This window comes from Equus quagga, chromosome 13 (assembly GCF_021613505.1).
Source record: "Equus quagga isolate Etosha38 chromosome 13, UCLA_HA_Equagga_1.0, whole genome shotgun sequence".
NCBI lineage: Eukaryota > Metazoa > Chordata > Mammalia > Perissodactyla > Equidae > Equus > Equus quagga.
The window spans coordinates 81,509,897-81,561,041 of record NC_060279.1 but is presented as its reverse complement, the minus strand read 5'-3'; the positions used below and the strand labels follow the sequence as shown (position 1 = coordinate 81,561,041).

General features: G+C 42.4%; 1 protein-coding gene across 1 annotated transcript; it reads right to left on the bottom strand.

Moving 5' to 3' along the window:
* Positions 1 to 12,061: 12,061 nt before the first annotated feature.
* Positions 12,062 to 27,455, bottom strand: LOC124249661 (zinc finger protein 418-like). The gene is made up of 3 exons (XM_046680853.1): positions 27,180 to 27,455; positions 24,441 to 24,567; positions 12,062 to 16,650 (listed from the first exon to the last, which is right to left on the bottom strand). The coding sequence occupies exons 1-3, from the start codon at positions 27,210 to 27,212 to the stop codon at positions 14,165 to 14,167; spliced, it is 2,646 nt and encodes an 881-aa protein (XP_046536809.1). The 5' UTR covers positions 27,213 to 27,455; the 3' UTR covers positions 12,062 to 14,164.
* Between the last annotated feature and the right edge of the window lie 23,690 nt (positions 27,456 to 51,145).

Genomic DNA, 51,145 nt, shown 5'->3' with positions numbered 1-51,145 from the left:
AATTCTGTTCTATTGATCTGTGTGTCTGCTTGTCTGCTATCACCATGCTCTTTTGATTACTATAGCTTTGTAGTATGTTTTGAAGCCGGGGGAGTTTGACAGCTCCAGCTTTGTTCTTTTTTCTCAGGATTGCTTTGGCGATTTGGGGTCTTTTGTTGTTCCATATAAATTTTAGGGTTCTTTGTTCTATATCTACGAAGAATATCATTGAGATTCTGATTGGGATTGCATTGAATCTGTAGATTGCTTTTGGTAATATAGACATTTAACTATATTCATTGTTCCAATCCATGAGCATGGAATATCTTTCCATATCTTTATGTCTTCTTCAATTTCTTTCAATCACGTCTTATACTTTTCAGTGTATAGGGCTTTCACTTCCTTGGTTAAATTTATTCCTAGATATTTTTTTCTTTTTGTTGCGATTGTAAATAGGGTTGTATTCTTGACCTCTCTTTCTGGTAGTTCATTTTTAGTGTATAAAAATACAACAGATTTTTTTATGTTGATTTTGTACCCTGTGACTTTGCTATGGTTGTTGATTATTTCTAGTAGTTTTCTGATGGATTCTTTGGGGTTTTCTATATATAGAATCATGTCATTTGCAAACAGAGCAAGTTTTACTTCTTCCTTTTCAATCTGGATACTTTTTATTTCTTTCGCTTGCCTAATTGTTCTTGCTAAAACTTCCAGCACAATGTTGAGTAAGAGTGGTGAGAGTGGGCATCCTTGTTTTATTCCTGTTCTCAGAGGGATGGCTTTCAGTTTTTTCTTGTTGAGTATGATGTTGGCTGTGGGTTTGTTGTATATAGCCTTTATTATGTTGAGGTACTTTCCTTCTATACCTATTTTATTGAGATATTTTTACCATAAATGGATGTTGGATCTTGTCAAATGATTTATCTGCATCTATTGAGATGATCATGTGATTTTTATTCTTCATTTTGTTAATGTGGTGTATCACATTGACAGATTTGTGGATGTTGAACCATCCCTGCATTCTTGGAATAAATCCCAGTTGATTGTAGCATATGACCCTTTTAATGTATTGCTGAATTTGATTTGCTAATATTTTATTGAGGATTTTTGCATCTATATTCATCAGAGATATTGTCCTGAAATTTTCCTTTTTTGTGTTGTCCTTGTCTGGTTTTGGTATCAGGGTAATTGGTGGCCTCATAACCGAGTTAGGAAGCATTCTGCCTTCTTCAAATTTTTGAAATAGTTGAGAAGGATAGGTAGTAAGTCTTTGAATGTTTGGTAGAATTCTCCAGAGAAGCCATCTGGTCCTGGACTTTTGTTTTGTGGGATGTTTTTGGTTACTGTTTCAATTTCTTTACTTATGATTGGTCTATTCAGATTCTCTATTTCTTCTTGATTCAGTTTTGGGAGGTTGTATGAGTCTAAGAATTTATCCATTTCTTCTACATTATCCAATTTGTTGGCATATAGTTTTTCATAGTCTTCTCTTATAATGCCTTGTATTTCTGTCATATCCACTGTAATTTCTCATCTTTCATTTCTAATTTTATTTATCTGAGCCTTCTCTCTTTTTTTTCCTAGTGAGTCTGGCTAAGGGTTTGTCAATTTTGTTTACCTTCTCAAAGGACAATCTCTTAGTTTCATTGATCATTTCTATTGTTTTTTTTTTTTTTCTCAGTCTCTATTTCATTTACTTCTGCTTTAATTTTTATTATTTCCCCCCTTCTGTGGACTTTGGCTTTATTTGTTATTTTTCTTCTAGTTCTTTTAGGTGTTGTTTAAGATGATTTACTTGAGATTTTTCTTGTTTGCTGAGTTAGGCCCATATTGCTATAAATTTGCCTCTCAGGACCACTTTTGCTGCATCCCATAAGAGTTGGTATGTTGTGTTTTCATTTTCATTTGTCTCCAGGTATTTTTTTAATTTCTCCCCTGATTTCATCATTGATCGAATGGTTGTGCAGTAGCATACTGTGTAGTCTCCACCTATCTGTGACATTCCCAGCATTTTTCTTCTGGTTGATTTCTAGTTTTATAGTGTTGTGGTTGGATAAGGTGCTTTATATGATTTCAATCTTCTTAAATTGATTGAGACTTGCCTTGTTTCCCAATATATGGTCTAATTTTGAGAATGTTCCATGTGTACTTGAGAAGAATATGTATTCTAATGTTTTGGGATGAAAAGTTCTGTATGTATCTACTAAGTGCTTCTGGTCTGGTATTTCATTTAAGATCACTGTTTTCTTGCTGACTTTCTGTCTGCATGATCTATCCATTGATGTATGTGGAGTGTTGAGGTCCCCTACTATTATTGTGTTTCTGTCAATTTCTCCCTTTACGTCTTTTAATCATTGTTTTATATACTTTGGAGCTCCTGTGTTAGGTGCATATATATTCATAAGTGTTACAGCCTCTTGGTGGAATGTCCTTTTTGTCATTATATACTGCCCTTCTTTGTCTTTCATTGTCTTTTTTATCTTGAAGTCTGCTTTGTCTGATATAAGTATGGTTACACCTGCTTTCTTTTGCTTGCCATTTGCTTAGAGTATCATCTTCCATCCCTTCACTCTGAGCCTATGTTTGTCTTTACAGCTGAGACTTGTTTCGTGGAGGCAGCATATTGTTATGTCGTTTTTTAATCCATCCAGCTACTCTGTCTTTTGATTGGTGAATTCAGTCCATTTACATTTACAGTTATTATTGATATATAAGAGCTTAATGCTGCCATTTTACCTCGTTTTCTTGTTGTTCTATATTTTCATTGTTTCTTTTTCCTTGTATTTCTTGGTGCCATTTCAGTTTGGTGGTTTTCTGTGATGGTTTTCTCAGTTTTCTCTGTATTTATGATTTGTGACTTTGACTTTGCTCTAATTTTTTTGTTTAGTGGTTACCATGAGGCTTGCATAAAAGATCTCACAGACGAACTGGTCCATTTTCTGATAGCCACCTATCTCCATTAGCCTAAGTAGGTTCCATCCCTTTCCTCTTCCCCTTCTGTGTTATTGTTATCATAAATTATTCTTTTTTGTGTTGAGTTTGTGACTAAATTGAAGTGTTTACAGTTATTTTTGATGCTCTCTTTCCCTTTATCTTTTATGTTATAATTGTTTACTAACCTATTCTGATAGCTGCAATTTTCTGATTTTGTCTTGTCTATTTATCACCTTCTCAAAGCTTTGTAAACCTTTGCCTTTTTGTTTCAGGTAGGAGGGTTCACTTCATCATTTCTTGTAAGGCAGGTCTGGTGGCAATGAACACCCTCAGGTTTATTTGTTTGGGAAAGCTTTTATTTCTCCTCTATATTTGAAGGATAATTTCACTGGATAGAGTATTCTTGGCTGATAGTTTTTGTCTTTCAGTATTTTGAATAGATCATCCCATTCTCTCCAGCCTGTAAGGTTTCTGCTGAGAAATCCATTGAAAGCCTGATAGTGTTTCCTTTGTAGGTTAATTTCTTCTGCCTTGCTGCCCTTAATATTATTCTTTGTCATTGACTTTGACAGTTTTAATAGTATATGCCTTGGAGAAGGTCTTTTTGCATTGATGTAATTAGGAGTCCTATTGGCTTTATGTACTTGTAATTCCAGTCCTTCCCCAGGTTTGGGAAGTTCTCAGCTATTATTTCTTTGAACAGACTCCCTGTTCCTTTCTTGCTCCCTTCTCCCTCTAGGATGCCTATAATCCTTATGCTACTTTACCTAATTGAGTCAGATATTTCTCATAGAATTTCTTCATTTTTTAAAAATCTTACTTCTCTCTTCCTATCCCTGAAGGATTTCTAGATAACTATATTCCACGTCACTAATTATCTCCTCCATATGTTCTCTATTTATTATGCTTTCTACATTATTTTTTATCTCATTGTGTTCTTCATAACCAGAATTTCAGCATTTTTTTTTAAGGGCTTCAATCTCTTGGTGAAGTATTCCTTTCTGTTAATTAATTTTATTACTGAGCTTATTGAACTTTCTGTGTTTCCCTGTAACTCCTTCAGTTTCTTTATGATAGCAATTTTGAATTCTCTGTAATTTAGCTTGTAATCTTCTGTGACTCATGTTGGTTTCTCGAGAGTTGTCATTTTCCTTCTGTTCTGCAGTGTTACTCTAGTTCTTCATGGTTTTGAGGAATTTATTCTCTGCCTGCACAATTATGGTAGTAATCACCTACTCTTATTTGGGTGAAGCTTTGGTTACTTTGTTTCTGGCCACCTGGGTCTCATGCTCCTACACTGGGTCTCCATGGGCTCAGATGTTTCTGTCTTGTGCACCATATGCACTGCTATTCCTGGGTTGTCTCAGGGTGCTGGTTGCACCAATTTCAAGGGTGCTGGGTTCACAGATGTCACTGTAATTGATGGGCACATGGGGGCCCAGGGACTTGTATACCACCCCTGCTATTGATGTAGCTGGTGCTGGGGTTGCCACCCCTTGGGGCTGGGCCACAGTTTCTACTGTGGTTTCTGTTGTTTCTGGTCCCAGATTCCATCTGCCACCATGGGGGTGACAGTGGCTGTTTTCTGTTCCTGCCCCATCTACTCATAGTGGTTCCAGTCTGGCCACTCTGCATTCATGGGAGCTGGCCACAGTTGCTTGGCAGGTCATGCTCACATGGCCAGTGCTGCTATACTCAGTGGGGAGTGTTGGCACAGTCGGGGCCACTGCAGTAGATGGGTGCATGCATGGGCCGGGCTACCACTTTGAAAGCATTTGTGTGTGCATGGGCTACCCCTGCATCCACTCACAGTTGTGCTGGCCACTGGGTAATAATCAGCAACCTGGATCCCTGCCACCAGGGCAGGAGAGGGGTCTGCTCCCTCAGTTCTGCTGCTTCCTGGAGGACCAGTCCACCCACTTCAGATGTATATCTGCATGGATCTCTCAGGTGTCCTGTTGTGTAGGGAATCCTCTGTTCATTAATGGATGTCTGTTTAGTTGTAACTTAGAGGGAAGAGTCAAAGGGAACAACTCACTGCCACGATACTGACATCACTGTTACTTTTCTCTTTCTAATTCTTTTTAAAAATGTCTTCAAGTTTCTCAGTCGTTTGTCCACTAGTACTCATCAGAACAAATTTCTATGTTTTACATTATTTCTGAGCTGTTTAAGGTACTCACAGTTCCCCCAAATATCCTGTAAACTAGATAGTAATGAGATGGGAGATTGACTCATCTCATTGGAGTGTGGACTGTGGTCCCAGATGAGTGTGTGATGGTGACACACCTAGAAACACATACAGTGTGATTGTGTTTTCCTGGCATATCATGGCATAGTGGGAAACACAGATATTTCAGAATCTGTAGGTCCAAGGTGTGTAACAATAGTCCTGGTTAAACTGCAGCACAGCCTAAAGACACACACAAATCTCTGTGACTGTGTGTAGTACTGACAAACCTCAGTCCAATTTGCAGGTGCTCTCTATCCTGAGGATGCTTTGTGATAGGTGTAGGACGCTGACACTCTCAACACAGCCTGGACCCACATACACATGTACCACACTGATCACAGGACACACGTGTGACAGACACAAGACACACAATCTGCACATGCAAAACACCAGAGACCTGTGGGATAGGATGTAGATGCTGACACATCACAGCAGGAGTGGCCACAGGAACACATACATACTGCACAGAGACTGATTCTTTTTTTCCTTTTTCTCCCCAAAGCCCCCCAGTACATAGTTGTATATTCTTCATTGTGGGTCCTTCTAGTTGTGGCATGTGGGATGCTGCCTCAGCATGGTTTGATGAGCAGTGCCATGTCCATGCCCAGGATTCAAACCAATGAAACACTGGGCTGCTTGCAGCGGAGCACGCGAACGTAACCACTCGGCCACAGGGCCAGCCCTGCACAGAGACTTATAAGACAGGCACGTGATAGGAACACCCCAAAGCAGATGTGTGGGACACACACACATAAACATGCACATACAATCGCACAGTATCTGTGGATTAAATGTCACAAGGCACAGCCTGACATAGGGAACAACCCTCTCCTTCAACCCTACAGGTTTGATGATGCCCTGATGGGAGTGAGAACAGGGAGCCAGGTGCACACCTTGGCCCAACCTGGAGACTCACATATTTGATGCATGAATGTTGGTGCATGAGGACACTTGGTGGGAGGTAATCAGTCCAATCCCAGGAGGCAGATACCTTTACTCAGAACACCTTGAAACAGTGGTCTCAGTGGGCAGGAGTATGGGGTGGGATGGGGTGGGCTGTACAAGAGCAATCAGATCACTTCCAGTTAGCTTCAGGAATGGGCGGACTCTGGCCCTCTCTGTCCCTCACCCCTCTTTCAGCCCCTCTGTCCCTCAGGCCACCTCCTGTCCCTAAGTTCCCCACTGCCCCCAGCACTCTCTAGCTTCCAGCCCCTTCTGTTTCCCAGGGGCAAGGAGAGAACCACGGGGCTTCTCAGAACCTCTAACCCTGAGACGTCCTCATGGCCCATGATGCACTAGGGAGCTGCAGAGCCTGGAGACTTGAGTATGACTTCAACTGTGCCCATTCCCAGGACTGTGACCTTGACCAAGTCCCTCCCTGCTGTTTGGCCTCCATTTCCTTGTGTCCAAAATTGGAAAACTCAAAAATCCTCCCCTGCGGTGGGGGACATGGAGAGGGCACATTTGTGATGCATGTCCCTTAATTCCACCAGCTGGCCTCCTCGGTGAGTAGAGAAGACATGCCTCTTCTGGGACCTCCTCAAATATTCCCAAGAATATGGAGGTGCACCATGAGCATGTACAGAAATTCTCAGTACATCCAGTGCTGTGTCCCTCATGGCCCAGGTCCCTGGCTGTATGAGCAGTCTAAAGATTTTGTAGAAGCCTGTAGCTTTACCTGAATGGCATCGCTGCATAGGCAAGAAAAAATGAATTGGCCAATTTTTCCTTCCACTTATACAAGGATGACAGTCCCAAGACATGGAGAGATAATAGGTGAGTATAGGAATTTCAAATCTTCCAGGTCTCCAAGAGCAGTGGAATTCCAAGAGAATTTTATGTAGAACCAACTCTCCAAATCTTCATTACTGTACAATTAGCATATAAAAAACTACATGTTTAACTTGTACAAATTATGTGTACTCATATAAGTGTGTATGTATTTATTTATAATCACACTCACACACACATACACACGGGTGAGTTCATCATCATGAACACAATACTGACCATAACTCTCTCTCCCAACATTACCTCCTGCCCCTAGAGAATCTCTCTCCCCCTGCCTTCCATGGTCTTCCTTCCCTAGACAACATTTGTCGACTTTATTTCTGTAGAGATTCATTTTCCTTTTCTCTAATTTTAAATAAATCAAATTTTCATAACATTTCTGTGATTTCCTTCCTACTGCATAACTACTTGAGTTTTATCATTGTTCTGTGTATGACTAGTTTATTCTCTTTATTGCTGAATAATGTTCTACTGTATGAATAGAACACAAAGTGTTTATCCATTCACCTCTTACTGGAAATCTGGATTGTTTCCAGGTTTTGGCTATTACAGATAAAATTTCCACAGATGTTTATATCACCTCTTTATATGGAAATATGTTTGGCTTTTTTTAGCTAGGAGTATATTGCTGGGGTCAGATGGTAAACATTTTTGTTGCTTAAGAAACTGCAAAACTGTGGTCTGAAGTAGTTCTTATAGAAGAAATGTCTGGATTCCCAAAAATTCATGTATTAAAACACTATCACACTCCCCAAGATTATGGCATCAAGAGGTGGTAGCGATGGAGAATAATAATTAGGACTGGATGAGGCCATAAGGGTGGAGCCCTCAGAAATGGGATTAGTAAACTTGCATGTGTCTTGAGAAACACAGCTTGCTTCCTCACTTTTTTCAGACATGTATATCCAACAATTGCTATAAAAATATTAAATATCCACACAAAAATTGCAAATAAAATACACTGTCTCCTTGCTCTTCATGTTACGTGGAGTGAAGCTCTTAGAATGGATGTTGTGAGGTTTAGTGTGTTTGCTCAACAAGAATAATCCAGACAGGTTATAAGAAGAAACATAGTGGACATACTACGCAGTCTGAAGGCAAGCACATGAGATGACCCAGAGGGACAATGCCTCTGGGTCCTTTACAATATGGCCCTTCCACTTCTATGTCACTATTTGTGGCCTCAGAAAGTACAACTCTTTTTCTATGTAACATTTCTTACTGAATTTTCTGAGACGTGGTGTATTCCTTCATAAGAACATAAGATTTATCTGGTAACAGTGGTTACTTCCCAAACTTACATCTGCTGCCAGGACAGTGGCTGCAGTGATGCATCTGTGCAAGCGTGGAAGTGGGCACCTGAACCTGACATGAAGGTTTGGGACACAAGCAGCTCATCTCCTTGCTGGGAAGTGATTATCATTTCACCGGGAAGTACGGCGGCAGTGTCTGCAGAGGGAGTGGAGAGTTTCTCTGGAAAACAAGGGAGGAGTGAGCAAGTTACAGAGGGTTACTCAAACAGATTAATGGGGATGTCCATTGAGAAAGACTCAAGAGCTAGAGGAGAAAAGGATCCGTGAATCCTGGGAACAGATGTGTTGACTAGGAGACACTGAGTTCTAAGATGTGAGAAAATTTAAGTAGAGCCCATGGCTATGCTGGAAACTTGGCTACCATGAAATTCTTGTTTCTTCAAAGTGGGAATCCTTTTCAATCATCACAACTCTGAGGAAAAACAAACCTGGAGGGAAAGGAATGGCAAGGTGAGAGTAGAACGATGTGGAAGAATGTGGAAGGAAAGCTTCAACAAACATTCACCGAGTATCTCATCTGACTCAGGCTCATCCAGACAGGTGTCATACATCAGGGAACAAAGAAATGTGTCCTCATACAGCCTTCATTCAAACTGAGGGGAGTAGCCAATAGTTACAAAGAAAACATATAATACAGTAAATTATAAGGTGACACGTGTGCAAATATAAAACAGAGCAGCAATGAAAATGACAAGCATGTGGAGTCAGGAGGATTTCAAGGAAATAGAGGGCTCAGGGTTGTTCTCATTGTGGAGACGGTATTGCAGCACACAACTAGAGGGCGGGAGAGAGTGACTTGTGAGGATATATGGGGAAGATGTTCCTTGGAGAAGAAACAGACGGTATAAGGTCCCAGGGGCAAGAGCAGGGCTGGAGTTCCAGACCACTCATGTGGCGATGGTGCCCATTCCAGGGTGGCTGGTAATGTTTTGGGGGGTGTTTTAATAAACCACACACTTCCCATATGTTCACATTCCCGTAAGTGCATCCACATGCCTCTACACCAGACCTTCTCATCAACTACCTTCTCGACTCTTCCTTCTTTGCCAGGGCAGATCGGCTGCTGCCCTGGGATCTATATATGTTGTCACCTCGGGATACTTATTATTCCACACAAAATGGATGACCAGCTCACAGCTCCACCCATTGGGAAAGTTTGTCTTCTCCACTGTCTTTCCAGGACATCCTGATTGTAGCTGTAATGTAGCCTCCACTAATTTCTACTTCCCTCATAAATCAAAGTGACCCAAGCAGAACCCAAGCTCAGGCTTTCTCCTCCCCTTAGCTGGCTGTGCAGATCACCCAGGATACCCAGGATACTGCAGTGAGCTGTTCCTATCGTGCTGGGGTCTCCCCTACCTGCTCATGCAGCCTGCTTGTGCTCTCTGGAGTTGATCTGGCTCGATCCTGCCTGTACATCTCTCCCGTACAATGGAACTCAGCAGTGCCCGTCTGACCTTATGACTTGGATGGTCCAAGAGAACTCTCCTCACAGTGGGTCGTTCTGGATGCATGGAGATGATGCCCCGTATTTCAGTCTTCTGTTATTATGTGGGCACAGTGACACAACACAAGTTGTTTCATAGTGATTTATAAATCTGTACTGCAAGTGGCATGGACTTCCTCCAGAGCCTCAGCAGCCTGCACTACGATTCCCTGGATGGGACTTGTTAACACCCTACACTGCATCCTTCTCCACCACAGACACCATCCACACCAAGGAGTCTGCGGAATCATATTGCTGCAGTGGCAGGACTGCTTGTGCCACAGCCCAGACATGTGCCGACTTCTTCCTGCTCTAGGAAGCCATCAAGCTGGCCCATCTTCCATGCCCCCTGATGGATACATAGTATTCCTGTTGTGGAAATGTTGCCTCTTGATGTCAAAGCAGCCTACCAGACACTGTGCTTCATTTTATACCTTCATTTATTTATTTAGCAAGAAGAATCAAGTAACACACATTAGAATGGCTAGTATTAGAAAGACTGATTACAGGAAGTGTTGGTGAGGATCTTGAATACTCAAATTCTTACACACTACTGGTGGAAATGTGACATTGTATGACCACTTTGGGATGGTTAGGCAGTCTCTTAGAGACAAAAATATTAACCTGCCATCTGACCCAGGCATTATACTCCTAGATATTAACTCAAAAGACTAAAACATATTTTTATATAAAGCCTTGATATAAATGTCTATGGTAGATTTATCCGTAATACCTCAAAACTGAAAACATAAAATTAATAAAATAGATTACTGGATAAAACATTGTATTCTATCCATACAACAGATTACTCAGTGATAAAAGAATAAACTAATCATACACACAACAATAAAACTCAAGATAATTATGCAGTAGGAAAGAAACCACAAAAAACGGAATAAAGATTTGCTTTATTCAACCTCACATCTACAGACAGCTAATATTTGACAAAGGTGCCAAGAAAATACAACTGAGAAAAGACAGTCTCTTCAATAAATGGTGTTGGGAAAACTGGACAGCCACATGCAAAAGAATGAAAGTAGCCCATTATCTCACACCGTACACAAAAATACACTCAAAATGGATCAAAGACTTGAAGTTAAGTCCTGAAATCATAAAACTCCTGGAAGATAATATAGGTAGTACACTCTTTGACATCAAGCTAAAAAGAATCTTTTCAAATATCACGTCTTCTCAGACAAGGGAAACAAAATAAAAAAACAAGTGGGAGTTCATCAGATTAAAGAGCTTTGGCAAGGCAAAAGAAACTAGAAATAAAACAGAGACAACCCACCAATGGGGAGAAAATATTTGCAAATCATGTATCTGACAAGGGGTTAATCTTCCCAATATATAAGGAACTCACACAACTGAACAATAAAAAAACAAACAACCTGATCAAAAAGTGGGCAGAGGATACAAACAGACATTTTTCCAAAGAAGATATACAGATGGCCAATAAACACATGAAAAGATGTTCAACATCACTAATCATTAGGGAAATGTAAGTCAAAACTACACTAAGATACCGTCTTACTCCTCTTAAATAGCAAATGTTGGAGAGGGAGTGGAGAAAAGGGAACCCTCATACACTGCTGGTGGGAATGCAAACTGGTGCAGCCACTATGGAAAACAGTATATGGAGATTCCTCAAAAAACTAAAAACAGAACTACCGTATGGCCCAGCTATCCCACTTCTGGGTTTCTACCCAAGCAACTTGAAATCAACAATCCAAAGTAACACATGCACCCCTGTTTGTTGCAGCACTCTTCACAATACCCAAGACTTGGAAACAATCCAAGTGCCCATCCACTTATGATTGGATAAAGATGTGGTATATACATAAAATGGAATACTACTCAGCCATAAAAAAGGACAACTTCATCCCATTTGCAACAACATGGAAGGACCCAGAGGGAATTATGCTGAGTGAAATAAGCCAGACTGAGAAAGACAAACACCAGATGATTCCACTCATTTGTGGAATATGAACAAACACATGGACAAAGAAAACAGTTCCATGGTTACCACGGGAAGGGAAGTAGGGGGTGGGCACAGGCTGTGAGGGGAGCACTTATGTGGTGACAGTCAAGAAACAATGGAAAACTGAAATGTCATATTGACGTAAACTATTATGAACTCAACAAAAAAAAATCACAGGAAAGGGGCTGGCCCTGTGGCCGAATGGTGAAGTTCATGCACTCTGCTTCAGTGGCCCAGGGATTAGCCAGTTCAAATCCTGGGTGTGGACATGGCATTGCTCATCAGGCCATGCTGAGGTGGCATCCCACATGCCACAACTAGAAAGACCCATAACTAAAAATACACAACTATGTACCATGGGTCTTTGGAAGAAAAATGAAAAATAAAATCATTTTTAAAAAAATCACACAAAAAAAGATTTGCTTTATTTAAAATTCTAGAAAAGGAAAGAATCTATACAGAAATAAAGTCAAACAAATGGTTGTCTAGGGAACAAAGACCACGGAAGGCAGGGAGGAGGAGATTCGCTGGGGGCAGGATGTAATGTGTGGAAAGACTGTTATGTTCATTATTTTATTCACGATGCTGGGTTTACCAGTGTGTGTTTGCATGTGCACTTGGATCTGTTTTTGTGGGCTGGGTGGGATGAGAATGTCCTATCCACATACACATACATAGTTTTTTACAAATATATTTCAAAGTTTATGGATTAAATATGTGCTATTTAATGTGTAAATTATACCTCATTAAGGTGTTGGAGAATTGTTTCTACATAAAATTCTGCATTTCCCACTTTGCTTGAAAGCCCAGGAGATTTGAAATCACTGTACAGTTTTCTTAAAGCTAAATTTATTCAATACCATAATGATTCCCACTTCTCCAAGTTATTGTGAGAATTAAAAAGAAAATACTCAAAAAGTAAGAACTCAGTGTGTTTTGTTACTTTTTTGATCCTCAGAGGCCAAGGGAAATGCCATCATGACCTGCACATCACAGTCGGTGAACTGAGCCTCCAGTAGCTCCAGCATGCCACCGAGACATTCCCTAGTGGGGAACCCAGTGAGACCTCAGTACGCTACAGCCACTCCTGCCTACAGGGACAAAGAGGTGCCTTGCCCCTGTCACTGCACACAGGTGAAGACAGGTGCAGCTGCTGCAGAGTGAATGGGCACCTCGGCTCTGCACCTCTTCCAATGGCCCAGGCAAAAGGTCACCTCTAGTTCCCATTTTATACAGGAGGAAACGGTCATTTTCTGTAAGTTCCAGCAATGGATGGGGATCTGAGATTGAAACTCTGGCACCCTGGGGTGTTTGATCACTGCCCTCCTCTTCCCCTCCCCATGGGGCTTTGAGCATCCAATCCATCCTGATGCCACCTAGTTCCCCATCTGCTCCAACCTACCAATGACAGATGAGGAAAATGGGCAAACACCACAAGGCAAGACTTTATTGTATTACTGAATGTCTGGACTTAAGAAACAGATGAGGAATGTATTAACACAAATTAGTATTTAAAAAGTATGATATATGTGTCCATTACATTGTGCAAAGCATAAAAAATTTTGAAGAAAATTAGGATATATTCTTCCAGTACTGAAAATTATTCCATTATAAAAGGAAGTCACTTGTGTATTTGAGAATGAGTAAAATTCCAACACACATCTTTGTTGCTTCACAGTCCTATTTGTCAAAGAAAAGGGAAACAGCCAAAGTTCATAGAGAAATAAGAAAAAGATATCAGCAGACATTTTATCACAAACATATAGGCAGCAAACGAACATCTGAAAAACTGCTCATCAGGAATCCTTAGGGAAATGCAATTAAAACAACAGTGAAATAGCACAAAAAGGTGGTAAAAAGGCCAAATTAGAAATGATTCACCGGGGCTGGCTCCGTGGCCCAGTGGTTAAGTTCACATGCTCTGCTTCAGCAGCCCAGGGTTTTGCCAGTTTGGATCCTGGGTGCAGACAGGGCACCGCTCATCAAGTCATGCTGAGGTGGCGTCCCGCATGCCACAACTAGAAGGACCCACAACTAAAAATACACAACTATGTAACGGGGAGTTTTGGGAGAAAAAAGGAAAAAAAATAAAAATGATTCACCACATTTGGTACAGCATAAGGACTTTCTACATTGTGAATTCTCCAGTGGTAAATGAGAGCAGAGTTTTAGGAAATCATTTTTGACATTCCCTGCACTCATTAGGCTTGATGCAGCATCAACAATCAATGTGGAGTAAACACAGCTAAAGAATTTTCCACATTTGCTTGGCTCATAAGAACTTGATCCAGTGTCAAGTCTCTCATGTTGACAGAGTGCGGAGCTTTGGGTTAAAGATTTCCCACATTGGGTGCGCTCACAAACCCTTACTCTAGTATGAACTCTCTGGTGTTGAGTCTCAAGCTAAAGGCAAAACATTTTCCACATTCACTATACTCATAAGGCCTTTACCCAGTGTGGACTCTCTGGTGTTTACTAAATTGGGAACTATCCCTAAATGACTTCCCACATTCAGTGCACTCATAAGGCCTTTCTCCAGTGTGAACTCTCTGGTGTTTATTGCAATGTGAACTACTCATGAAAGATTTCCCACATTCACTGCACTTATAAGGCCTTTCTCCAGTGTGAATTCTCCGGTGTTGAGTAAGTGTTGAGCTATTGGTATATGATTTCCCACATTCACTACACTCAAAAGGTCTTTCTCCAGTGTGAACTCTCCAATGCTTTTTGAGTTGGGAAGGATCCCTAAACAATTTCCCACATTCACTGCACTCGTAATCCCTTTCTCCAGAGTGAACTCTCAGGTGGTCATTGAAATGTGAACTATTCCTGAAGGATTTCCCACAGTCACTGCACTTATAAGGCCTTTCTCCTGTGTGAATTCTCCAGTGTCGAATAAGTGTTGAGCTATTAGTATAAGATTTGCCACATTCACTACATCTATAAGGCTTTTCTCCAGTATGAACTCTCCAGTGTTGAATAAGATGAGAATATCCTCTAAAGGATTTTCCACATTCACTGCACTCATAAGGCCTTTCTCCAGTGTGAACTCTCTGATGATCACGAAGTGTGCTCCTAATGCTAAAAGATTTCCCACATTCACTGCACTCATATGGCCTCTCTCCTGTGTGAACTCGCTGGTGTACAACAAGACTGGATTTTTGGATAAAAGATTTTCCACAGTCACTGCACTCATAAGGCCTTTCTCCTTTGTGAACTCTCTGATGATTACTGAGGTTGGTATGAGATGGAAAAGATTTCCTAAATTCACTGCACTCATAAGGCCTTTCTCCTGTGTGAACTTTCTTATGATGATAACTGAGGGTCCTCATGGTGGTGAAAGATTTCCCACATTCACTGCACTCATAAGGCCTCTCTCTTGTGTGAACTCGCTGGTGTCTAACAAGATGACATCTTTGGATAAAAGATTTCCCACATTCACTGCATTCATAAGGCCTTTCTCCTGTGTGAACTCTCTGATGATCACTGAGGTTGGAACCAGATGAAAAAGATTTCCCACATTCACTGCACCGATGAGGCCTTTCTCCAGTATGAACTCTCTGATGAGAATGGAGTTGGGAGACAGAGATAAAGCACTTCCCACATTCATTGCACTCATAAGGCCTTTGTTTAGTGTGAATTCTCTGATGACAACGGAGGCCAGGAGGAGAGAGAAAAGACTTCCCACACTGACTACATTCATAAGACCTTTGTTCACTATGTACTCTCTGGTGTTGAGTGAGGTAAGATGGATGGCTAAAAGATTTCCAACATTCACTGCACTCATAAGGCCTTTTCCCTGTGTGTACTCTCTGGTGTAGAATCAGTATCGAGCTGTTGTTAAAAGATTTCCCACATTTACCGCACTGAAAAGGCCTTTCCCCCATGTGTACTCTCTGGTGGAGAATGAGTATCGAGCTGTTGGTAAAAGATTTCCCACAATCGCTGCATTCATAAGCGTTTTTTCCAGTGTGAACTCTCCAGTGTACAATGAGATAAAATTTCCGTTGAAAAGATTTCCCACACTGAGTGCACTCATAATGCCTTTTTCCTGTGTGAACTGTTCGTTGTCGAATAAGGATAGATCTATGGCAAAAAGACTGTGCACATTCACTGCACAAGTAACAATTTTCTCCAGAGTAGCTTCTCCAGGGATAAACGAGGACAGATTTTCGGTTAAAGGATTGTCCACATTTGCTGCACTTGCACTGCCTCGCTCCAGAATGAATTTTTTTATGCTGACTGAGGGTTGAGGTTCGCCTAAAAGATTTGCCACATTCTCCACACACATAAAGCCTTCTTCCAGTGTGGACTCTCTGGTGAACAACAAATGAGGATTTGTACCTGAATGCTTTCCCACATTCACGGCACACAAAACACTGTCTTCCACTGCGGACACCCTGGACCTGAACAAGTGTGTGTTTGGGACCAAAAGATTTCTTGCACTCTCCCCAGGTGAAATGACCTTTTCTGCTTTGTAAAGTGGCCCTACACTGGGTGATTTTGGTTGGCTTCTCAGTGTTGTGAGTGGCATATTGGTGGAGATATCCAGAGGTGGCCACGAAGTCCTTCTCAACTTCCTCGTGGGTAAAGGGATTCTCTGACAAATGGAATCTGCAGCTCTTCACAAGCAAGGCCATGTCCATACTGCTTCTGAAGGGCTTCTCTCTGATGTGCTGCTTCTGGTATTTTTGGAGGTTTGCACTGAAATAAAATAGTTTTGTACACACCTCACACCCAAACGTATTCTGACTGTGTTGTGTTCCCTGGTGGTCAGCCAATTGAAAAATATCTCTGAAGACCAGACTACATGACTCACAGGTGTGGGTATTCTGTGAAATCAGACCTGTCTTGGGAGTCGTGGCCTGTGACACACCTACAGAAATGCTGTGTTCAAAGGGAGCCTTCGCATCCTCTGTTGCACTCCAGCAATCTGAAAACAAAGAAACCCTGGTGAACCACATGTTGACTTTAAAGGGAGGGAGAAATCCATCACAAATGTGCATCTGTTACATCTAGGAAGGGGTCTACGGAATGCTTTTCCATACAAGGGAGCTGGAATCCAATTGGGGAAGTGGCTACAGGGCATCACCGGGTCCCTAAGGCAAAAGAATGATGAAGACCTCACCAGGGAAGAAGATAAGGATAAGCTGTGACACAAACAACAAAGGTATATTTTAAAACTTGTTCCTTTGCAAAAGGATTCCTGCAGGACCTTTACTGCTGGTGATATGAGGCTGTATAAAAGCATATGTCCAGGGGCTGGCCTGGTGGTGCAGCAGTTAAGTGTGCAGATTCTGCCTCGGCAGCCCAGGGTTCGCCTGTTTGGATCCCAGATGCAGACATGGCACCGCCTGGCAAGCCATGCTGTGGTGGGTGTCCCACATATATAAAGTAGAGGAAGATAGGCATGGATGTTAGCTCAGGGCCAGTCTTCCTCAGCAAAAAGAGGAGGAAATTGGCAGCAGATATTAGCTCAGGGCTAATCTTCCTCAAAAAACAAAAATAAAAAAGCATGTGTCCAAACCCAGGGAAAAGCAATCGCAATAGAATAGCTGCTTTTCAAGACAATGTAAAAATGTGGCACATGTGACCCAATGTTGCAAAGCAATAGATGAAAAGTTATGAGAGAAATGGGTGAGGTATGAAGTACACAGAGGTCAAGATTCTCCCTGGGTTAAAAATCAGAGTGGAAAAGACAAGTAGGAGAACTGACTAGAAGACAAAGCACCAACCACGGGGAAGGAAAAAGTAGAAATGATGTGTGGCACTGCAATGACAACAAAACACTAGTTAAATGATCTGAACACAGTCCTGGGTCACACCCTCCCAAACCACAACAGGTCGAGGTACCTATGAATCCACCCTGGAACCTTGGCTATTGAGAATCCCTACAGTTTCTGTCACCATTGATCTCAGCTGATGGAGCTGCAGTGATTACATGGCTGATCCCTCCCCAGAGCCAAAATTGCCACACTGCACACAGCCAGTCACCTCACAACCAACACAAGGCGAAGGCCTTTCCCCACCAAAACCAACTGCTAAAGGTTGGAAGAGGTGACTGATTCATCAAATGGGGAAACATTAACAAAAGGCTATAAGGAACATGTAAATCAAGGAAACACGACATGACCAAAGGAGCACAATAAGTTTCAAGCAACTGAACCCAAAGAAATGCTGATCTACAAACTGCTGGACAAAGAATTCAAAATAATTGTTTTAAGGAAGCTCAGCAAGAGCCAAGAAAACACACAGACAACTCAGTGAAATCAGGAAAACGTATATGAACAAATCAAAAAGGTGAGATTTAGAAATTATTAAAAAAAAAAGATCAAACAAATTCTGAAGTAGTAAAATACAATGAACAAAATGAAAAATGCAATAAGGAGCATCAACAACCAATTCAATCAGGCAGGTAAAAAATGTGTGATCTTCATTCAGGTCATTTCAAATCATCCACTCAGAGGAGAAAAACGACTGAAGAGACTACATAAATTATGGGATGCCATCAAGGGAAATAATATGCACATCATGGGAGTGCCACAGGGACACATGAGGGAGAAAAGGGCAGAAAGCTTATTTAAAGAAACAGTGGCTGAAAACTTCACAAATCAGAAGATGGATGTGGACATCCATGCACATGATGCTCAAAGGTCCCCATACAGAGCTCATTATCTAGACACATTATAACAAAACTTGCAAAAATCAAAGACAAAGAGAATTTCAAAAGCAGAAAGAGAAAAGAAACTCATCGTATACATGGAAACTCCCATAAGGATACAAGCAGATTTCTCAGCAGAAACTGGGCTGACTAGGAGATGGTGAAATGAGAAATTCAAAATGCTGAAGGAAAAAAAATGAGAAAAGAGAATGCTTTATCCATCAAAGCTGTCCTTTGAAAATGAAGGAGAGATAAAGACTTCCCTAGGCAAACAAAAGCTGAGAGAATTCATCACCACTCTATCGGCCTTACCAGAAATGCTAAAGGGAGTTCTTGAAGCTAAAATGAAAAGACGCTAATTACTAATAGGAAAATACAAACCACACTGTTAACAGCAAGTATATAGTCAAATTCAGAATACACCAATACTGTAACATGGTGGTATGTAAATCACCTAACTCTAGTATAAAGGATAAAGACAAAAATATTAAAAACGACTGTAGTCAAAATAATTCTTTTTTTTCCCTTTTTGAGGAAGATTAGCCCTGAGCTAACATCGGTGCTCGTCTTCCTCTACTTTATATGTGGGAGGCCTCCCACAGCACAGCTTGACAAGCAGTGCATAGGTCTGCACCCAGGATCTGAACCAGCAAAACCCGGGCCACCGAAGCAGAACATGAGAACTTAACCTCTACGCCACTGGGCCAACTCCCACAATAATTTCTTAATGGTTACACAATATAAAAAATAAACTGTGACATCAAGAAGATAAAATGCACGGGGGTGGGAAACTAAAAAGGTACTTTTTTGTGATTAAGTTGCTATCAGCTTAAAACAGACTGTTTTAAGAAAACTGCCTGGTACCCACAAAGCAAAAACCTACAAAAGATAAAGAGAAAGGAATCAGAGCATACCACTATGGAAAATCATCAAACCACAAAGGAAGACAGGAAAAAAGAGACTATAAAAGAACCAGAAAACAATTAAAGAGATGGCAATTGACAAGTCCTTACAAAATTCTCCAAAGACACACAGTGGCTGACCAGATAAACAAAAAAAGATCCAAACACATATTGCCTACAAAAGACGCACTTTAGCTCTAAGGACGCAAAGAAACTGAAACTGAAGCAATCCAAAACATTATTCCATGCAAATGGAAATGAAAAGAAAGTAGCTTATACTTATAGGTGGCTATATTTATAACAGACAAAATAGACTTGACCTCAAAACCTGTCATAGGAGACAAAGAAAGTCATTAGATAGTGATAAAGAAGTCAATTCACCAAGAGGATGTAACAATTATAAGTATACATGCACATAACATGAGAGCAGCTAAATATATTAAGCCAGTATTGACATATTGAAAGGTAAAAAACAGCAACAAAATACTAATAGCCGACTTCAATACCCATCTTTCAAGAACACGTGGATCATCCAGATAGAAAATCAATAGGGAAATATTTGATCTGAACTGCACTTTACACCAAATGGACTTAACAAACATATACAGAAAATTCCATCCAACTACAGCAGAATACACATTCATCTCAAGTAGACACAGAAGATGGTTTAGGACAAATTATATGTTAGGCCACAAAACAAGCCTTACCAGATTTAATGAGACTGAAACTATATCAAGAATCTTACTCGGGGCCAGCCCCATGGCGGAGTGGTTAAGTTCGCGCACTCCACTTCGGCAGCCCAGGGTTTTGCTGGTTCAAATCCTGGGCGCAGACATGGTGCCGCTCATCAAGCCATGCTGAGGCAGCATCCCACATGCCACAACTGGAAAGACCCACAACTAAAAATACACAACTATGTACTGGAGCACTTTGGGGAGAAAAAGAAAAATTTTAAAAAATGTAAAAAAGAATCTTACTCGCCTACAAAGGTGTGAAACTCGAAATCAGTAACAAAATGAAAGCTAGATAGTTCATGAATATGTGGACATTAAAACACACTCCTGAACAATCAGTGGGTTAAAGAAAAAAATTAAAATGAAAAATAAAACTATCTTAAGAGAAACGAATTTATCAAAAGCAGTTCTGAGAGTCAAGTTTATAGCAATCAATGCCTACACTAAGGAAAAAGAAAAAATCTCAAATAAGGAGCCTAACTTTACCCCACAAGGAATCAGAAGAAGAACAAACTAAGCCCACATTTAGGAGAAGGAAGGAAAAGAACAAAGATCAAAGCAGAAATAAATGAAATACAGACTGGAAAAACAATAGAAAACCAACAAAGCTCAGAGTTGGCTTTTGAAAAGAAATAAAATTCGACAAACCTTTACCTAGACGAACTTAGAAAAGACTCAAATAAATAAAATCAGAACTGAACCAGGAGACATTAAAGCTGATACTGCAGAAACACAAAGAACTTAGACTAGTGTGAACTGGATTGACTAGAAATGGATAAGTTCCTAGAAACATACAATCTATCAAGGCTGAATCATAAGAAACAGAAAATCTGAATAGACCAATAACAAGTAAGGACACCGAATCAATAAACAATATCCCAACAAAGAAAAGCCCAGGACCAGATAGATTCACTGGTCAATTTTACCAAAGATTTTAAGGAGAATTAACATCAATCCTTCCTCAACTCTTCCAAAACACAGAAGAGGACGAAAGATGTCCAAACTCAATTTACCAGGCCAGCATTACCCTCATATCAAAGTAAGATAAGGAAACTACAAGAAAATTAAATTACAGGCCAATATCTTTGATGAACATAGAAGGAAAAATTCTCAACAAAATATTACCAAGGCAAATTCAACAGCATATTCCAAGACTCTGACACTATGATCAAGTGGGATTTATCCCTGGGATGCAAGGATGGTCCATCATATCCAAATCAATAAAAGAGATACACCGTATTAACAGAATGAAGGATAAAAATCACACAACCACTCAGTAGATGCAGAAAAAGCACTTAACAAAAATTGAGCATACTTTCATGTTAAAAACTCAACCAATCAGGTATAGAAGGAACATATCTCAATATAATAAAGGCCATATACAATAAGCCCACACGACCATCATACTGAATGGTTAAAAGCTAAAAGCTTTTCCTCTAAAAGCAACAAGACAAAGATGCCCACTCTCCTCACTTCTACTTAACAAGTTCTGAAGACCTACCTAGAGCACTTAGGCAAGAAAAAGAAACAAAAGGCATCAAAATTACAAAAGAGGAAGTAAAACTGTCTGCACAAGACACAATCTTATAGATAGGAAACCCTAGACTCCACCAAAAAAAACTCTTAGAACTAAGAAACGAATTCAGAAAAGTTGCAGGACACAAAATCAACACACAAAAATCAGTTGCGTTTCTACACACTCATGGTGAAATATCTGAATAAGAAATTAAGAGAGCAATCACATTAACAATATCATCAAAAACAATTAAATACAGGGCCGGCCCTGTGGCCGAGTGGTTAAGTTCACACGCTCCACTTCAGCAGTCCAGGGTTTTGCCAGATCAGATCCTGGGCGTGGACATGGCACCGCTCGTCAAGCCATGCTGAGGCGGCATCCCACAGGCCACAACTAGAAGGACCCACAGCTAAAAATATACAACTATGTACCAGTGGGCTTTGGGGAAAAAAAGGAAAACAATGAAATCTTAAAAAAAAAAAATTAAGTACAAATAAATTTAACCAGGGAAGTGAAAGATCTAGCATTGGAAACTGTGAGACACTGATGAAAGAAAGTGAAGACACAAATAAATAGAAAGATATCCCATGTTCTTGGATTGGAAGAATTAATACTGTGAAAATGCTCATATTCCCCAATGCGACATACAAAAATCAATGGAATTTCTATCAAAATTCCAATGGAACTTTTCACAGAAATAGAACAAGAATCTGAAAATGCATATGGAACCACAAACAATCTCAACTAGCCAAAGCCATTTTAAGCAAGAAGATCAAAGCTGGAGCTATCAACTTCCTGATTTCAAGCTACATTAGGAAGCCATAGTAATCAAAACAGCATGGTACTGTTTTGTGTTTGTGTGGTACTGTTTAAAAACACACACAGAGGAATGGAACAGAACAAAGAACCCAGAAAAAGTCCCAGGCATATATGGTGAACTAATCTTTGAGAGAGGTGCCAAGACCACACAATGGGGAAAGGATAGTCTCTTCAATAAATGGTGCTGTGAAAAATGTATATTTACATGCAAAAATATGAAATTGGAGCCCTATCATCTACCACTAATAACAATGAACTCGAAATGGAATAAAGAGTTAAATGTGAAACATGAGAATATAAAATCTCTTGGAAAAACATATAGAATAGGCCACTGGACAGTGGTATTGGCAATGATTTTTTTGCATATGACACCAAAAGTCCAGAGGAAAAACATCAAAACTAAACAAGTGGAACTATATCAAACTAAAAAGCTTCTACACAGCAAAGAAACAACCAACAAAATGAAAAGCAACCTTCAGAACAGGAGGAAATATTTGCAAGCAATGGATCTCATAAGGGGAAACTATTTTGAAAGTATAAGGTACTCATACAACTCAACAGCAAAACAACAATCTGATTAAAATACGGGCAAAGGATCCGATTAGACATTTTTCCAAATTTGGTATACAAATGACTAACAGGTATATGAAAAATTGCTCTTCCTCACTACTCATCAGGAAAATGTAAATCAAAACCACAACAAGGTATTACCTCACACCTTAGGATGTCTATTATCACAAAAAGAAGAGACAAGTGATGGCAAGAACGTGGAGAGAGGGAGCCCTTGCATCCTGTTGGTGGGAATGGAAATTGCTAGAGCCATTATAAAAAAGAATATGGAAGTTCCTCGAAAATTTCAAAACAGAACTACCATGATTCAGCAATCCCATTTCTTGGTATATATCCAAAGGAAATGAAATCAGAATGTGGGAGAGATAATCTGTCCTCTCATTTTCACTGCAGCATTATTCACAATACACAAGATGTGGAAACAACCTCAATGTCCATAAATGAATAAACAGAGACAAAAGGTGGTGTATGCATATGCTAGGATGCACATGCAAATACACACGTACATGTACACACACACACACACAAACCCCTCAGGTATTACAAAGCCTTAAAAAAGAAGGAAATCCTGCCATGTGTGACAATACAGATGAATCTGTAGGGCATTATGCTAAGTGAAATAAGCCAGTCAGAGAAAGACAAATACTGTATGACAGTACATGAGGAATCTAAAACAAACAAACAAAACAGGGTGAATTTATAGCAGGTACAATGCAAGGGGCTGAACAGTGAGACAAAGGGGAATTGTTGGTCAAGACGTATGCACCTTGAGTTATAAAATGAATAAGTTCTGAAGACCTAATGTACAACATGGTGATCATAGGTTATAGTACTGTATTTTAGACTTGAAATTTATTGGGAGAGAGTATTGTAAGTTTTCTTACCAAAAAAAGCCAGTAACCATATGAGGTGACAGAAATGTTACTTAACTTGATTATGGATGTGTCATTATTTCATATGGATATTCAATTGTTTCATAATGTACACATATATGAAATCATCATGTTGTACACCTTGAACACATACCATTTAATAGAACGACAACACTGGAACAAAAAAAAGAGATCCAAACAATACAAACCCTGTAAGAGGGTCTTAAAAGTAGCCCACGATCCAGGTAAGTAGTGACCATGACAACACCTGCAATTCCACACACAGGCAGGCACGAGGAAATGTCAGCTAAAAGAAGCCATCAAACCCTGGGATACAGAAGTGTCATGGATCTGGACACATTTACCCAGCCACAGAGAGGGCAAGCAAGGTGCCATCCACTAGCCTCACTGCAAGACTATTGACCTGGAATCCTTCCCTGTGAGGGCTCAGTACAGAGGGTACTGGGGCTGCAGGGGAGATAAGAGGGTGGTACACACCCAGCCCTAGCAACACAGCACCACCCAGAAAGAAAGAGAAGGATGTAATTCCCACAGTTCACATGTGAGAAGGACAGAGCACCTCCTAGGGAAAAGGAGTGGGAGGAAATACAGAGCCTAGTCCAGGTCACGGGGAGGGAGAGGGCCTTACCCAGTGAGGATATGAGCGCAAAGTTCTCCAGCATCACATCGTGGTACAAGTCCCTCTGAGCTTCACCAAGGAGCCTCCACTCCTCCCAGGAGAAGTACACAGCAACGTCTCCAAAAGTGACACTGTCCTGTCAGGATGGGGACAGATGAAACCATGAACTTTCTCCCTCTCAGAACCCACAGGCCCTCACCTCGCACATCTACTCCGCATTCTTCCTCCTCCAGAGCTCCCCACCTCAGAGGGGTTACCAGGCCCTGCTGCCACTGACACCCGCTCTCTCCTCAGGGTCCCAATCATCACTGTGTTCAGCCCTCAGAAATAACAGGCAAGGGGACACATAGATGCCACCCAAGCTCTGGGCCTGGCCGGCAGCGCCCCATCCCTCCTGCAAAGCAACTTCCCTGCATCTTCCAGAGTGTAGCTACAAGACACAGCTAAACGTGGGCTCATGCTTCACCCCTAAGTCCCCACTACACGGGCCTTGGGGCCCTCAGCTCACAATACCTATGTAAATGCAAACCATGATGGAGACACCACATTCTCATGTCTTCAGTCCCCACAGCTCTGCCACCTCCCTGCCCTTCAACACGGGCATCTCCATGCACTCACCCATGGACGAGACACATGGCACCCAGAGAGCGCTTCACAAACTCAAACACAATCCAGTACCTTCCCAGTCCTCGGATGGATACCACAGCCAGGGAAAGCTCCAGATGCTGCTTTGAAGACCTCCCCACCTGCCTCTGATCCTTGCTTCAAGATCAGCCACCGAGAACCACATGTGAATTTCAGATACCCATGACCCTCCTCCACTTCTGTCATGCACTTTCTGTCCTCTCAGCAGCCACAATCTGCCTCTCCCCACTTAATCTCCCTTAAAACCCCACCCGTTACAATCTCCCTGCCAGGCACAGTGACTTTCACAACTGACTACATTCACCCCAGATCTTACCCAACAGCAAGACTCGAACACCCCAGACCCCTCACGGCTCAACACACAATTCTGGTGAATGTGAACAGTAGTGAATTCGCAGGAGCGCCAGTCTGTCAACTTGTCTCATTTACTCCTCTGCCTCTGAAGGCATCTTCCACCGACTCATCCCATGGAAGCCTTGGCCATCTGCCAGATCGTGCTCTCTCCCACACCTTTCCATGGGGACAGCCCTCCATCACCTGTGTTTCTCATACTCAGGTACCTCAACCAGGTGCTAAGCAACAGAACCATTCCTCAGCATGCACCCCAGTCTTTCTGACTCGCCAACAGCATTATCACTATATCCCGAATTCCACTTCTCAAATGTGATCCACAGCTCCACCCGGGTCCACACAAGAGCCACAGTAGCCATTTGAACCCCTCCCCAGATTTCCAGACCTGCCCACTTGATGCCTCCGCTCACTGTTCTGAAACATGTCAGACTCTTTAACAGAGCCCGAATAAAACTTCTGACATTCCCAAGGAAAATAAATGTACCGACAACTTCCACATCCCACTTGATGGAGCTTCCATCCCTTCAGCGGCTACAACCCAAAACCCTGCAGTCACCCCTAACTTCTTCAACTTTGTAGCTGTTGGCACCATCAAGTCAATTCAGACTCCTGGAGATCCTGTGTACATCAGAGTGGAGCCCTGCCCAGTCTTTTTTGCTCCATCTTCTCAACTTCCTGAGCCATAACAGACAATACTCCACTGCTAATCATAGAGTTTTCATGCCCAATTATTTGGAAACGGGTGGCCAGGTCCTTCTTCCTACTCTGCCTTAACCTGGAAGCTCTGCTAAAATCTGTCCACCATGGGTGACCCTACTGGTATCTGCACTGTTGGTGGCATAGCTTTCAGCATCACAATCATAAGCAGCCACCATATTATGACATGTGACAGAAACGTCATGTGGTTCCCTGACAGAAACAAACCCAGGCTGCGGCAGTGAGAGTGCAGAATCTCAATCACTGGACCACCATATGCTGGTTATCTATTCCCGGGATAACCTTCCACACCTGTTTATCCTGGTGGCCAGAAATCGGAACACCTCTACGACCCTAGGCCTGCACTCAGAACACAGGATTTGGGGGTATCCTCAGGGTCCCCGCACCCGAGAGCTGTGACTGCAGCAAGTGAAGAGTCTCAAGACGCCACAATCACGGACATCACACGGCTGGTGTTAGTACCACTGAGGGGTTGGGACACCCTCTCCTTCCCTGTGCAAGTTCTGTAAATGCTTTTTCTGTCCCAAAACCTGTGGGGAGAGGCAGGCCACCACGTCTGGACCCCGCCCCGCCCTGCGACCCGGTGACCTCGGCTTCACTCACTGGCCTCCGGGCCTCAGTCCTCAGAGCCGCCTCGGACCAGCTCTGCGCCCTCGGACCAGGACTCCGCTCCCTGCGCCTCCCCGGCCTCCTCACCCCTTCCCGTCCGTTCTCTCCGAGCAGCTCCTGGAGAACTTTTGAAACCCCAACACGCACCGCGTCCCTCTCTGGTCACAGCCCTCCCTGCACCGGGGCCCTCGGACTGAAGGAGCAGCCCCTCCCCTGCCGGTCCAGGGGGCACCCCTCCTCACACCGTCCCCTCCGGCCCCTCGGCCCAGGAACCCCGCCCGCAGCCACATGTCCACATGTCCCACGAGCGCCTCCCCGGCCCGGCCCGGCCCCGGGGCCTGAGCTGCAGGCCCGGGAGCAGCGCCCGCCCTCGGGTTGGAGCTCGGGCTGCGCTGCGGGCGGGGCGGGCCGGAGCCGAGGGCTCACCTGAGCCGGCTCCCTCCGCGCGGCCGCCGCCATCGGCCTCGGGGGCGGAGCGGGGCCGGGAGCGGCGGGAGACGAGGCGCCGGGCGCGGCGCTCCCTGGCCCGGGCCTGGCGCGGGGCCCCGGGCGGCGTCGCCGAGCCTCAGAGTCAAGCGGACGGCGCCGCCTCTCGCGCCTTCTTGGTCTCGCGCCCAAATCTACTGATCCACATTGTCATATGTGACACAGCGGTGCGGAACCAGAACAAAGCCAGAACGGCCAAAATAGTCGCCTCCTCGAGGACACCGGAAGTGCCGCCCCGAGGAGGTCAATTCGCACGGAAATGCCTTCACCCTGATCTTTGATTGGCTCATCTGAGCACCGGTCCTTCCGGGTAATGTAGTTCCCAGCGTTCTCGAGACCTCAGGGAAGGGTGTTCTGCGTCCGGACGCGCGAACAGTGAGGAATGCTGAGAATTGCTGCCCTCACTCAGAAAGAGGGGCTTTCCTCCTTGTTAGAGGGAGTGAACACACGTAATTTCAGACTCGCTGAAACTCACCCTGCTCCCACAGGATAAAACGATTATCTGAGATGCTCCCAAATCTACTGATCCACATTGTCATGTCATTCCAGAGTCAGTCTGACATAAAATGAGTCCCCGCGTAGCTGGGCACATTATGTTATTGCTTTTCAAATGCATGCAGCCTGAGGTAATAGTCAGTTTTATAATTTCTGTTAATTTAGCTAGGTTCGAGAGAAGAGACTCCGTACAGGGCCATGACTGGGAGGAAAGAAGAGGGCTATTGTGAATTAGGTGGACAAGCGGGAGTTCTACCTCTGGTTCCCACAGAAAAGCTCTCTCTTGCCTGTAGGGTCAGTGATTGTGTCCTAACCACTGAGGAACAATTTTCTCTATATAACACTTCCTACTCCATATCCTAAGATATGCTCAATTCCTTTTAGTGAAGAGACATCTATCTCAAACGGAGAGCTCCTTACCTAATACTGTTTTGGTATGGGTCATTGGTTGCAGCTCTCATAGTCACAGCACTCACGTGTGGCAAGAGATTATCACAACACCAATATAAACGGGGCATCTTAAGCGCGTGATCTGATGTCCTTGATGCTAATTATCATTTACCAGTGATTGCAGGTACAATTCTTCCTGAGGAACTGATATTATTCAGAAAATCAGCTATGAAATGCAAGTTTCAGAAAGTTACTCAGAATGTTTATGTAGTTATTCAAAGATAGTAGCAGAAGTGGCTCTGGGGACATATCAGAGGAGATTGAAGAAAATTAACACTTCAGAGAAGTTTTGGTAGGGCTTTTATTCTTGAAAACATTAAGCAATACCAGCTTGGAGAAAGAACTGAAATGGACATTAAGAGCAGCCAAATTAATAAAAATGAACAAGAATTTGAGGTGTCAATGTTTATTCACGGCTCTAACAAATGTCCATTGGGCAAATACTCAGAATCAGACAATGTTGTTGCAGATGAGAGACCTCACAAAGACCCCTGCGCTCATGCAGCTTACATTCTTCTATGAACACAGACAGGAAACCGGAAAGAAAAAGTATGCTAATATAAAGTGGATTATTGTGATAGAAAAAAAGTTAAAAGACTTACCTAAATATCGTCTAAGTCAGATCTGAGTGAGACTCAAAGTACAATTCATCCTGAGGCAAAATTCCTCTCTAGCTATGAACCTAAAACCCAAAAGCCAGGTGTTTTCAGAATACAACGGTGACACAGGCATGGGATACACATTTCCATTTGAAAAGGGAAAAAGAGGGAAAAAAGGAGTGTGGGGTCCCAGGTAGGTCGAAAACCTACCAAGGCAAAGTTCCTGAGATCGTGAGATCTTATGGCTTAGGAATAATCCTCTTTGGCTGGATGCTCGAACTTCTAGAGGCACTGGGGCAGTAGGCCTGTCCCTGCCGCTGTGCTGGATGACATTCTTGCCCCAGGGATCTGCCTCATGGGAATCCCACTCCCAGGGTTCTGGTTGCTTCTTCTACCACTGAGACATTGGGGTGGGGGAGGAGGTAAGAGAATTATATTGGTTTTGTATCCATTTTGAAACAGGGCAGCCCAGATTTTCTGATTGTGATGGTGAGAGAGAGAAAGGTAGGAGTCAGGGATGACTCCAAGATTTTTGGTGTTAGCACCTCTGAGGATAGAAGTTCCATCAACTGAGATGGGTGTTCCATAGTGGGGGTAATTTTCAATGGGGTATCTGCAGTTTTCTTTTTAGCTAAATTGTGGGTATGAGATATTTCAGAGCACAAAGGAGTGGAGTTATTTAGCTGGCAGCTGCACACACAGGTCTGCAACTATGAGAAGGGCTTCTAGACAGACACATCTACAAAAGGTGGTGAACGGTATGTGCACCAGGGGGAGCTTCTAGTGACATTTGTAGAAATCCTAGACATGATGGTAATGCTAAGAGCAAATCAGGAAGGGGAGGGTGGGTGCCACAAGTGCATGTCTAGCCTGGATACCTGGGTGGGGGTGGGGACATCACAAGCACAGGTGTGGCACAGAGGATGATCTGGCAGGGGACCACAGCTTCTGAGGAGTGAGTGCACATGAACAGGCGTGGAGGCACAGGTGTAATTGAGGTAAGATGACACCGAGGCCTGCTGTTTATTCCCTGCTCTGCAGAGTCACCAGGATTTTGTTGTGAACTCTGGTGGGGTCTGAGCTGCTTCACTAAGGCTGGCAGATTAGCTTAGGGGCACAGTGGCACTCTAGTAGAACAACTGGGCCTGAGGCGGAAGGACGGGGTCCAGGCTTCAAATGAGAGTTAGGTGGAAGAGAAAGGCTGAGACTGGTTTTTGGACAGAAAGTACAACACAAGGGGAAGAGAGCTGTGTGTATTTGAGACTGGAGGTTGTTCACGGTGCCTGAGGATGAAGCAAGGAACAGACTCAGGAGGGAGGCCTTCATAGGCCTTCCTCTGGGTGACGTTTCCTGAGGGCTGCCTCTGCTAAAACTGCGGATGTTGTCACAGATCACTATGTACATGAAACAGGTGCTGTTCTTATAAGAACCTCTTTTGCGAGTTTCACGGTATTATATTGTTTTTCTCATTTCCGGTTGTGTGTTGAGTTGCTCTGAGCCACAAACCAGTCCTTTCATCAGCTGGCATCTTTTTTGTCCCTCCAGCTTTATGACAGAGGAATGTCTTTTTCAAGAACCTGCGAGCTATTTCTTTAAACTGGAAACATCCTGAGAGCCATTTTTGAAACACAAACATCATCAGAGAGACCTGTCCAATCTCCCAGTTCCAGTGAAGGAAAGGAGCCACCCTCAGTGCTCCCCTTGCTGCAATTTGGAAAACAACCTCCTGTTTTCCAAAGATTTGACATGTCTTTTTTTCCAAAAAGACATGTTTGGCTTTCCTCTGAATGAAGCCAAAAACCTACCACAGAAAGTCATGTCAATTACCAGGTAAAGTTAGGAGCAACTCTGAGTGACAAATGGTGCTGTCAAGTCCTCTTACTTGAGGACTCCTTACTTTATATCTTGAATATATGTGTGTAATGGGTTCTATCTTCTTGTGTATATACAGGGGTGAGATTTCTTTCTGTCTGCAATTTCATAGCAGATTGTGCTGTGCATCAAACTCTGATTTCATGTTTATTTAATAATAAACCTGTTTTGTCTCTACTATCATTGTGGAGAGGGTTTCTAGATTGGGAAAAGATTTTGTTCTTATTTCCCCAAAGTCTTCACCACCCACCTGTCTGATGAAGTTAAACCTCCTCACCCATTTCATCAATATCTAGTGAACAGGATTATGGAGGAGGGTGATCAGTTAAACCATATTGGATTCAAGAAGTCACATCTAGATGTGACAAATTCTAATGAACAAATCACTCAGCAACTTCAACAGATAAATAAAAAGAATAAAAAAGGTAAGTGATACTATAGGTTAAGAGATTTATGAGACACAGCTCCCGAAAGCCGTCAGGATACACTTAGGATCCTGACTAAAATTCATCTGACTTAAGAAGCAAACTTGGGGGCCAGCCCAGTGGCACAGCGGTTAAGTTTGCACGTTCTGCAGCGGCCCGGGGTTTGCTGGTTCAGATCCCAAGTGTGGACATGGCACCTCTTGGCAAGCCATGCTGTTGTAGGCGTCCCACATAGAAAGTAGAGGAAGATGGACACGGATGTTAGCTCAGGCCCAGTCTTCCTCAGCAAAAAGAGGAGGATTGGCAGCAGGTGTTAGCTCAGGGCTAATCTTCCTCAAAAAAAAAAATAAAAGAAGCAAACTTATCTGTGAGACAAAAGAGAAAATGGAGCATGGATAAGATAATTGGCATATTTTAAAATATTTTTGTTTCGTGTAATAGTTATTGGGCGTATGAAGACACCTCTCATTTCAAACATGCATTCTGGAAAGATTATGCATTAAATGATACAATGTTTGGAATTATAAGTAATATATTCCACTCCTGTACATGGTGAGAGATGAAACAAGAACAGCTATGAAATGATAGATAATGACAGAAGATTGGGGAAGGGTACATGTGGCTTCATGCTGCTCTTTTTCATTTTTCTGTATATTGAAAATAGTCACAACAAAACATAGCATATATCATTGCATCTGTATTTTTACATGTTGTGAAGGATGCATTTAAAAAGGTTGGAGGGACGACGTGATCTTATATATAGAAAACCCCAAAGAATCCATTGGAAAACTCTTAGAAGTAATCAACAACTACAGCAAAGTTGCAGGGTATAAAATCAATTTGCATAAATCAGTAGCATTTCTATATTCTAATAATGAGCTAACAGAAAAAGAACTCAAGAACACGATACCAATCACAATTTATACAAAAAGGATAAAATACCTCGGGGTAGATTTAACTAAGGAAGTGAAAGACCTATACAATGAACATTACAAGGCCTTTCTGAGAGAATTGGATGACGACATAAGGAGATGGAAAGACATTCCATGTACATGGATTGGAAGAATAAACATAGTTAAAATGTCCGTTCTACCTAAAGCAATCTACAGATTCAATGCTATCCCAATCAGAATCCCAATGACATTCTTTACAGAAATAGAACAAAGAATCCTAAAATTCATATGGGGCAACAAAAGACCCCGAATTGCTAAAGCAATCCTGAGAAAAAAGAACAAAGCTGGAGGCATCACAATCCCTGACTTCAAAACATACTACAAAGCTACAGTAATCAAAACAGCATGGTACTGGTGCAAAAACAGGTGCACAGATCAATGGAACAGAATTGAAAGCCCAGAAATAAAACCACACATCTATGGACAGCTCATCTTCGACAAAGGAGCTGAGGACATACAATGGAGAAAAGAAAGTCTTTTCAACAAATGGTACTGGGAAAACTGGACAGCCATATGTAAAAGAGTGAAAATTGACCATTCTTTTTCACCATTCACCAAAATAAACACAAAATGGATCAAAGACCTAAAGGTAAGACCTGAAACCATAAGGCTTCTAGAAGAAAACGTAGGCAGTACGCTCTTTGACATCAGCATCAAAAGGATCTTTTCAGACACCATGTCTTCTCAGACGAGGGAAACAATAGAAAGAATAAACAAATGGGACTTCTTCAGACTAAAGAGCTTCTTCAAGGCAAGAGAAAACAGGATTGAAACAAAAAAACTACCCATCAATTGGGAAAAAATATTTGCAAGTCATATATCTGACAAAGGGTTAACCTCTGTACTATATAAAGAACTCACAAAACTCAACAACAAAAAATTAAACAACCCGATCAAAAAATGGTCAGGGGACATGAACAGGCATTTCTCCAAAGAAGATATACAGATGGCCAATAGGCACATGAAAAGATGCTCATCATCATTAATCATCAGGGAAATGCAAATCAAAACTACACTAAGATATCACCTTACACCAATTAGAATGGCAAAAATAACCAAAACAAAAAGTGACAAATGTTGGAGAGGTTGTGGAAAAAAAGGGACCCTCATACACTGCTGGTGGGAATGCAAACTGGTGCAGTCACTATGGAAAAGAGTATAGAGATTTCTCAAAAAGTTAAAAATAAAAATTCCACATGACCCAACATCCCACTACTGGGTATCTATCCAAAGAACTTGAAATCAGCAATTCCAAAAGTCCCATGCACCCGTATGTTCATTGCAGCATTATTTACAATAGCCAAGATGTGGAAGCAACCTAAGTGCCCATCAATGGATGATTGGATAAAGAAGATATGGTGTATATATATACAATGGAATACTACTCAGCCATAAAAAGGATAAAATTGTCCCATTCACAACAACATGGATGGACCTTGAGGGTATTATGTTAAGTGAAATAAGCCAGATAGAGAAAGACAATCTCTGTATGACTCCACTCATAGGTGGAAGTTAAACATGTAGACCAAGAGAACAGATTAGTGGATACCAGGGGAAAGGGGGGTGAGGGGGTGGGCACAAAGGGTGAAGTGGTGCACCTACCACACGAGTGACAAACAATAATGTACGATAAAATTTCACAAGGTCATAAACTATCATAATCTTAATAAAAAGTAAGAAAAAAAGATTTAAAAAGAAGACATACAAGTGGCAAATAAACAAGTGAAAAAATGTTCAACATCAGGGAAATTCAACTAAAACCACAGTGTTTTAACTGGTTACACATTGTCTAAAAGGCTCAAAATTTTTTAAAAGCAAACATATCCACTACTTGCAAAGAGATGGAAGAACTGGAAGTCTCATTCACTGCTGGCAGGAAGACAAAAGGGGACAACCATGTTAGGTCACAGTGTGGCATTTCTTAAAAAGGTATCTACTCACCTACCCTGTGACTCAGGCATTGCACCCCAAGAAATTAACACAAGATCAATGAAACATACGGATATGAGGAACTGTTTTCAAGTATCTTAGAGGTTTTATCTGCAACAGTCAAAAACTGGAAACAGCTCAAATATGCACACGCAGACAAAAGAATAAAGAGAGAGTGCTACATGCACAAAACATCATACTTCCCAGCAATATAAAAAGAATGGACTATTCTCATGAGCGCCATTGATGAATCGCAAAATGAAGAAGCCAAACGAGGCTACTTGGTGAAAAAAGAGAGTAAACACTTTATGAGAAGAATCCTATAAAATTCTATAAAATGCAAACTAATCTTTTCTAAAAGAAAATAAATCAGTAGTTACCTGGAGGGCAGAGAGAGGAGAGAGAGACAGACTTTAAAGGACTTGGGGTAAAGAAGATGATAATGAAGAGCTTCATTCATCACCACGGTGATAGTGGTTTTATGCATTTTACATGAGTTTCAAAACTTACCACATTGTACAGTTTAAATATAAGCAGCTTATTGCATGTCATTTATACCTTATTAGAGCTCTAAAAATATGGTTAAAATAAAAATATGGATTTCCTACAACTTTGGAATGTCAGTCTGGCAAACCTACATTGACTCCACCGTCTCCTTCCCCATGCCCTGGGAGGGACGCCCTGCCTCAGTGGAGCAAATACTGGAGAGCTATGAGGCCGGTTCCATCGGATTCAACAGCAGTGCAGTCTGAGGCACAAAGGCCACAGAGCTGGCCTCTCTCGTCTCAATTTCCGCCACAGCAACAGCCTTGAGGTGAACAGGCCAGAGAGACTATAGGAATGCACAAAGCATTTACATGCTTTCCTCTCACCATGACCTCAGCTACACAAGATATTCACTTCTAGAAGCCATGAGAATTTTTGAGCCTGCTCATCCTTCACAGTCATAGTGACTGGAACCTTCTGGATGCCCCTTTAAAAGTGGCACATCCTAACTAGTTTGGGGCAGTCTCTTCCCCTCCCTATAAATCCAGTGTTTCTGTAACAAGTACAATTCCCCTGCCCACACAATCCCATAACCCATGACGCCACTCTGGGGAATTCGTGACATCAGAGCACATGGCTCCGCTGCAGGACCTGGGAACAGACTGCCCTCAGCAGCGCTGAGCACAATGCAACATCCCCTGTGAACAGAACAATTTCATGTTGCTCTCACAAGCACCAAAGGTTATCTCAGCTGCCCCTCCACAGACTGACCTCTGAACCACAAAATACCACGGCATCTAGGCTACAATTAGGTCCACAAATCCCTGCACTCTTTCCTTGGAGGTCTTGGGCAGCAAGGCAAACTCGGGCAAAACTGGAGAGAAAGGCATATCTGCCATCATACTGTCCCCTCTGAGACACACACAGATTGGGATCCCAACCAAACCTGTTCACCCCTTCCTGTTAGCAGAACCCAGCTGTTTTCAAACCACTACATACAGTGAATAGAACCCCCAAGAAAAAGGTTGCTTAAACAATAAGGCCTTCATTTTCACACAAAGCAAAGCAATGGGAGGCAGGCTACTCCTGGACTGGAGACTTGAAGCCACAGGAAAATCTATCACAAGAGTCACGAGAGACCAACAATATCCACGCAAAAGGTGAACCGTGTTTTCAAGTCACCAGCAGAGTCTTCTGGGCCAAAAATTGGTCAGGTCAGTGATGTAGCTCATCAGATAAATTAATTGGAAAGGAATGAGTGCTCAGCCTCTATACAAATCCCTCCTGAAAATGAGAGAATGTCAAAGTTTGCTCTCCTGGAAACATGAGAGTGTGTCAATGATGTGCACTGTGAGCACCTGTGAAATGATAGAGGTGAAACGGCTCTTGCTATGGAATTGGCAGTGACATAAGTCTGGCAAGGGTCCTGGGCAAATTAAAAAGTACAGTGCAGCTCCCATATTCCTGGAATTCACGTGATTTATCAGGGGTATGAAGTTCAATACAGGCAAGCAGCACCCTCAAGAGGGATCTCCCCAGCGTTGTTATACCGAAGAAGAAATGACACATTCCCTGCACATCTGTTGTTTTTCTGATGTGAACTTTGTAGTATCCAATGAGAAAAGCCTGAAGGCCTTCTCACATTCACTGCACTTATAAGAGCTTTCCCCAGTGAATTCTCCAGTGTGTAATGAGGCTAGTTTGGGCTAAAGGTTTTCCTGATTTCACACTCATAAGGCCATTATACAACGTGAGCATTCTAGTGTTTGGGGAAACTAGACTTGTAGGTAAAAGATTGTCCACATTTGCTACACCATAATGACTTCTTGCAGTGTGAATGCTCCTGTGTTTCATTACACTGAAGCTTTTAGCGAATTATTTCCTATGCTCACTCTACTCCTAAGGCCTTGATGTAGTGTGAACTATTGATGTTGAAGGAACGCAGAGCTTTAGCTAAAGAATTTTCCACATTTGCTTCACTTATAAAGCCTTTATCCAGTGTAAACCCTCTGATGTTGACAGAGTATAGAACTTTGGACAAATCCTTTTCCACATTTGTGGAAAGTGATTTCCACAAATCACTTTTTCCAGTGTGAACTCTCTTGTATTTAATAAAGTTGGAGTAATCAACAAAGGATTTTCTGCATTCACTGCACTCATAAGGCCTTGAAACAGTGTGAACTCTCTGACATTGAATGAGGTTGGACCTTTGGCTAAAAGATTTCTCACATTCACTGCACTCAAAAGGCCTTGATCCAGTGTGAAGTCTTTGATGTCAACAGAACACAGGGCTTTGGCTAAATGATTTCCCACATTCGTTGCATTCATATGGCCTTTGTCTGGTGTGAACTCTGCTGTTGAACGAGGTCAGGCTTTTGCTTAAAAGATTTCCCAAATATGCCAGAATCATAAGGTTATTCTGTACTGTTAATGCTCCAAAGTTGAATGAGGTTGGGCTTTTGCCCAAAGGATTTGTCACAATACCCACACTCATAAGGCTTTTCTCCAGGGTGAACTCTCTGATGTGGAAGGTGTGAAGAACTTTGTCAAAATGCTTTGCCACATTTGCTGCATTCATAGGGCCTTTCCCCAGTATGAACTCTCCAGTGTGTAATGCGTCTGCAGCTTTCAGTAAAGGATTTCCCGCATTCAACCCAGTCATAAAGTCTTTTTTCAATGTAAGCTACCAAATTATAACTGAAAGCAGATCTAGAGGTAAAAGATTTAGCACAGTCACTACATTTATAAGGCATTTCTTCAGTTTGAACTCTCCAGTGGTGAATGAGAATTGAGCTATGGCTAAAAGATTTCATACATTCACTGTACGTGTAAGAATTTTCTTCAGTTTGAATTCTCCAGACATGAATGAGGACAGATTTGTGGCTTAGGGATTGGCCACATTTGCTGCACTTGTACTGCCTTGCCCCAGTATGAAGTTTTCAATGTTGACTGAAGGTTAAGTTTCCCCTAAAGAAATCTGCCACATTCGCCACACACATGAAGCCTTTCTCCAGTGTGGGCATTCTGGTGCACAACAGATGAGGATTTGGACCCGAGTGGCTTCCCACATTCATGGCATGTAAAACACTGTCTTTCAGTGTGGACACCTTGGTCCTGAACAAGTGTGCGTTTGGGGCTGAAGGCTTTCTTCCCAGGTGTAACGACTTTTTCTGTTTCGCAGAGTTGCTTTGCACTGGGTGATATTATGGGGCTTCTCCCTGGTGTGAGTGGCCTTCCAAACCTCCCCCCAGGGAAAGGGTTTCCCTGACACATGGAATCCGCAACTCTTAAGGCCCTATCCACACTGCTTCTCCCGTATGTGCTGCTCCTGGTGGTGGTTAAACAGTGCAGTGAGATAGAACAATTTCACACAGGAACCACACCTCAACAGTTTCTGGCTGTGTTGTGTTCCTTTGTGCTTAGCCAAATGCAAAATGTCTTTCAACACCAGACCACATATCTCACAGGGATGAGTCTTCTGGCAAAGTGGAGCTATCCTGGACTGTGAAATCCCTACAGAAACGCTCTGTTCAAAGGGAGTCTCCACATCCTCTGCTCCACAACAACAACCTGAACACAAAGGAACCCTGGTGAAGTACACACTGACTACAGGGAGGGGCAACCCCATCACAAATGTGCATCTAACAAAGAATCCAGCAGATGCTTTTCAAGACAACGGAGCTGGAATCCAGTTGAAGCTTCTGTGTATTACAGGGCCCCTATTTTGAAGAATGGTGGAGAACTCAGCAAGAGAAAGATACAAAAATAAGGTGAGATACAAGAGAGAGAGGCAGGGTCTACACCTTGTTCTCTGCCCACAGCTTCCTGCAGGAACTTTGCTGCTGCTGATGTGAGGCTTAGTGGAAGATGCGGCCAAGTCCATGACAATCCAATCAAAACAGATTAGCTGTTGATCAAGGTCAATCTAAGGACATGGTCACACCTCACCACATGACATGTGTGAGCCAAGGGGTGAGCACCCAGAAAGACTAGTGAGAGAAACGAGTCAGATGCGGAGTCCAGAGAGGTGGATTATCCCTGGGATGAAGTCACACAGGAAATGACAAGCAGTAGAACTGAGAAGTCGGCAAAGTGTCAATGTGGGAAAGGAAAGGTAGAAATGGGGTGTGGCCACTGGCAATGGCACCAAAACTCTGGTTGAACAGGACAGGCTCCTGCTATGATCTGAACACAAGCCTGACGTGACACCCTCCCCAGCTGTCACTCACTCACCAGGACCAGATCCCCTCTGAGCCCACCCTGACAAGGCTGGAGTCATGTCCATCCTGCGACGCACAGAGAAGTCTTCCTTCTAAACCTCAGCTGGGCAACTACATGGGACGTGAGGATACAAATCCTAAGAGAATGACAGGAGAGGTGAATGGCTCACACTGTCCCAGAGCAACTCAGCCCACAGCAGACCACAGAAAAGAGATCCAGGTGAGACCTCAGCAGGATGGTGGAATAGAAGACACCACTCTTCACCACCAACACAGAAAAAAACAGTTGACCACAAATGAAATCAGCCTTGGAGGGATCAAGAGTCCAGTGAAGAACCAACTACAACACAGTGGAGCATAAGAAGAGAATGAGTGCACAGGAAGGATCGGGGCAGAGACTGTCTTAGCAGAGACACCTGGACAGGTAGGAAATAAAAAGTGCAGGGGCTCCCTCTACCAGCCACAGGCTGGGTGCCATTGCAGTCCCCGGTAGCCTGCTTGGCAGAAGACCCCAGCTGCCTGCCCCACAGAGGACACTGGTGCCTTTCGCCAATGAGTTAACCAACATCCATCACCATGGCTGACGCCTCTTATGAAGGTACTGCAACCCCGAGAAGGAGCCACTGTTGTGCCACTCCAGGACGAGGGCTGCCACCCACCCCCAACCCTGTGCACATCCTGGACCCCAGAGCTGTGCCTGCACCATGTGTGTCCACATTCCAGACCCTGACTCCACAGCTGCACCATGTACACCTGCATCTCAGGCACAGGAGACACCCTTGCTGTAGACTATCCAGCTCTCCAGAGCCACTGTGTTTCCATGGACACAGCCTCCAGGGTTGCTTAGTGTGTAGCTCCCATCTTACAAACCAAAGCCAAAACTGCTGATGTCTGTCCAAAGTCCCAGATCCCAGAACCGCTGAAATTTCTCAAGTGCCAACACACCAGACCCCAGCTTTGTATCTGCTCCACTGGTGCCCATTCATCAGACACCAGTGCTGCCACCACCAACACGGTGCCTGAGAGGTGGACTCGGCACCAAGAGGGATCTACTTGGCCACTATGTCCTCCATGGGAGAAAACAAGATCCTGAGATCCTCAGCAGCCTTCTCCACTGCTGTAGACGCCCACAGCCTTGTGTAAGGAGGATGCCTGCTGTCTTCATGGACACCATTCTCAGGTCATGGAACTGCATGGAGACTATACTGGTGGCGACCACACCATCAAATGAGCAGACATCAACATAAGGCAACTAGAAACATAAAAACATCAGGGAAACATGACACTAAGGAACATGATCAATTATCAGAAACAACCTCAAAGAAATGGAGTTCTACAAACAGCCAGACAAAGAATTCAAAATCACTCTTTTAACCAAGCCAGTGAGCTACAAGAAAACAGGCAATTCAACAAACTAGGTAAACAATACAAAAACAAAGCAAGTTTTTCAACAAAAACAGAAACCATAAAGAGGAACAGAACAGCAGCAGGCCAAGGGCATGGTGAGGCGCAGTCACTGGTGCCAGGCCAGGCTGAGTGGAGCAAGCAGGGGGCTTGCCACCAGCTGCAGGTGGAAGGCGCACCTTCATCTGCCCTCACCCATACAGCCTGCACCCATTGAGGTCATGGACACAGAGGAGCAACAAGGAAGAATAATCACCCCCACACCTTCAATAGGTGCTACTGCAGTTCTTGGTATGGGCACTCTCCAAGAAGGTGCTCAGATATGAAGAACTGACAAGTGAATTGATTAGTGAATAGTTGGGAATAGCCTATCCATTACTGACGGCATTCCTAATTCTAATTTGATACCACAGGGAACTAGGAAGACATGTCAAAAGCAGAAGAAGAAATGGAACAGTACTAGATCATTACACACACACACACACACTCACAACAAATAAATCCTCTTAATACTATCTACCTTTTAAGAAGTCGTGTGGCAGGTAACATGTGGGCGAGAAGAATGTTTCTGTCTCTTTCTAAATTGACTGTCCTTGCACTGGTCTTTTGAGCAGGACAGTTCTACTCATTGTGTGTGTGAGAAAACTTCCCACAGGGCTGCACTAACTCAACTAGCTTGTGCTTTTACAGTCAGCTCTTGTCAATTACCAGATCAGTTTACCTGTCCTTCCACCTTCGGGCTTGTATGGGTAAAACTCTTCAGGCATAACTAAAGCAACCAGGGCAAGATGGCATATATACGATTATACGTCCTTAGGTTTCTATCTCTGAATCTCAACTAGATGGAAATATTGGAGACCCATTTAGTTTGCAGGAAAAATGCCTTGCATTGCTTTGGTCAAAGCATTAGGACTATGGGATGCTTAAGGGGCAAGTTTATTTTCTTTTACTCATGTTCTGCCCTTATTTTTTGATGGTTCAAACTTATAACTGTTGTATCAGAAGGAACATTTCCACAAAGTGTCTGTTGGAAATTAACAGTCTCAATCATCTGATGACTTTATTTTTTAACGCATTTATCTAAAAGTGAGTCATATGAAATTTCGTTTGTTTGTTTAGATTCCAGGTCCTTGGTAAATACATGTTAGGTATGATGGAAATCATTGCAAAGGAGCTATGTGGAAATACCTGTAGAGAAATGCATTTGAACTACTGTGATATAAAACTGTACTCTACAATGGAAATTTCATGTACACACAAAAATTATTTTCTTTTTTTCTGCTTTATTTCCCCAAATCCCCCCGGCACATAGTTGTATATCTTAGTTGCAGGTCCTTCTAGTTGTGGCATGTGGGGCACCGCCTCAACGTGGCCTGACGAGTGGTGCCATGTCCATGCCCAGGATCCGAACTGGTGAAACCCTGGCCCGCCGCAGCGGAGCCCATGAACTTAATCACTTGGACACGGGGTCGGCTCCTGTACACACAAAAATTCTGTTTGTAATTTACCTTCATTTCTCTGGCATTAAATGCTTATATGAATAATAATATGCCAACGTTCTACCATTTAAAAAAAGAATGATACAGAAATTCTGTGGCTAAATAATACAATGAATGAAATGAAAAACGTAATGGAGAGCCTCAGCATCCAACTTGATCAAGCAAAAGAAAGAAGCTGTAACTGGAAGACAGGTCTTTAAATTTTCCAATGAGGGGAGAAAAAAGAAAAAAAAAAAAGAAAAACAGAGAAGAAAGCCTACATGGATTATGGAACAGGAAGCAAAACATTATTCAAATTATGGGAGCCCTAGATAAAGAGAGAAATAAAGGATAAAAAGCTTATTTAAAGAAGTAATGGTGAAAACTTCCCAAAGCTATGGAGAGAAGTGGACATCCAGCTACATGATGCTCATAGGTGCCATACAGATTCAATCCAAAGAGAACGTCACTGAGACACTTTCTAATAAACCTGTTGAAAAGCATTTACAAAGAGAACATTTTGACAACAGCTAGCGAAAACAAACTCATGTTATACAAGCGAATCCTGCAAGGATATCAGTTTATTTCTCAGCAGAAAACTTACAAGCCAGGAGAGAGTGGGAAGATAGATGCAAACTACAGTCATGTGCCGCATAATGACATTTCAGTAAACGACCCACCACATATAGGATAGTGGTCACATATAAGACTTATATAGGAACTGAAAAATTCCTATTGCCTAGCAACACTGTAACCATTGTAATGTTGTAGCGTAATGAATTACTCACGTTTGGGGTAATGAATTACTCACGTTTGGGGTAATCAGGGTGTAAACAAACCTTCTGAGCTGCCAGTTGCATAGAACCATAGCACATATAACTATGTATGGTGCATAATAATTGATAATGACAATAAACAACTATGTTACTGGTTTATGTGTTTATTCACAGTCATGCTTTGCCTGGAGAAGGGGATACATTCTGAGAAATGCAACGTAAGGTAATTTCATCGTTGTGCAAACATCACAGTGTCCTTAAGCAAACCTAGAGGGTATGGCCTACTACACATCTAGGCTATATGGTACTAATCTTATGGGACCACTGTCATATACGTGGTCCGTCCTTGACCGAAACATCATTATGGGGTGTATGACTGTACTATATCGTACTTTTTTTTTTGCAGGGGAAGATTTGCCCTAAGCTAACATCTGTTGCCAATCCTCATCCTTCTTCCTTCTTCCCCACCTCCAAAGCCCCAGCACATAGCTGTGTATAGTTGTCAGTTCTTCTGGTTCTTCTATGTGAGCCACCACCACAGCATGGCTCCTGACAGATGAGTGGTATCGTTCTTCACCCAGGAACCAAACCTTGGCCGCCAGAGCAGAGCATACCCAAAGTTAAAACTGCTAGGCCATCAGGGCTGGTTCTACTATACTGTACTTTTTATTGTTATTTTAGAGGATACTCTTTCCACTTACAAAAAAAAAAAATTTAACTGTAAAACATTATGCCAGGTTTTGCCAACAGTGGCCTCATACATCTCATGTTTACTGAGTCTCTTAATTGCATCCTTTTCTCCTGTGCTCCATTTAATCTCATGTCAATTTGTTCATCATGGCCCCTAAGCAAACAAAATTCAATGCTAATGCTGCCAGTAAGAGGCCACCTCAGATGACTGACCTGGAAACCAAATTAAAACTGATTAAGGACCACAAGGGTGGGAAATCAATGATGGTTATTGCTCACTAGTCAGACATCTCCCATTCCACTATAGCTACAATCTTGAAGAACAAGAACAAAGTGATAGAATGTGTTAAGGGATCTGCTTCATTGAAGGCGATAAGACTAACAAAAATTCAAGAAGGACCTACATGAGACATGGAGAAACTTCTAATGACCTGGATTGAAGATCAGACATAGAAGCATCTCTCTCTTAGCACCATGACGATCACGGCCAAAGCAGTAAGTTTTTTGCGATGTTGAAAGAAAAGGCTCGACTCGACTATAATGTTGACTTTACTGCTACCTCTGGGTGGTTTAAATGATTCCAGAATTGTTATTCATTACATAATGTGAAAGTGCGCAGTGAGTCTGTGAGTGATGATGTGAAGGCAGCTGAAGAACTTTTGGAAACCCCAGATAAGCTGATTGTGGAGGAAAATTACTTGCCAGAGCAAATATTCAACATGGATGAAACCTCTCTATTCTGGGAATGGATGCCTGAAAGGAATTTAACGCATAAGAAGGCCGAGTCAATGCCAGGTTTCAAGACTTTTAAGGACAGGATAACAGTCACACCTTGGGGGCAATGTTGCAGGGTACAGATTGAAACCCTTTGTACAGTGAGAACCCCAGGGCCTTCAAGCCTGTCAATAAGTGCACACTGCCAGTGAATGACAGGAGCCATGAGAAGTCATGGATGACCAAGCTCCTCTTCCATGATGCCCTCCTCAGTTGTTATGCCAGCGAAATTGAGAAGTACTGTTTTGAGAATGACAGACCTTTCAATATTTTGTGTGTTGTGGATTATGGTCCCAGACATCCTCCTTTTACTGGTGATCTTCATCCCAATACCAAAGTGGTGTTTCCCCCTCCAAACACCACCTCTTTGGTCCAACTAATGGATCAAGGAGTTACAGCTTCCTTTAAGGCCTACTACCCAAGGAAGACCCTTAGCCCAGGCTATTGCTGCAACTGAGGAAGACACTGAGGCAATTCTAGAAGGATTACAACATCTATGACTACATCAAGAACCTTAGTAACATTCTAACTGTGCTGAGAAAAAGAGCTTGCTTCCTTCCTATTTTTCAGACATTTATATCCAACAATAGCTATAAAGACGTTAAATGTCCACACAAAAATTGCAAATAAAATACACTGTCTTCTTGCTCTTCATGCTACATGGAGTGAAGCTCATGGAATGGATGTTGTGAGGTTTAGTATGTTTGCTCAACAAGAAGAATAATCCAGACAGGTTATAAGAGGAAACATAGAGGACATACTAGGCAGTTCCAAGGCAAGCACATAAGATGAGACAATGCCTCTGGGTCCTTTACAATATGGCCCTTCCAATTCTATGTCACTATTTGTGACCTCAGAAAGTATAACTCTTTTTCTATGTAACATTTCTTACTGAATTTTCTGAGACGTGATGTATTCCTTCATAAGAACATAACATTTACCTGGTAACAGTGGTTACTTCCCAACTCTACACCTGCTGCCAGGACAGTGGCTGTAGTGATGCATCTGTGCAAGCGTGGAAAGTGGGCACCTGAACCTGACATGAAGGTTTGGGACACAAGCAGCTCATCTCCTTGCTGGGAAGTAATTATCATTTCACCGGGAAGTACAGCGGCAGTGTCTGCAGAGGGAGTGGAGAGTTTCTCTGGAAAACAAGGGAGGAGAGCAAATTACAGAGGGTTACTCAAACAGATTAATGGGGATGTCCATTGAGAAGGACTCAATAGCTAGAGGAGAAAGGGATCCGTGAATCCTGAGAACAGATGTGTTGACTAGGAGACACTGAGTTCTAATATGTGAGAAAATTAAGTAGAGACCATGGCTATGCTAGAAACTTGACTAGCATGAAACTCTTGTATCTTCAAGGTGGGAATCCTTTTCAATCATCACAACTCTGAGGAAAAACAAACCTGGAGGGAAAGGAATGGCAAGGTGAGAGTAGAACGATGTGGAAGAATGTGGAAGGAAAGCTTTAACAAACATTGACTGAACATCTCATCTGACTCAGAGGCTCATCCAGACCAATATCATACATCAGGGAACAAAAGAATGTGTCCTCATACAGCCTTCATTCAAACTGAAGGGAGTAGCCAATAGTCACAAAGAAAACATGTAATATAGTAAATTATAAGGTGACACGTGTGCAAATATAAAACAGAGCAGCAATGAAAATGACAAGCATGTGGAGTCAGGAGGATTTCAAGGAAATAGAGGGCTCAGGGTTGTTCTCATTGTGGAGACGGTATTGCAGCACACAACTAGAGGGCGGGAGAGAGTGACTTGTGAGGATATATGGGGAAGATGTTCCTTGGAGAAGAAACAGACGGTATAAGGTCCCAGGGGCAAGAGCAGGGCTGGAGTTCCAGACCACTCATGTGGCGATGGTACCCGTTCCAGGGTGGCTGGTAATGTTTTGGGGGGTGTTTTAATAAACCATACAGAACACTTCCCATATGTTCACATTCCCATAAGTGCATCCACATGCCTGTACACCAGACCTCCTCATCAACTACCTTCTCGACTCTTCCTTTCTTGCCAGGGCAGATCATCGGCTGCTGCCCTGGGATCTATATATGTTGTCACCTCGGGATACTTATTATTCCACACAAAATGGATGACCAGCTCACAGCTCCACCCATTGGGAAAGTTTGTCTTCTCCACTGTCTTTCCAGGACATCCTGATTGTAGCTGTGACGCAGCCTCCACTAATTTCTACTTCCCTCACAAATCAAAGCGACCCAAGCGGAACCCAAGCTCAGGCTTTCTCCTCCCCTTAGCTGGCTGTGCAGATCACCCAGGATACCCACTGCAGTGAGCTGTTCCTACCGTGCTGGGGTCTCCCCTACCTGCTCATGCAGCCTGCTTGTGTTCTCTGGAGTTGATCTGGCTCGATCCTGCCTGTACATCTCTCCCGTACAATGGAACTCAGCAGTGCCCGTCTGACCTTATGACTTGGATGGTCCAAGAGAACTCTCCTCACAGTGGATCGTTCTGGATGCATGGAGATGATGCCCCGTATTTCAGTCTTCTGTTATTATGTGGGCACAATGACACAACACAAGTTGTTTCACAGTGATTTATAAATCTGTACTGCAGATGGCATGGACTTCCTCTAGAGCCTCAGCAGCCTGCACTGTGATTCCCCAGATGGGACTTGCTAACACCCTACACTGCATCCTTCTCCACCACAGACACCATCCACACCAAGGAGTCTGCTGAACCATATGGCCCCAGTGGCAGGACTGCTTGTGCCACAGCCCAGATCTGTGCCAACTTCTTCCTGCTCTAGGAACCCCTCAAGCTGGCCTGTCTTCCACAAACACTAGTGGACGTATAGTATTCCTGTTGCAGAAAAGGTGCCTCTTGAAGTCAAAGGAGCCTACCAGGCACTGTGCTTCCTTCTATTTATTTATTTTCAAGGACATTCAAAAAAACACACATTAGAATTATAAAGACTGATTACACAAAGTGTTGGTGAGGATCTTGAAAACCCAAATTCTTATACACTACTGTTTGGAACATAACATTGTATAACCACTTTGGAACCATGTGGCAGTTTCTTTTCTTTTCTTTTTTTGAGGAAGATTAGCCCTGAGCTAACATCTGCTGCTAACTCTCCTCTTTTTGCTGAGGAAGACTGGCCCTGAGCTAACATCCATGCCCATATTACTCTACTCTATATATGAGACGCCCATCACAGCATGGCTTGCCAAGCGGTGCCATGTCCGTACCCGGGATCCGAACTGGTGAACCCCCGGCTGCCGAAGTGGAACATGCACACTTAACCGCTGCACCAGTGGGCTGGCCCCCATTTGGCAGTTTCTTAAAGACAAACATGTTAACTTACCATCTGACCTAGGATTACACTCCTAGATATTAACTCAAAAAATGAAACATGTTTTCATATAAAGGCTTGACATAAGTATCTTTGGTAGCTTTATCTCTAATAGCCAAACCTGGAAACAACATACATTTAAAGAAAGAGATAAATGGATAAAACATTGTGTCCTATCCATATATAGATTATTCAGCAATAAAAAGAATAAGTTATACACACAACAAAGATAAAACTCAAAATAATTATGCAGTAAGAAAGAAACCACAAAAATGGAATAAAGATTTGATTTATTTAAAATTCTAAGGGCCAGCCCTGTGGCCAAGTGTTTAAAGTTCAGCATGCTCTGCTTCAGCAGACAGGGTTCGTGGGTTCTAATCCCGGTTGCAGACCTACTCTGCTCATCAGCCATGCTGTGGAAGCATCCCACGTACAAACAATAGAGGAAGATAGGCACAGATGTTAGCTCAGGTCTAATCTTCCTCAAGTGAAAAAAAAGGAGGATTGGCAACAGATGTTAGCTCGGGGCCTATCTTCCTCACAAAAAATAAATAAATAAAATTCTAGAAAAGGAAAATTAATATATACTGAAATAAAGTAGATAAATGATTGTCTAAGGAAGGAAGATCATGGAAGGCAGGGAGAGAGGGATTCTCTAGGGGCAGGAGGTAATGTTGGGAAACATTGTTACACTCATTATCTTGTTCTTGATGATGAATTTACCAGTGTATGTGTGCGTGTGCACGTGTGTCTGTTTCTGTGGGATGGGTGGGAAGAGAATGCGCTACAAACACATATACATATTTGCCATGAATATTTCAAACTTTATGGATTAAATATGTGCTATTTATTACATGTAAATTGTACCTCACTAAAGTGTTGGAGAATTGTTTCTACATAAAATTCTGCATTTCCCACTTGGCTTGAAAACCTCAGAGATTTGAAATTGCTGTATATTTTTTCTTTTTTCTTTTTTGTTTTAAACATTGGCACCTGAGCTAACAACTGTTGCCAATATTCTTTTTTCGTTTTTTTTTCTTTCTGCTTTTTCTCCCCAAATCCCCCCAGTACATAGTTGTATATTTTAGTTGTGGGTCCTTCTAGTTGTGGCAATGTGGGACACCGCCTCAACGTGGCCTGATGAGCGGTGTCATGTCCGCGCCCAGGATCCAAACCAGTGAAACCCTGGGCCGCCATAGCAGAGCACACAAATTTAAGCACTCGGCCATGGGGCTGGCCCTGTATTTTTTTTCTTAAAGCTAAATTCATTCAGTTTGAAAGAGTATCCTTTATAACAAGATTTCTAATTTCTCACTTTCTTAGTATCAATTTTCTCTCAAAGGTAAATATCTATTGCATGAGAAAACCTCTAAGACCTATTGTTAAGTATAAAAAACAAAAAGTTATAGAGCAAAACACGATTAGATTCTATTTCTGTAAAACAAAACAAAACCCTGCATAGAAAAAGGTATGGAAGGATATCCACCTATCTGTTAGCAGTGCCTGGGAGGAGAGTGGAATTGAGGAGGGCGCTATGTAAAGGATTCATATTTTTTCATTCTATATAATTATTTCTTTTTTCACAAGAAATGTATATTTTTAAAGTTTTTAAAATAACTTTTTTAATGCTTTTTAAAAAATAATGGTGTTGATAGGCAGTAGTAAGCTTTCTAAATATCCTTACATGGAAAAATAAAAACCCCCAAATTTAAATTAATTGGTCCACGAAATCCAAAATTCTGGGAACCAGTACTCTAAGAATCAGTATTAATTAGCTTCTTAATCACTTGTCATAGTTCTTTAGCTCTTTTCATCCTCAAACCGTTAGAGCAGCGTTTCTCAAACTGTGGGCTGTAAGCCAGTAGTGACCTTGAAATCACTTGGTGGATCATAACAAGGATATTTTAAAATAGAACAAAAAATATCAAGTGTTGCAAATAATAAGCATTAAGAATCATCTTGTGAAAATGTTTCACTTGTGTGTGTATGTACACACACTGAGTTATGATGTAAAATGGTTTTTTTAATGAGTTGTGATCAAAAAAAGTTTTAAAAATATTGCTTTGGAGAGGCCTGACACTGAAAAATGGGTTAGTAGGGATGGGAGGAAGTCCAGTCTCTGACCAGCCTATAGGCTATGGTTACCACTAAAGCACTGCGAGGTGACATTAAGATGAGGGCTGAATACAGCTCTCCAGGGGGCAGAGGATTCTCCAGCCCTGCCACTAAAGCGATGGAGCAATTATGAAAGTGGGAAGGCAAAGTAGACAGAGGCGGTCCATGCAGTGGTAAGGGCTTTGGAGTCGGCAATCCTGAGTTTTAGTCTCTGCTTTTCCAGTTGATCCCCTGGGATCTTAAGCTCCTCACTCCCTTTGCCTTTCTGAGCCTCAGCTTCCTTCTCTACAAGGATCTTGCTGGCAGGGACACATGAAAGCAGCAAAGAGCAGAATTCAATTTCAATTTCAAAGTTCTGGGTACATTTAAGAAATTTGTTTCTCTTAGGGCTTCTCAGCATCTGTGAGGATGAATTATTTTTACAAATTTATGTGGTACTTCATATGCATTGTTTCATAGGAAAAAAGGATAGGCCATCATAACCCTACACTTTAAAACAGAACACAGATGACACAAGAGGAAAAAAAACCTACAAATGATAAGCTAATCAAGTTTTCTTTAGCTGACATACATATATCATACTCCTAAGAAACAACAGGAAAAATTACCAGATTCTTCCACTTACTCCCTCACATTTTTGTCTATTTCAAAGCATGTGATCCAAGGGGCAGAAGAACACTAAGCCTCAAGGTTACTGCTCTACAACACGAAAACATGGGAGTTAGAATGGACCGAATTCTCACGGGCAGACACCTCACTCCAGGCCTGGGAAAACAGTTGGGAATTGGGGAAGTGTGAAGATAGGAAACAGTCACAGACACATCAGGTTGCAAAGCCGTTGTCACTAACCCCCACAGAGGGTAAGTCAAGCCAGAGCCCAGACACGATCAGCAAACTTTCTAGCTACTAAGCAACCTTGGATTGTCAGAGATTAGTAACTACTGGGTTAGAAAAGACTACCTCCCACGCCAAGGTGTCACCTCAAGAACATGTCCTATCTTCCCTGTCCCATCTCTGTGCCTTAATCTTTAATTTCAACATGTTTATAAGTGTATCACGCTTTTTATGCAATAACTAGACTCTCAAGAGATCAGGGGTACACAAACGAAATAATATGTATAAGAGTCATTTGATTTCTTCCCTATTCTGGTGGTGATTTTTTTGCTAACAGTTGACTGTGGGAAAATCATCCATTCAAAGGCAAAAAATAAACCACAGCCAGTCAAGTTGGTGTCATGATTACCTTCAAACCTGAGGTAATTAAGGTAGGAGGAGGTTATTTTTCCCTTCAACCTTTTCAGTTCAGAAGGGAAGAAATCAGATTTAACCTCTTAGAAGTGGAGCTCCACGAGAATGGCTCATCAAATGGCCACTAACTAGGGAGGACTGAGGCTTGACCATGGCATTAGCCCATTGGGAAGAGCAAGGAGGAGGATGAAGAGGCAAGTTCTTTAATATGGGCGGCTCTCCAAGCAGCACAGGAAAATATAAATAGGAAAGGTTTCTTAGCCTGCCAATCCCATCTAGAGCCAGACTCCCTTCCTCAGGCCCCCTTCCACTTGTAGCTTTGAGTTCCTGTGCCAACTACATACAAAGCCTCCAGAAGTCTGTCACTTATCAATAGAGACAGTTCCAGATACATAGCCCCTGCAGTCTAGCCTACTCCCAAACCCCATAAGGTTACTTTGCTACATAAGAGGCAGACTAGAGGTCTTCTAATCCAGTTTCTCTGTATTTTACAGTGAGGAAACTGAGGCAAATAAAGTCAATCGACTTGCCAGGTTACCTTGGCAACTATACCTCTGAAGTAAGCAGGAGATTCTGAACTGAACTCCAAAGAGGGCACCAGGCCAGGAACAAGAGCTTAGGCTGGATAGAGTTCTGCCTCTATTCAGTTTAAGTAAGT

Coding starts and splice junctions, on each gene's coding strand:
- LOC124249661 (XM_046680853.1), bottom strand. CDS start 27,212: ATGGCGGCGGCCGCGCGGAGGGAGCCGGCTCAG. Junction 24,568..27,179: donor CGCGGAGGGAGCCGGCTCAG/GTGAGCCCTCGG, acceptor CCATCCTGACAG/GACAGTGTCACTTTTGGAGA. Junction 16,651..24,440: donor TGCGCTCATATCCTCACTGG/GTAAGGCCCTCT, acceptor CTTTGTTTTCAG/ATTGCTGGAGTGCAACAGAG.